We start from the raw sequence: 72,089 nt of genomic DNA on the forward strand, positions 1-72,089 counted from the left end.
GAAAAAGAAAGAAAAGGGCTGGAGATGTAGCTCAAAGGTAGAATGCCCTTGGGTTCCATCCCCAGTAACCAGTAACACACACACACACACACACACACACACACACACACACACACACACACACAGGCAGATTTAGGCTTAACATAAAATGTGCTTTCTAACAGAGATGTCCCACAATATAAGGACCCAATAGTAGGTATCAGTACAGAGGGTGGGCCAGCAAGAGGGCTCAGCTACCAAGGATGCTCCCAAAGAACTACTTGCACTAAATGGGAAATTAAAATGATGACTTTCAGGTCTGAGGGTCCTGGAACAGATGTCAGGACCTACAGAGGGCATCTCCATGGCTAGCTCAGGACACAGTAGTGCTATCCTATCCCTCTCACCAGTATGAGTCCTTCTCTCCATGCTATTCTCCAAGGAGGGTTACCTTTGGCCTCCGACTACAACTGTACTCTTTGTGTAACCCGAGATAGCCACCTGTGGGGCATCTTGTGACAGAGACCTGCACAGGGACATCATGTAGCGCATAAGCCCTAAAACAATCATAACATGAGCTTCCTCTTACCATGGGAAAGTGCTCTACTTGCTCTTAAAGAATGCTGTGTGTGTGTGTGTGTGTGTGTGTGTGTGTGTGTGTGTGTGTTACTGGGGGTAGAACCCAGAGGCTTTCTACCTCCAGGCTATACTCCCATACCTATTTTATATTTTATAAGGAAACAGGGTCTCGCTATGTTGCTGAGAGCCTCACTAAGTAGCTGAGGCTGGCTTCGAACCTGTGCGATTCTCCTGTCTCAGCCTCCTAAGCACGGGGATTACAAACGTGTGCCACCACACCTAGCTTGGCAGAAAGCTGTTGTTTTTTTTAAGTCATTCTTTGAGAATGACTTTTAAAAATTAGTGGTCTTCACAGGTTCAAGGACAGTCTCAGCAAGTAGTGAGACTCTCATCAACCTTGTGAGACCATTTCAAAATAAAACATTTTTAAATAGGCTAGGAGTGTAGCTGAGGTAGAATATCCCTGGGTTCAATTTTCAGTGATTATTATTATTATTATTATTATTATTATTAATAACTTTGTACTTGAGTGCTTCTTACCCAATAGCCAAGCTCATATACTTTTAAAATTTATGAGATGAGCATATGGGGGCAGAGACAACAATGGGACCCTTCCTGTTCCCTTCTTCCCGCCAACACTGGACTTGGCAGGTTAAAATCTCCAGCACATCACTAGGATGCAAGCATCTGGCAATGGTCAATGGGGCAACAGCGCCATCTAGTGGTTAGATATAAGTCAGTCAGACCTCTGCTCGATTTGAGTTAGAAAACAAAAAAACTCCAAGCCTTCTCCCCCTCCCCTTGTATCTCTAATCCAATCTTACCTGATGGGAAGGTGGCTGAAAAATCAAAAAGCCTCTTAAACAGAAAATCATGAAAACGATACACGCAGACTTCACAAAACACTTTAACCTAGAATGTATATCTAACTGCGTTCATTGATCATTTGATGCACAACCAGGATTTCTTTTCTGAATGCAGAAATACTAACATGACACATAAGAAAAGTCATTATATATTTTTCCCATGTCTAGTTTTTGTTTACTAAATGGGTTTAAAAAAAACTTAAATCTACTCATTAAAATTATCTCCACTGACTGCTGTGATTATTTTCTCTCATCTCGCTCTCTCACCTTTTAGTCAATAGAATTTTAAGTCAATAAGCTTTATTAAGTCTTTCCACAACTTTCATCTTAGATTTTATAGAAGCTGAAACTTTCTCTTCATATTCATATTTCATGCTTGTGAAATATCTGATCAAATATAAATTCTCTTAACATAAACTGAAACAAAAAAAATGGAAAGAGCGTGACCCATGTGAAGCTTACCTGCCTATGTTCAATTTCTTCCTAATTGGAGGAGATTGGGTGGGAATTTAAGAGACATTTTAAATTTCTACCTCTCAGCCAGGCATAGTGGTTCACACCTGGAATCTCAGTACTTGGGAAACTGAGACAAGAGAATCACAGATTTGAGGTCGGCCTCAGCAAGACTCTTACCAAGACCCTATTTCAAGTTTAAAATGTCTTAAAGGCTGGGAGTATAGCTCAGAGGTAGAAGCCTCTGTGTTCAATCTTGAGCACACACACACACACACACACACACACGTGCGTGCGCGCGCTTACACATACACACACACACACACACACACACACGCCTCTCACTTTCCTCCAGTACCACTCCTTCTTCACCTACTACAGAGAGGCGAGTCTCCTGCTTCACGCTCTCCCTTGCCCACCTGCAGCACCTCCTCACTGTCTTCTCAGCATTTCTGTTTCTTCATCCTTCCCCGTATATCAGAGAAAGGGCATTCCCAACCATGCATTTCCCAGATTGGGTGTGCCCACTGTCCGTCAATCTATCCTTCCCCACTCGGCTGTCAGCTCACTGCAGAAAGGAGCCTGACTTCACTGATCGGTGAATCTGCAGAGTGCTTGCTTGGCCTGGGAGTGTTGCTCTTGGAGTTGACAAACGGCCCTGGCTCATTGCAGGACCGAGGTGATGAAAAGAAGAGTGACCAGTCTCACATGGGAGACCTTGTTGACCACACATCATCTACCCATTGTGAGAAGCCAGTCACATCCTCTCCAACACCAACTCAAAGTGCGTGAACTCGGTTGTAATTAAGACTTCCCAGTTCCCAAATATCTCCTCAGTTCTTGTCAAGGAGCTGCCTTCTCAGTAGTTGGTTTTCATTTGTTACAGCTACTGAGATGTGCTGCATCCCACAATCGCCGTTTTCAGGTCTCTCGATGACATCTTCTCAGTTCTGCCCCCTCCCGCCAGTGGCCACCCCACACATTAACTATGGGAGCCAAAGGCGAAGGCTGCAGGTGCTTTCTTACTCTTTCTCTGATGGTCCAGGCACCAAATCACTGTCCCAGACTTTTGACCAGCAAGTATAGCCTAACACCTCTAAATAACCAAAGCTACAATGGCTAAAGAAAATGGGGTACACACACACAATGGAAATTTACTCGGCCATAAAGAAAAATAAAATGATCTCATTTGCATGGAAATGGATGGAACTGGAAAATATTATGCCAAGTGAGATCAGGCAGTCTCAGAAAGTCAAGATTTGTATGTTTTCTCTCATATGTGGAAGCCAGACAAAAACTAGGAAAGAAAAGGGACTTTAGATAAATGAGGAGAGAGACTGGTAACATAGCAGAAGGGGACTGGAGAAGGATTGTGGGGCAGGAGATAATGATGTGTGATTAGGAAACAGTTCAAATAAGCTATGTCCATATACGCAGGTATCACCGCCAATCTCACTGAAGTGTGCAGCGAGTGGAGTGAGGTGGGCTTTGGAGGGAGACACACCAAGTGCTGTATGCACATATATTTGTATCACACTGGACCTCACTATCATTTAAAATTACAATGCGCCAATAAAAGTATATCAAAAATAGATACTTTTAAAATAAAAAATAAGGAGACTTGAAGATGGTGGCGGCCGCGGTCACGGTGGTGACCGCGGCTGCAGCAACAATAGCTGGCAGCAGCCAAATAGGACAGGTGTTCCTCGGAGAAACCCCAAACATCAGATTTTGGTTTAATATATGATTGGGACAACATATACATTTATAGCCATGACTTCCTACCTAAAATATATAAAGAGACGGACAAAGATGGCAGAGATGGTGGCGGAAGCCAGTATTTGGGAGAGCTAGATAAATCCAATCCAACCCGCCTTGAACTGTTGGAGAAATCTCCCCCCCACCTCCCCCCAAAAAAAAGAAAAGACTGCTCCTGCCCCACATGCTCAGGACTTCTGGACAAACAGACTATGTAAGAAAAATGCTCGGGAGGAGGGCCAAGATGGCGGCGGCGGCAGCAGTGGCCAGTATCGGGGAGAGGCAGGTGGATTCATTCTAATCTACCCTGAACTTTTGAGGAAATCTCCCTGAAAGTAGACTACACCTACCCCACATGCTCAGGAACTCTGGACAACATACTATGTAAGAAAAATGTTCAGGGTGCATCACATGGAGCCCCGCTAGTCAGGTCGGCTGGTGCCACGTGTCCTGGGAGCCGACTCTTCTGTGTAGTGCTGGGGCTGGATGCACTGGGAGCAGCAGAACCCGCTCTCCATGGTGAAGCTGTGGGCCTCTGCTCTTGGTGGGGAGATAAAACAAATTGCTACTAAGTACTTGGGCCCAAAACTCCTGCAAAAGACACATACTGTTTTCTTTTATTTTAAAAAAAAGTATTGAAGAGGGAGGAAGATGGTGGTGGCTGCAGTTGCAGCTGCAGCGGCGACCACGGCCACAGTGGTGATGGTTAGCAGTGACCAAATAGGACATGCATCCCCCTGAGAAACCCTGGACAACAGAGTTTGATTTAATAGCTGATTGGGACAACACATAGAACATTTCCAGTCATGACTTCCTATCTGAAATATAGGAGAGTGGAAAATGGAGGTAATAGAGGCAAGACTGCAGCGCGGCGCCTGCCACTGCAAGAAAACTGAATTTTGGAGGGATATCTCAGAGATCAGAAAGCAGACTGCTCCTGCCACACATGCACAGGAATACTTAACAACAACATACTCTAGGAGAGACCAAGAAGGTGGCAGTGGTGGCAGCGGCCAGTATTCAGGAGAGACAGAGATCCAACCAAATCCACCTTGAAATTTCAAAGAGATCTCTCCAAAAGTAGACTGTTCCTGCCCCACATGTTCAGGAACTCTGAACAACATACTTGTAAGAAAAAGTTTTGCGGAGACAAACCAAAATGCTGGTAGTGGCGGCGGCCAGTATTCGGGAGAGGTAGACAGATCCAATCCAATCCACCTTGAATTTTTGAAAATATTTCCCCAAAAGTAGATTGCTCTTGCCCCACATGTGCAGGAATTCTAGACAATACACTATGTAAGAAAAATATCCAGGGCAAGTCGAAGGGAGCCCTGCCCATACTGCTGGGCCAATTCGCTGTGCCGGGTGTCCCAGGAGACCTCAGCTCTTGGCCGCTGCACTCCTCTGCACTGTGCTGAGGGTCAGGGTGTGCTTAGAGCAGCAGATTTCGCTCTCCATAGTGAGGCTGTGAGCCTCTGCTTTCAGTGGGGAGATAAAATCCATTGCTGCTAGGGAACTGGGCTCTAAGCTTCTGCAAATGGCACGTGCTATTTTCTCCTACTAAAATATATGTGTATATTTATATAAAAAATAAAAGATAAAAATGGAGGAAAACACAAGAAAAATCTATTTTAAAAGAACCAAGGAGCCGAGCATGGTGGCGCATGCTTGTAATCCCAGCATTTGAGAAGCTAAGACAGGAGGATCGTGATTTGTGGCCAGCCTCGGCTACTTAGTGAGGCCCTTTGAAACTCAGTGAGACCCTGTATCAAAAATAAAGAATAAAAACTAGTGCTGGGGGTGTAGCTCGGAGGTAGAATGTCCCTGGGTTCCATCCCAAGTACTGCAAATAAATAAATAAAAGAATCAAGGCTAGTAAATATTGAATACAGTTAGGAAGTGAGGTGCCCTTCCAAAGGACCGTGAAGGGTGTTGCAAAATGGATAAGGCAATAGAGGAGCCATCATCAGGCAACTGGGGCAACAGAAAACATGGAAAGACGTTATGCAGCTTGATGTAAATGTACAGCCATCTGAGGCTAATCTGCACTGGAGGAAAATTTGAAAGTTTTTCTGCTTACCTTGTCAAATCCAGAACTGTATGAATCTGCTTCTCTGGCATTCGTTTATTAGGTTTCATCAATATGCATTATTTTTACTCACGTTAGAAACACAATTACTTTCTATTTTGACAAAAACATGCCATTCTTCTTTTCAACTTTGTCAAAGAATGAGAAATAGTGCAAGTGGTCCCTGGCCCTTCCTACTCCATGCCCATTAGCTACACCTACGTTAGTAGTTCTTTGCCTTCATTTTCTATGAAATGATGGTTTCCAGCCGCCTCTCACTGAAACTTTCTAAAATACACCTAGTTCTTCAATTGAACATGTTTAAAACAAGAGCCAGCACTCCTCTGCCTAGTTTTCCCAAATGTCAGCTACCCTCCATAACAGCCAACCTTCTGATGAATGAAATACTGATAAAAGATATCCCATTACCTATCAGCAATCCAGCTGTATTTGTTTAAAAGTCCTCTCTAGTTTTAATAAAAGGACAGTTTACAGAGAAGCCAGAAGCTCTCTTGACCTCTGTGTACAGGTGATAGGGTCACAGCTACTTACACACAACCCTTAGGTGTCTCAAATGAACCCAGAACACACACACACACACACACACACACACACACACACACACACACACGGTTAATCTGGTAGAATTTAACATCTGTTGACAAAAAAAATAAAAAATTCAAAAAGCAAATAGTAAAAGCTAATTTCCTTAACCTGAACAAAAGATACTACCAGAAACCTCAGCAAACATCTTTCATAAGGATCCTCTTAAAAGTCAGGAATAAGAAATGAATGAACATTAGCACTGCTTTTATCAACATTTCAACACAGGAGGACCTAGAAAGAAAAAAAATTTTAAAGGAAAGAAGATGCTATCTCTTCCAGGATGTAGAGAAGTAGGCATTCTGTATGCTTTACCTTTGTGTGTGTATGGCACCGGGGACCAAACCCAGGGTCTGCCTCCTACCTTGGAGCTATATTTGCACTATTTTTCATTCCTGGATAAAGTTAGTAATGGCATATTTTTGTCAAGAAAGTAATAGTGTTTCTAAAATGAGTAAAAAATGATTTGCATGTTGATGACCCTTAATAACTGGGCGACAAAGAGGCAAATTCATACAAATCTGGATTTGACTAAATGGGAATAAATTTTTCAACTATTCCTTGCTCTCCAAGGCAGGGGTCAGATACTCTTTCCCCAACCCATTATCCTTACCTGGCACATGCCAGAGCAAGCTACCACTGAGCCCTTCTCTTTTTCATTATTTTTAAATTTTGAGAAAGGGTCTTAATAATCAGTTTCCCAGATTGACTTCAAACTTGCCCTCCTCCTGCCTCAGCTTCCCATAAGTTCGACCTTTATGGATGGCAATGTGGATACACACATCTTTAAAATGGACACATTTTTGCGGGGCATGGTAACACATGCTGTAATCCCAATACTTGGAAGGCTGAGATAGGAGAATCACAGGTTGGAAGCCAGTATGGTAGCTTAGGGAGATCCTGTTTCAAAATTAAAAATAAAATAGGGCTGATGGTATGGCTCAGAGGTAGAATGCTTCTGGCTGGGTTCAATCCTCAGTCACACACACACACACACACACACCTTTCCTTTTATTAACATATCTTGGGAAAACAATGTACAAATATATAATTATTGGGATGGGCTCCCCACTACTGTCTATAGTTAGGAACTCCATTTGACAATGAGATACTGATTCATGTGAATTTTGGCAAGAACATGTGTGAAATACTAGTGACTAAACTTGGTGCCATACAGGAGCATTTACTGGTAGGACAGTTGAAAAAGCGTGTTCAACATGTATACACATGCATGCACACACATACACACACAAAAACGTATTGGAAAGATCTATGCCAGTATTTCAATGATTTCTTGTACTTTGTGTTTTCTAAATTTCCTTAAACATGTGTTACTTCTCTAATTAGAAAAAATAATATACTTTAAATACTGCCTCAGATGATTGCATCAGACAGTGAAGAAAGTAGTTTGTCTGATACTGGGAATGGAATCCAGGGGCATTCTACCTCCAAGCGACATCCCTAGCTCTCTTCTTATTCTTTATTTTGAAACAAGGTCTCACTAAGTTGCAGAGAGCCTCACTAAGTAGCTGAGGCTGGTCATGAACCTGCAATCCTCTCCTGTCTCAGCCTCTCAAATACTGGGATTACAAGTGTGTGCCACCATGCCTGACTTGTAGAGAGAGATTTTAATGAGGAGAGGTGGCTCTTTACTTATAAAGAGCTGTAGACTCCTTAAGACCATGAAGCTATATTGTATTCTTATTATTCTGTTTTTATTAAAACAAAGGAAAATGGAAGGTCTAAAAGTTAATTCACACTTGTCATCAGATGCATTCACATACAATCTCTGCTGACTCACATTCGGGAACCTGTTATTCTGCCAAGTTCTGGGCAGGTCACGGGCCACCTGCAACTCAGGGATCAGAGTGGGGTAAATGACGCTTACTGGGCTGGTTCCCTGGTTCACAAGACCAGGTGAGGGTAGAGGAGGAGTACTGTCATGAAGAGGGAAGTGACTGTCACAAGTGTTTGATGCATGTGTTCAGACAGAAAACTGCACAGCCGCAACAATGAGAATCTTTATGCATATATCTTTGTAACCAATACAATTTTTCAGAATATCAGTGACAAGAAAAAGGAATACAGTGTTCTGAACAGTTACAGCCCATATAGGTCGACATTACAAACTAGGTTTAGATCATCTGGAGGCTTCTTAAAGAGGACTGAGGTGCAGAGTTGACTCCCAGGGAAAGCGCTGAGAGTGTCCAGACACATCTAGAAACTAAGAAACTGCTACTGGTTAAGTACTTCTGGTGTTTGCATACAGTGTCCAATACATAGGGAAGGCAACAAGTCCAGCCTGGCCTTTGTACATGCTGTGTGGTAGAGGCTACTGCACATTTCTTTATGTTCTAAAGGAGGCAAGGCTCATCAGTGGATGGATTCACGCTGTGGTTACTTGGTACAATGCATGCACATGTTATTGGTACAGAGAGCTTTAACAGGAATCTGCTGGATTTTTAAAATTCTGACAAGAATTTTACTTTTGCCTTAAAGGCCTACTATCCTTTCAAGTATTCATTCAGCCAATACTTATCCCAAACCATGTGCCATCTCCCCCAGTTCCTTTCTCAGAAAGGCCAAACACAGAAAATGGATGAAGAGAGACTGATGGGGTGCAGCGTGTGCTGCCAGCGCTGAGACAGTCGCAGACAGCTGCACCCTATTACCCACCTCCCCAGACCCTCGCCTTCAGGGAGCCAGTGGGCTGACTCCAGCAAGAACAATTTTCTATGCACGTCGAACATCCCTCAAAGGAACATGACTGTCTGACTCATTTGCGATGAGGGGCGGGAGTTATGAGGTGGGATCATTCTCATCTGCAAAATTTAGCAGATGGAGAAAAATCATGCCATTTGCTTAACTCTGGAAACTCAGTGGGTCTCATCTTCTGGGGGTGGTAGGCAAAGTAAGCTGACTCCCCACCCACAGCATCCCAGGAAACAGGCTGTGGGTGTGGCTGCTTGTTAAGAAGCTGCATGCTGGCTTCAGATAGCATAGAACTCCAGGCCAAAACCACAGGGACATATTAGTCACACTCTTCATCTTCAATTCCTTCGGGGTAAAAATACCACAAAGGGGATAAAATGGCTTTTCTCACCATGTATGTCATTCTTTTTTTTTTCTTTGTTCAAAAGAGTCCATCCAAACACACTATTTTATTACTGAAATTAGTACCCCTCATAGTAAAAGCCCACTCTAAAACCAGAGCTCTGGCTTCAGAAATAGCAAACCAATGAGCTCAAATGAACATTGACTGCATTGACAATTGTCCCTTAAGCACTGCCAAGTCTTTCAGAGGTGCAGATAAAGATGTGCATCTATTTTCGAATGACAGTGAGGAGAAGAGGTTTGAGGAATGACCGTTTGTTCAGCCAAAGGACAGGGGTATGAAGCATTTTTAAAATGAACTACCTTTCCAGGACAAGGTGGTCAGAGCTGGTTTTGTGAAACACCATCGCAGGACTCTTACCAACTAGAGAAAGGTCCTTTGGGTCAGGAGAAGGTGTGAATGGCCTGTCCAAGCTTTGTAGCCAATGCATCTGTGTACAAAGAGCGCTAAGCCACCTGATTGCACTGAAGAAACGTGGCTACGTCACATGGAATACCGGAAGTGTTTACCTTGAGTAACTGACGTGCTACTTCACCTCTGTGTGGCTCAGAGTTCCCAACTGCATAGTGGAGACAGGACCCACCGGGACCAGGGCAGGAGTGGAGTGGGTGAGAGAGAGCCAGAAAGCACTGAGGCCTTCTCAGGAGAAAGGCAGTGTTCAAGTAACGAAGTACTCCAACCAAAAACAAAATTCAAGTAACAAAGTCGCAGGTCTGTGTTCTGGCTTCTGAGCACAGGCCATGTGCATCTGCCATGGAGAGCTGGTAAGAAGAAGAGTTGCCTGGCTAAGGACGCAGGACAAGCTCATGCCGAGCCCATCAAGGCGTCTGTACCGCTGAAGACTGATGCTCCTCCTCGAGAGGAGGAAACGAACCTCGGGGAAAGCTTCATGGAATCAGCAAGCAGTTCAGGGCAACTGTTTAATGCATATTCATTTGTATCCTCTGTATATGCTTTTCCAACCTAAATTTCAACAGAGTAAAGGTTTTCTTCATTTTGCAGGTAGAAACAGAAAGTTTAAGAAAGACTATCTTGATTTTACTCCTCTTTAGAATAAGAATAAAAAATTAGAGACAAATACCGAGGAAAAACTCACACATACAAACAGTGCTCCATAGCAAAGTAGGAAGAGGAAAAGTCAGAAGTTTTTTTGCAACTAAAAAACTTTCCTTTTACAGTTTCTCTTCTAGCAAACTGGTGTGCGCATGCTTGAGGACTGGTAATACCCGAGAAGGTGTGAGGGTGTTGTCAAGGGGATCCTAAGAGGCCCCCAGAACAGGACAGAAGAGGGCTTAATGGTCTAGAAAGAGTCTTTTCTTAATAGCTCACAAGAGAAAATTGGGGAAACTTCACACTATAAAACCACAATATTTATTCTGTCATGAAAATCCTCTTTCTCAGTTCTCCCGTGGATGGAAAAACATCCCTATTCTGTATCCCTCATAACACTTCCAATTCTCACTTTTGTGGGCCATTGCTGTTCATCTCTGAACTCCCTACCCATTTTACTGGACAAATAAAACTGGACAGGTGCAGGTGGAACCCTTGTGCCTCTGTGGCGAGGTGAGTCCAGATTTGGTCGCTAGGAGGCGTCATCGTTTCTTAGTGCCACTGGTCCCACTGCTGGATTTGCTGAAGCTCCTGCTCATCTGAGGAAAGTGCATGGTTGGGGTTCTTTCTGTAGGACCATATAACCCCAAATTCCTGGCGGTGGCTGATTTCCGCAGTGGCTTGACACTGGGGAAAGGGCTAAAGATGGGGGTTTTCGAGTGGCTGCCTTGGGGAGGTTTGCTGGTGGCTTTGGTTTCTCCAGGGACCTCAGGTGGCTCTGGGATGTGCCGCTGGCAGGGTGGAAGCACCTTGGGCTCAGTTTCCGCAGCAGCATCCCTCTGGTTCAGTCCCAAGGCTTCCAACTTCACCTGAACGGCAGACACGTCAACCTCGGGATCCCCAAACACCGGCTCTGGAGACTGCCCTTCGATGGTCCTCCCGGTGCCGCCTGCACAGCTGCCCCCTTCTCTGGCAGCTGCTGCTGCACACCTGGAGGAAAACTCCTCCACCACCCCTGGGCTGCTGGTCTTGCAGCCTTCATTTTGCTCCTCTATCAGCCCGACGGTGTCCCCACAGCCCTGATGGCTTTTGGTCCTCGGCATGTTCTTCTTGTGCACTCGGATATGAGTTCGCCATGGAGAGTTGAGCTTCGTTTTAAGATCTTCGTAGGGGACAGGGGAGAGCTTGCCTCCTGTGTGACCTGGAATGTGGATGACTGCATTCTTGGAAGCTCTGTTCGTCATTTTCATCTTCTTCCCTAAAAGGAGGTGGTTTATAACTGGAGAATTGTTTACCTGAGATGGGAGAATGCTGGTCACTGGGCCTTTGTCTGAAACAAACGTAGAAAGGTTGTGTGAAACAAACCACAGAGAAACACATCCACCATGATCAGCAACCACATAGTGATCATCCCCGCATCTTTTCCCATCCACTTCCCAGGTACTATCAAGAGTCATGTGACTGAGGACAGCAGAAACGGAATTCAACCCTCGTACCTGGTGTACTAGCGTGTCAAATTCCTTCTCCTTCAAAGAGGAGGGGACTGGAAGCAGGGGATACAAAAGAAAACAAAACTACATGGGGACTCCGCTGAAGTCTCATTACTAATGACAGCTCAAGACTCCCTAAAGTTTTGTATACAAAAATTTTGTCTCTGAGTAGCAACTTTGGAGGTCTTAGATCTGGAAACTCTTTTGAAGTTTTAAAAAATAATATGGCAAATGCTATGACCATATGGATAATCAATTGTCAGCTTCTGCAAGGTAAGGAAAGAACACACTGCATATTATGAAGTGAGAGACAGCAGGGTGAGCAAAGTGCTAAGAAGGTGTTAAAATGCACTAGAATCGCAGCTAGCTGCCCAGAGCCTGGTCCAAAATATGAAAAGCTGTTCCTGAGTCCTCAATGGGCTTCAAGAGCCAAATGAAAACTGGAAAGCACCAAAAGCTTTGTTCTCCTGGATGGCAGTGTTGATAGGATTATTGTCCGTAACAATGGTCAATAATATTGTCCTCCTCCTGTGGCTATGCCCAGACCTCTATTTCCAAGGCAACATTAAATACATTGGGCCCCAAGGAGGACAGCAATAGCCAGCAGTAACAGGAGAAAGTCCCTCCATCTTTGTGTGAACCTGATGGAGGTTCTTCTGGCCTGCCCCTTCATCCTTCTCCACTCAGTCTTTACTTAAAACTGACAACTATCTACTCTTCATCCCATGTCCATCTACCTGCCCCCCCCAGGTTATTTTACTATCTCTGTGACTGGCCCAGCCACTACATAAATTTATGGTTCCTCAACCTTCCCAATTCCATCTTAAACCTTATCACCCAGATCTACCTTACATGAAAAAGATATTTATCCCAACATTCCTCTCTCTGACTCTTTTAGCTCTCAGACCCTCAATCAAACTGTATCTGATCCTGAACCATGGAGACTTTCAGTTCCCAGATCCCTAGATCCTCTCACACCCTTTCATATATCTTTGACTTGTTTATAAACCTACCCCACTAGAAGCATGACTGGCCACTCAGACTCCCGACACCTTCCGTTAATCCCTATCCCTTTGTCACACATTCCTGGCAAAACTCCAAACCTGGAGTCAAACTCTACATTCTCTTTTCTAAAACTGAGCCCTCCAAAGTCACTATTTTCTATTTTGCTGGCTCTCAATGTCATCAATCTTTTCCTTTCCTTCTTTCATTCTTTCTAATGACTTATCCCAATCTTCATTATTTTCCTTAAGCTCCCACTTACTCCTGAGAGCTTTATATAGAAGTTCTTGGGCCTGAGAGTCTTCAACTTCCTGTCCTTCCTAACCTAGGAAGCTGGTACCTCAATCGTCATCCTCATGATCTGCCAATAGCTCTCAAAAGCTGCAGGGTCTTTGGCCTCTGATTCAGGTTCAATCACTTCACTTATGTGGTTAATCTTATCCTATCTCTCCTCTAAAACCTTGCTCAAAAAGTTGTCCCCACCCAGTAGCACCAGCACCACCTAGGAGCTCTTTGTGAGAAGGCAGAATCGCAGCCCCACGCCAAACCTTCTGAGACAGATACTGCATTCTATCAGATCTCCATGGGAATTATATCACACTAAAGTTTCGGAACCAATGCTCTAGAACTTGGCCTTTGGGCCACAACTCTCTCTTAAGGAGAACTACAAGAACCATGACCTAGGAGTCAGGGAAAAAAATCCTACCTGTAAAGGAGCAGATTGTAAATATTTTAGCCAATGTACTACCAAAGCAACCTTAACAGGTAAACAAATGTGTGCACCATGTTCTAACAGAACTTTATTTGCAAAAACAGGCAGTGGACAGAATTTGGCATGTAGACCACAGAGTGTAGAATTTTTCTAAGGGAATTTTAGAAAGTGGCATTGAATTTTATCTGGAAGCTGTTGAATTTATGTCTAGGTAATGAACAAAGTGACACCAAAATCACTGAACCCACGCAGCTAATTTCAGACCCACAGAGAGAGGCTAATAAGAAAATGCAGGAGCAAATAAAAACCCCTGGATAGAGTAGAAGCCACTGGGCTAATTCAAAACCCAATGGCAGTTGTTCACCATCCCACCCAAAGATTTGTAGAGTGGTGCTGAAGAGGGACTACATAAGGACTCCGAACACGCAGGTTCTGGCCCAGGCCCAAACACTCGCCATAGCTATAAATCCTGGACAAATTGTTAAGGCTTCCTCATAGATATAAGGACAAAATAAGGAACTCTGTGTTCCAGCATTTCAAAAATTAAAGTGTTGTCATTGCTTCTTTGTGATTGCTTTCTTAATAACTCAGGATAAAGTGAATTTCAAGAGTTGCCTGCTCTTTCTGATGAGTGGAAAATGAATTCAGTTTTTGTGCACGATCAGTCACATGCTCATAAGCCACTTAGAAACATGTCAAATTTATACCTTGGTTAGTTCTAAACAGGTGTCAATTTCATTAGGATATTCATTTAGAACAAGAAAAACACTCCAAAATCAGTGTATATTAAACAATAAAGAAGATTTTTCGCTGAGATTCTGGAATTTAAAAAAGCTTGACAATCCTTGGAAAAGAGCGTTTCCAACTGCACTATAACTGTGTTCTCCTAGTATATTCCCAAGACACCACTAACCCATCAGCGAAGCACAGACTTTTTAATGGTTTTGTTTTGTTTATTTTCCCTGATCACAACATCTGTTCTATTACTACCTAAATCACGGGCATATAGTTTAATTATTAGTGCACAGATGACTAAATTCTATTTTATTTTCAAATGCACAAAATTTTTAAAAATTTCTCAAGTCCAAGGATTGCATGGCTTTGCAACATTCTGATCATTTGTAAACCCCTCTCCACCAGCATACATAGTACAGATGTGTTTAATACCATCAACTGCCCAGTCCTTGGGACCTAAAAAGAGCCCAGGGTCTTTTTCTTCTTTAGAGCCTGATAAAATAAAATAAAATAAATGAGAGGCTAAAATACACTAGTAACTCATGATGATTGAGTTTATGGATGCTAAACTACAGTTAGAAATTCTGAAGCCATCCTAAAGCCATTTGCTTTTCACTGTACTAGCTGAGATGGGGTTGAAAGAGATGCAAACAAGAATCCCATTACCTGCCCTGATGTACACCTGGTGGACCTGCTGCTGCTGCTTCTTCTTAATGCGTGAGTACTGCCGCTTTAGGGCATTGATATCCGTGGTCATGCGTTCCATCATCATGCTGTTGAACGCCGCATGGTATTCACTGCGACAGGAATTGATGGCTCCTGGACTCAGCTCTGCAATGTTATTAGATCTCAGACTCTGCTCCTCATTCTGCTCTACACTCAGGAAAAAGACACAAGGCTGATAAGTGGAGGGGAACAGGAGTGAATGGGAATTAATTACACTACAACCGAGTATGGTATCTCAACCCCTAGGAAACTGTAACCACAAAAACGTCTTGAAGTTGCCTTGGGCTTGCTTTGATTTGCTCCTGCATTTTCTTATCAGCTTCACTGCTGTCTGAAATGAGCTGCGTGGTTTCAACGACTTTGGTACCACTTTGTTCATTAAACAGACAAAAACAACAGCTTACAGATAATATTCAAGGCCACTTTCTAAAATTCACTCAAGAAAAAAAAAACAGATGTCTAAAATAATTATGCAGATGCCCATGCAAGTGCATTTAGATTTATAAAGGGTTGACAGTTTGTAGAGTTTAGACTGCATTTTTTAAGTTAAAAATAGTAACACATTTTATAAATCTGTCAAGATTTTGGAGCATGGTACGATGCATGTCTACTGTGCATCTTATGTCTAATGTGATTTCTGCTCCTGTGACAAATACAACTAGCAGAGTTCTCCAAGAATTAAGCAATTACTGTGGTGAGAGCGTACACACAGACTGCTCAGGACGGGGTGGGAGAGGGCAGGCTTCTCTAGCACAGTAGATAAAAGTTCCATCCCACCAGTTTCCCCAGTACCGGGGAAAAAAAAAAGTGACCTGAGAACCAGCAAAAAAAAAAAAAAAAAATAGAGATTTCAATGATCCTAACATCTGCTGAGAGTATCTGTCAGATAAAAGCTGAACATCTGCTAATTTTAATAAAATCAGTAAAAAGGATTATTGGTGAAACTTAGCAAAAAGTTGTGAGGTTATCTTGGAGCACACAGTTGTATAGGAAGCGAAACAGAAAAAAAAAAAGAAGAAGAAGAAAGAAAGAAAAAGAAAAATAGAACATGGGCCCAGAGAGTACAGAAATGCAGAGTCAAAAACTTCAGTGTTTATTTTTAGAGATGATTCCATGTCTAGAAACCAAAAGCTGAAAATCAGGAAACAAGAAAGGGGGTGGAGGGCATTACGTAAGTCAAGAGGTGCTTGTTGAGTACAGATTTTTAAAGGCTATTTTAAAAGAGAAGACCACATGCCTCGGACACACACACAAGGCAGTGAGAAGCCAGCCACTAAGCAGGTAATTCTCAGAAACAGCTGAGGCTCAGGGAAAGACTCAGAACTATCACAACTGAAAAAGCAACAGCAGCAGCCGCTACCACCTTCTAAACAAGAACCAAAAAGTAGGACTATGGCCCAAGACTCCAGAGGGTAGTGAGTGCAAAGTTGGCAGGTGGTGATGAGAATGCTCTTTCTTCTAGCATGTTTTTAAACTCTTTGAGCTGGAATTATGGCCTTCCTATTAGAAGAGGCAGAATAAATATTCTAAGGAATAGCTGTTTATGAGTTGAGAAAGGACTTATTGTAAGGAGAGCAAACCACTTTCTTTCTTTCTTTCTTTTTCTTTCTTTCTTTCTTTCTTTTTTTTTTTTTTTTTTTGTGGTACTGAGGATCAAACTGAGGGACATTCTACCTTGCAGCTACACCCTCCAGGCCTCGTTTTTATTTTTATTTTGAAACACGGTCTCACTAAGTTACAGAAGGCCTCACTAAGTAGTTGAGGCTGTCCACGAACCATGATCTTTCTGTCTCAACCTCCCAAGGACTGGGATTACAAGCGTGGGCCACCGTGCCCAGCTGTGAACCATTTTCAAAGAGCTCATTATACTGATAATGCCCAGAGCTCAAAGAATCTATTCAGTGCAGAAAATAAACAGAACATAGCATTTGATTCAGAGCCATATTTTAAAAGCAACAGTACCACATTATAGGATATTAGATGTGAATCAATAGAATATTAAAAGGTCTGAAATAATTATCTTATGAGAAATGGTGTAAAGAATTTTGGAACTTGAGCCTTAAGAGAAAGTTTTAGGTGATATGATGGTTGACCTCAAAGATTTGAAGAGATTTCAAGGTAGAAGAGGGAGTGGAGCTGTTCTGTTCTGTCTCAGAGGGAAGAACGGTTAGAACTGGTACTTAGAGGTTGTGTCTTTGCACTAGAAATCCTGTGCTAAGGGAAGCAATCTGGACAAATATCTTGTCAAATAATGAGTTTCTTGTCATTCACGAAATAATGTTTCAGATTTAAAGAGGTAGTGCTACAGTGGGAGAGAAGCCAGTCTAGGATGAATTCAATTAAACTCAGAGAGAATGTGTTAAGCATCTACTATATGTATACGTGAGGCTCTGTTCTAAAGACATAAGCATACAAAGTTGAATCAAGTTATTGAGAACACCATATGCCTGAAAATCTAAACTTGGAATAACCCAAACCAAGAAATAAACATTCTAGTAAAAGAACTAGAATTTAAAGAAAAATGATTTTATAACCTAAACTAAAAGAGTACGTGAATTAAGAGAGATGTGAGGAAGGAAACAGAACAAATAATGTTATATGTGCTTATAGGAATGTATCACCATGAATCTTATAAGACATCATGTACAATGACAGTGCACAAATAAAACATTTTTAAGAGATAACAAAAATATTGAGAAGTAAAAGTCACCATAAAGGAAAGGAAAGGTTCTTTGTGTAATAAATAATAGAGAGAAAGCCTAACCAAATAAATAAGTTAACAAATTGTTTTGTTTTTCTGTTTTTGTTTTTGTGATACAGGGGAGGGGACCCAGGGGCAGTCTTTATTTTGAAAGGGTCTCACTAAGTTGCTGAGAGCCTCACTAAGTAGCTGAGGCTGGCTTTGAACCTGTGTGATTCTCCTGTCTCAACCTCCCAAGTACTGGGATTACAAGTGTGCACCATCATGCCAGGCTGCAAAAAAAAATTTTTTTTCTTTTTGGTGGTGGTACTGGGGTTCCTGGAAACCCTTCTACCTCTGGGCTACACTCCCAGGCCTATTTTATCCTTTTTTTTTTTTTTTTTTTTTGAAACAGGGCCTCTTAAGCCAGCATAGCTGGCTTCGAACCTGCGGGATCCTCCGTCTCTGCCTCCCAAGTGCAGGGATTACAAGCGTGCGCCACCACACCTGGCTTGCAAAATGTTTTTTAATAAAGATTTTTAATAGTAGTAACCAATTTAGGGAATTTTTTTTTGTACTGAGGGTGGCACTGAGGGTGGAACCCAGGGGCTTTTCTACCTCCATGCTATATTCCCAGACATATTTTATACTTTATTTGGAAGCAGGGTCTCACTAAATTGCTGAGCGCCTCACTACGTAGCTGAGGCTGGCTTCGAACCTGTGTGATCCTCCTGTCTCAGCCTCTCAAACACGGGGATTCCAAGCATGTGCCACCACGCCCAGCTAGTTTAGGGAATTACGGAGGCATGGATGGGACACAATAACAATACCATAGTTATAGTGAATCAATCATTGTGATCATCTAAATGCCAGCCAACTTTTACCTTTAATCTGCTTTTGGTACTTCTGAAGTTCAGGTACCAGGAGCCCACTGAAAGGTCCCAGGCACCCCACTGCATTAGCAATAGCATCCTCATCGTCTGCATCATTCTCGTCATCACTGTCTCTGACCTTGCCATGTCGTCTTGGAAGACACAGAAGAAATAGGCAAAGAAAATAACAGTATTTAAAAAAAATAAGAGTCACAAGGTTTAAATGCCGTATTTACATAATTATATTAATTTTTACAAAGCATCTCTCCCATCCCTACCAACTTCTGCCCAGTTCTTGCCCTGCTTAATTCCCACAGGTGACCTTTGTTACCAGTTTCTTATATAGTCTTCAGTTTATCTATGTATGGATAAGCAAAGATAACAATATAGTCTTGTTTTTAATCCTCTTTTTGTAAAAATTTTAGCATACTATATACACACTTCTGCATCTTGCTTTTAAACATATAAGCATATATAAGAAATCCTTCCATATTCACATAGAATGTATTTTATGTACATAACCCATGATATGGATCCCAGCTGTTAATGGTACTACTTGTTTCTAATATTATCCTATTATAAACAACGTTGCAATAAATAACTTTATACATACAGAGTTTTGCATATGTAAAATTAAATCTGTGGGAAAATTCATAAAGATAGAAACTCTGAGTCAAAGGACACATGCATTAATAATTTCAACAAATTCTGCCAGACGGTCTGCCATAAACCCTGTAGTAATTAACCTCTCACAAGGACTTCTGTTTCCCATGGCCTTATCAACAGCAAACATTATCAAGCTTTTGATTTAAGTTGCATTTCTCTTAGTAATGATGATGCCTTTTGCACAAACTGCCTATTCCCATTTCATCTTTTTTAAATTGAGTAGCCATTTTAATTGATTTCTAGGAATTGTGTATATTAGAGATATCAGTCCTAATTTTTTTAGATGTTAAAAGTGGGGTTTTTTTTGAAAATATATTTGAGTTGGTTTATAGAGATTTGGTTTTGATCATGCAGAAAATCATTTTTAAAGTACTTTAATTTTTTCCTTATTTGTTTGTTTGGTGGTACTGGGGTTCCTGGAAACCCTTCTACATCCAGGCTACACTCCCAGAACTATTTATTTTTATTTGGAAACAGGGTCTCTTAAGCCAGAAAGGCTGGCTTTGAACCTGCTCGATCCTTCTGTCTCCGCCTCCCAAGCACAGTGATTACAAGAGTGCACCACCACGCCCCGGCTCACTCAAATTTTTTTAAAAGGAAAAAATTAGCCTGGCATGGTGGCGCACGCTTGTAATCCCTGCGCTTGAGAGGCAGAGACAGGAGGATTGCACAGGTTCAAAGCCAGACTCAGCAACTTACTGAGACTCTGTTTCCAAATAAAATATAAAATAGGTCTGGGAGTATAGCCCGAAGGTAGAAAGCCCCTGGATTCCACCCCCACAAAAAAAAAAAAAAAAAAAAATTGAGTGAGTTAGTAAGGCCTTCTCAATTCCAAAGAACTAGAGGAGTACTTCCAAGTTTTGTTTTGCTAGTAATTTCATTTTTTCCACTTAACATTTTTATCCCCATGGAATTCATCTTGATACATGGTTATGACTAACTTTCTTTCCAGATGAAGTCTCCTTGGCTCATATGCCAATTTTCATATACTAGATTCTGTATATATATATATATATATATATATATATATATATATATATATATATATATATATTTGTGAATTTCTAGTTTTTACAGTAGTCTAAATTAGCTCATCTGTCTATGTGTACACTAGTTCCACACTATTTTAGTTATGAGGTTTTAAATATTTTATATCTTCAGATATATTGTGAGCTTGTTAAATATAATTTCAGTTTATGTTTCAAATTTCTTCAGAAAATACACTTTTAAAAATAGCTTTTAGGGCCAGGCGTGGTGGGGCACGCTTGTAATCCTGGCGCTTGGGAGGCTGAGATGGGAGGATCGCACAGATTCGAAGCCAGCCTCAGCTACTTAGTGAGGCTCTCAGCAACCTAGTGAGACCCTGTTTCCAAATAAAATATAAAATAGGTCAGGGAGTATAGTCCGGAGGTAAAAAGCCTCTGGGTTCCACCCCTAGTACCACCAAAAAAAAAAAAACCTCTTAAATTTAAATAAAAACCTTTAGGAAAGAGTCATTCAGACTGTAAGTACCAAACTACTGTGCACATATTTCCAAGGCTAAATAAATACTAATTTTTAATTTTTTTTTTTCGTGGAACCCAGGGGATTTCTACCTCCAATCTATACCTCCAGCCCCATTTTTTATTCTTTATTTTGAAACAAGGTCTTAGCAAGTTGCAGAGAACCCTGCTAAGTAGCTGAGGTTATCCACAAACCCACGATCCTCTTGTCTCAGCCTCCCAAGTACTGGGATTACAAGCATGTGCCACCATGCCCGGCTTTAATATACTTTTTTTTTTGGGGGGGGGGGTTGGGTTTTTTTTGTTTTTTGGTTTTTTTGCAGTACTGGGGATGAAACCCAGGGGCATTCTACCTCTGAGCTACACCTCCAGCCCTTTTTTTTTTTTTTTTTTTTTTTTTTTGGTGGTACTGGGGTTCCTGGAAGCCCTTCTACCTCCGGGCTACACTCCCAGACCTATTTTATATTTTTGAAACAGGGTCTCTTACGCCAGCGTGGCTGGTTTCGAACCTGCGCGATCCTCTTGTCTCCGCCTCCCAAGCGCGGGGATTACAAGCGTGTGCCATCACGCCCCGGCAGCTCTATTTTTTATTCTTTATTTTGAAACAAAGTCTCACTAAGTTACAGAGGGCCTCACTAAGTAAGTAGCTGAGGCTGTCCACGAATTGCGATCCTCTTGTCTCAACCTCCCAAATGCTAGGATTACAAGCATGTGCCACGATGCCCGGCTTTGATATACTTTTATTGATGAGTTGCAATCATAATGAAGTTCAGACTGGAAGGAACATACATGCACACAGCACGTGGTAAGCTTCCCCCAGACTCCACCCCACTCCCATCCCTTCCCCATACATGATACTGAGATTGGCATTAGTAATTCTGTGTAAGTACATAACATCCCTTGAAATGCTTCTTCATCAAGCCTCTCTACCTGCCACCTTCCTTTGCTAGACCCCTCCATCACTCCCTGGAGTTTCTCCTCTTTTATTTGGAGTCCCTCTTGTACCTCAACTTCTACATGACAGAAACATATGAGTCTTAACTTTCTGTAGTTGGCTAATCTCACTTAGCATCATAGTCTCTAGTTTTATCCATTTTCCTGAAAATGGCATAATTTCATCCTCTTTATGGCTGAGTAAAATAAATATTAATTTACAATGACAAATCAAAGTATTGAGTCGACCATCATGAAAACAAGGAAATAAAAAAAAACAAGCTTACCCAGAAACTGAGGTGGGTTTAACCGTGGCTGGGAATGGTGTGATGTTGTAGGTATACTTTTCCCTCAGCTCTGCCAATTGTGGGAAAGGAAATGGAGCCATAGAATAAACAGTCTGAAAAACAGAAGCAAAACTGCCAAGTCTGAAACAGTGGCTTTAAACGACTCTTACCAACCCTAGAAAGACACTAAAGTTTCATGAAATTAAGGATAAGCGGCAGATACCACTCCTCACATAACAAGTGAGAGCTTCTACTCAAATGTCCACTTTAGATAAAGATAAGAGAATAACACAGACCAAGCATCACTAAATTCAAAAAATGTTCCAAGCCTGGCATGGTGGCGCACGCTTGTAATCCCAGCGCTTGGGAGGCTGAGACAGGAGGATCGCACAGGTTCGATGCCAGCCTCAGCTACTTAGTGAGGCTCTCAGCAACTTAGTGAGACCCTGTTTCCAAATAAAATAGAAAATGGGTCTGGGAGTATAGCCTGGAGGTAGAAAGCCTCTGGGTTCCACCTCCAATACCACACACACACACACACACACACACACACACACACACACACACAAATGTTCCAAAATCTGAAAAAATAGAAGTACCATCATGACACCACAAGTAGAGAATTCAACACCTAACCTCAGTATACTAGGTCACAGCCAAACAGCAGGTGCACTAAAGTATGTTATTAAAAAAATTGGCCAGGCGTGGCGGTGCACGCTTGTAATCCCCACGCTTGGGAGGCAGAGACAAGAGGATCACACAGGTTCAAAGCCAGCCTCCCTGGCTTAAGAGACCCTGTTTCCAAATAAAAATATATTTTAAAAAATAGGTCTGGGAGTGTATGTAGCCTGGAGGTAGAAGGGTTTCCAGGAACCCCAGTACCACCAAAAGAAAAACAAATAACAAAAAAAAAATGCCTTCAGGCTGTGAAGTGCATCAGAAACACAAAGGAATTCTATGTGAAGACTTTGGCTCCATTCCCAAGATTTCTTCTATATAAATATCCCCACATCCAAATCATTTCTTATCCCACATTCTTCGGATGTGGGCGTCTCAACCTATACAGATAAATACAACAGCAGGTCCTCAAATCAACCCGGCGGCTGGCCAGCCAACTGGAGATCAGGGTGGGCACATGGAGGCAGACTGGCTTCCTCCTGTCCTCTGACCGATGGGTTAACTCAAATCCACAGCTCCTGTCACTGCTATAGCACAGAACCTGTCCTTCATATATAGGGCTTGCTTTTTAAAATTAAGTTGTGTGGATGACCTGGAATCAACTATAAATTTTCCCCAACAGTATCTATCACCTTTTCCAATGTCGTTAGATGAGTTCTAGGTGAAAATTGTTGGCTGTTATTTTTAAATGAAGGGATCAGAGACAAGAAAAAAAGCAACAAGGTGCAAAACACAGTCTGTCAAGAAAATCTATAAATGAAAATGGGAAAAGCATCTAAGTTTATACCAGAATTTCAAAATTACACATCCTAATATCAGCAGGAGAAATCTTGTTTGCTCTTTTATTTTTATTAAAATTTAATTGCTCCAAACATATTTCCTCAGTCCCTTGGGTTCTTATTCACCAGCAAATGCATATTAATCATACTTTCATTTCTCCCAGGAAGCTAATCAAGTATCCTGATGATGTTTGTCTAGGCAGATATTTAAATGTGGCATTTTTTCATTTGGGCTTGACCATTTCTCTGAAGGCTGGGATGTCTAATAGGGCTGTGGGTAGAAAGAGGGCTCAGAAGGGAGCTTAGGCTCACTATGGTTCCACTCTGTAACTCAGTGACACCACTGTGACAACCTGCTGCCGTAGTGATTCTAACAGCCTCCACATCTAACTCCCCCAAGCTTCACGATGTTGTTCACTTACACTTTATGATACCACCAACCAAGTCTTCAAACGAGTAAGTGTTGGCTAAAATCCCTTCCCTCAAGTTGTCATGCAAAACTTGCAAGGGCCACAAAAGCCATCTCTACGCTGTGTTACCACAAATGCTACATACTTAATTGATTATATCCAAACGGCTGAGAAGTAGCCCCAATTTACTAACAGCAAAACATGTCCTTCACCCCCACTGAAAGAAACAGAAGGCTTCTTGGGACTCCCCTTAGCCTAAAATGTGAGATTTTATCAGTTTCCAACCTTCTGGGGCTTCCTTTTCCTCATTTGAAAAATGAAAGGTGCAAAACTAAGGATCCTGGCTACCTCTGAGAAGAGTGTATTCTTAACACACTCTACGTGCCTGAAGTATCTCCAAGGATGTGATTCATAATGTGGTCAGAGTAAACTCTCGTGTCCTCTGACCTCACAAATGTACCCCACAACTGTGTCGGCGCTGCAGAATTCCTCTCTTCTTGCTGTTATGATGAAGCCTTAGCTCCATACTCACTTTTGAGGGGAAAGAACAGATATGAAATCCTCTCCTTTGCACCCTAACTTTTGACCAGAGTAGATACCTCCTCTTGAACCTCAGTAGGAACAGCATGGACCTAGATGTATTGTCTATCACACCTCAAGTGTGATTCCCACCATTGAGCCCAGATTCAGCTCCTTACCCCACCCCTGGGATGTGTTGTTTGGTTTTTTTTCCCCTTAACAATTAAGAAACTTGGCTCAGACATTTAAGAAACCCATTTGGATACCATTTGGATTCAACTTTAAAAGATATGATTATATATAGGGGGATGTGATTACTGAGGTTAGAATTTTTTTTTTTTTTTTTTTTTTTTTTGGTGGTACTGAGGTTCCTGGAAACCCTTCTACCTCCGGGTTACACTCCTAGACACCTATTTTTTTTTTTTAAACAGGGTCTCAAGCCAGGGAGGCCAGCTTTGAACCTGCATGGTCCTCCTGTCTCCGCCTCCCAAGCGCGGGGATTACAAGCGTGTGCCACCAAGCCTGGCCAGAGGTTAAAAATTTTTAAATCCCTTACAAGTGAATAAGACGTCTCATTGAAGACCAAAAAAATAGAGTATCTAGCTGAAAATTTGCCTGTATTTAATTTTTCCAGTTTTGTGACAAGGTATTAGGAAATCCCTATTCTGCCTTGGGAAGGAGGTTTTTGAGGGAGGAATGGGATTGTCCTCTTCCTGCCCCCGAGTGGATGGTGTGAGTTTGCTCCAGTCAGTCAGCTCCTGCAGGGGCAGCTCAAAGAAAGGCACCTGACCAAAAAGAAAACCAGCTCCTCTGGGCTCTCAGTCTTTGTTACTTCAGGCTTTGTCTTCTCTATTGTTTATTTGTAGTTAGTCCTTCAAAAAAGTAATCAGTGGTCTTGAAACAGCATGTTTATAGTTTTTCTGTGCGTGTATTCACTGGCTTCTTTGAAGACTTAACATGTCTGAAGCACATTTGCCCCATGAGCGTAAGCACCCCGGGCACGACACCCAGCCCTCGGAACATGGAAACCTCCAGGCTTCCAACTCATAGACTGGAGATTTACAACAGATTCCAGGATGGAGATTTTGCTAATCTCTCAGAGCCAAACAATGGTACAGTAATAGAACGTTAGCGTTCAAAAGGAATTTAAGCATAATGTAGTGCGACCTCCCTCCCACGCAGGAGCCCCTTTTAGCACATTTCCGACAGATGGCCTCAAAGGCGGAGCCTAAACACTTCCAGTTATGGGCACACACTACTCCTCAGGGCAGACGGTTTCAATTTTTGACAGAACTAATTAATCAAACATTGTCCTTCTATTGAATAAGCATCTACATCTGTGTCATTTCTACCCATCACCGAGGGAGAAAAAGTGAAGAGCGTGGGTCCAAGGGCAAATCCTGCTTGGTGGCTTGGGGAAGCTGCCTCCGGATGACAGTATGTATTCACAAGCACTGTAGGTGAGGTTACTCAAGCACCTGCAGCCCCTTCTAATAACACCATCAAACTAACTTTTCTCTTCCTTGCCCTCAATGAACTTACCAGAGATGCTTTCAAAAGTTCTGCTGAAATCCAGATACACCATTTCATCAACATCCCCCCAATTTCCCTAGTTAACACTACAGATCTAAAGGGGTGGGGCTGAGGATCTAGTTCAGTAGTACAACACCTGCCTCGCAATGCAAGAGACATTGGGTCCAACCCCCACCACTGCCTCCCCTACACACACACACACACACACACACACACACACACACACACACGCACGCACACACACGCCACTGCTAATTAAAAGAGTAACATGATCTACAGGGGGTAATCCAGTATATAAATTTATGTACAGCATGCAGAACAGAAAGAAATGGGAAAGGACAAAAGAGGAGAACCCCAGCCAGACATGGTGGTGCACACTTGTAATCCCAGTACTTGGGAGGCTGAGGGGAAGATTGCACGTTTACAGCCAGCCTCAGCAGTTTACTGAGGCCATCCGCAACTGAGTGAGACCTTGCTTCAAATAAAAGAATAAAATAGGGTTGGGGGTGTAGCTTGGAGGTAGAATGCCCCTGGGTTCCATCTCTAGTACCACACAAAAAGAAGAGAATTCTTTCATCCTTCAACTCAAAAATAAAGACTTTATATTCAACCCACATTTTTCATCTGGAGCCATTTCAAGTTTGCTGACAGATTCATGGTCCACTGTAGCCAGATCACAGTCATCAAATCATTATTGTTTTTTAAGTGAATTCAGAAAAGAGTGGCTTGAAATGGCATTAGCCATTTCTTTCTCTAATATTCTATGATGCCAAGGAAAACCGACAAGTCTATTTACTATCTGAGCTACCGACATATATTCAAATAGACGCTTATATTTAGGCACTGTTGAAAAGGAATTATGTATCCTTTTTCGTTATTGACATGTTTTACAAGAAACAAGAAAACATATCTTGTACAAAATTAGGCCTAGTTCCTCTGTTCCTCTTCACCCAGATGTTTTCCTTGACAGGAGAAATGCTACCAATATGGAATTTAACTAATCATCCCACAGGCTACAAATGTCCCTCTGGGGTGTGTGTGTGTGTGTGTGTGTGTGTGTGTGTGTGTGTGTGTGTGTGTCTGTGTGTGTGTCTGTGTGTGTGTCTGTGTGTGTATATGTGTGTGTCTGTGTGTGTGTCTGTGTGTGTGTGTGTGTGTGTGTGTGTGTGACTGGGAAGTGAACCAATAGGCATCCTACCTGCCTTTGGCTTTCGCTGCCTCCTCATAGGCCTTCCTCCTATTGGTCAAATACTCTCAAACCCACACTTTACCTGCTTCATATATCCACACAGGTGACACAAATCATAACTCAAAACACATTTTTCACCTCTCCTGCAAATCTTTAATATCCACAGCTCCTCTTTTTCCCTTCCCATGGGGTCTGCAGAAGTCCTAGAACCCCAGCAGGCATGACTTCACACCACTGCCCTCAAGACCAAGCCTGAGCTACTTTACTTGCAATGGATGTGGTCTCCTACGACACCATCCCTGAGTACCAAACTCCTGATGTCCTGCATCATCATACAAATCCTCACCATGCCTTTGCTCAGGCCTCAACCATGTGCCTGTCTGCTCCGTACCAGTGCCTCCAGTACACACACACACACTCACATGTGTGGCACCTGTCCACACACATACACACACAGCCTAGCCAATTCCTCTTCATCATTTTGTTTTTGTCTTTTGGTATTAGGGATAAAATCCAGGGGAATTCTACCTCTAAGTTACACCCCAAACCCTTTTTATTTTGAAACAGGGTACCTCTAAGTTGCTGAGACTAGCCTCAAACCCACAATCTTCCTGTCTCAGCCTCCCAAGTACAAGATTATGGGTGTGTGCCACCATACCCTGCTTCCGATTCATCTGTAAAGGTTAAAAACACGTATCAACTTCCTCAAAGAAGCATTTACTGACTTCCTCTTCCTTCCAACCATACTCCCACTGCCTCCCAGGCAGTAGGCCCTCTTCTTCCTCAGCCCCCATGCACACCTCGCTCATGCACATGCCATACTGTGTTCTAGGTATCCATCAGCTGCCTGAAGACCAAGCCCATGTCTTCTTCCCGTCTATATCCCCAGAACCTGACATTTAAAGAATGTTCAATCAACACTTGAAGAAGCTAATATAGAGCCTAGAAAGTAAGAATAGAGCATTTTATTTACAATAGTTAGTAATGAGCAAGCACAAAAGGTTTTGGTGAGGAGAACAATGAAAAGACCAAAGCAATAAATACAGAGGATTACTCTGGCAGCAAAATGCTGATTGCATTAGAGCAGAGGAATGAAGAAGAACTGTCACCTATGAGCTGCGTTCAACCCAGAAAAAATAAACTAAAAAAAGGAATAAAACACAGACTCTCAGGAAACGTTTGCTTAATGAATTAAAATTATTGAGCAACCCCTGTAAAAGGTGAAGTGCTAAGTATAGTCCCTGTCCATACTGCAACTTGCAATATGACTGAGAAAATAAGATCCTGTCTTGAATCGAAGTAGAACGTGATGAAAGCTCTGAGCGAGACACAAAATCCTCGGTGAAATGAGAGGGGATTCTGGTTGAGACTGTGAAAGTGTTTCACGAAGGGGATGGCATATGAACTGAAACTTTCTAAAGGAAGCCATGTGAAGGCAGAGAGCACGACTGCACAGAGAGAGCGAGGATGGAGGAGGTGTGTTTCCTGGCCTTTCCTTGAGCATGGAAGACAGTTTGACTTGATGAGAATCAGCCAACGGTCTCAAAGAGAGGAACAATAGTGGAAAAGGGAGGTTGGCATCAACTCCTCCAGAGCATTGTATGGAGAGCTGAGGGCCCATGCTCTTTCATAGGCAGGGAGGAGCCGTGGAAGCTTCACATGTAAGGGAGAAGGGATGAGCTCTCAGAGATCATGGCCCATGACTCTGGCAGTTCTGTGGGATGCAAAGGGTCTTGTGTATGGAAAATGCCAGGGTTGGGCCTGAGACACAGAACGATGCCCAATAAAAGGCATTTCCCTTTGAGAGAGAATGAGTGAGGAAGCAAGGACCCGGAGTGCGTGAGGAGAGTTGGAATCAGAACACTAGTGCAGGACCCGGCGGAAGACTTCTTCCTTTATGACAGACAAGAAGAAAGGCAGAAGAGATGAGAAGGCAAAGGGACACCGAGGCAAAAGTATGCATGCTCTGGAAGTTAAATCAGATGGTCAATATTATTGATAAATCCGATCACTGTCTGCTAAGAGCAAGAGATTCTAAGAAGGAGCTAGGGGTCCAGAGAGTAAGCTCAGGGGCAGCTCCTCACTTCTCAGACCTCAGTCGGAGTCGGAGTCATAGTTTGGTAGCTGTTGAGTATTCCTTGGCACCCAAAAATGACCCCAGACACAAGATCCAGCATGAAGTTGAAAGTTGAAACCAAGAAAAAGAAAGGGAAATCACAGAGAAAGAAGGAAGGAAGGTCCGAGGGCAACCTTGGCTGCAACTTGCAGTTGATCGGTGGCAAAGGGGAGAGACAGGGTCAAAGTCACTGGAGCAGACTGAGGCTAAAATTGCCAGAGCACCCAATGGAAGAGAGAGTGCTAATAAATCGGCCATCTATTCTATATTTCCGGTCAGTTTTAACAATTGATGCATACGATCTTGAAATATATTAAAACATGCAAAAATAGCCATGCCCTTCAAATCTTTCATACTGGAATTTGGGACTAATAGATAACAACCTGAGTAGAATATGAACAAAAATTCTGATTCGAAAAATCTTCTCTTATCGTCAATAATTCCTTCCCCTAAATAATTTCTTCAGCCCACAAGTATCCCTTTAAGAAGACTAAGAATCAGATTCAGAATAAGCAGTTGGTGATTTGGGGTTTTTCTCTCAGGTTTTTTTTTATCTTGTACCTAATGAATTTTAAGCAACAGTTTGAATGAAAGCCATAAAAACTAGCCATCAGTCATTCCTTCCTTCCTCTTATAACATAGATTTCTATCAAATTATATATAGACTCTTGGTCGACTGAAAAGCTAAGGCGGGGGCTGGCCAAACACATTTCCCAAGACCTCTGCTCCAGCGCCAGCTGTTCCCACGGTCCCGAGGGTACCCTGCCCAGGCTGGACACGCTGCCACTCACCTGCATGAGCTCATGGCTTTGCAGAAGGTCATTCTCCAGCATCTCCTGGGTAAGGCGCCCCATGGTGCTGTAGAATTCATCTGCAGTTTCACAACATTCTATCTGCCTAGATGAAGAAAGGACAGAAAAAGGGACTTGTTTAGGGTGCTCGTAAGAGCTACATGCTGCAGGTCCAAGAAGATGTGCTGCCTCTTACATCAATCCAACTAAGCTGTCAATCAACAAAAAATCAAAATCCTGGAACATACTCACTGTACAGCCTGCACTATGTGGAGAAAAGATACTACTAAAAGCAAGCTGAGCCTAGTGGCACATGCCCATCTTGCCAGCTACTTAGGAAGCTGGATTGCTTGAGCCCAGAAGTTTAAGACCAGCCTGGGCAATATAGCAAGACCTTGGTCTCAGTCTCAGAAAAACAGAACAAAAGCAGTTCAGAGGTCCTTGTTACAGAATAAGCTCCCATCTTTCCTACATAGCCACCCCTGATGAGAAATTATGACCATAGAATTAGGAATAGAAGAATAACTATCTCTTGCAGGGAATCTGTTGGTTTAAATGTCTACTGATACCATTAATGGATAGAAACCAAATCACAATAGACATAAATGATGAAAAATACAATAATTTTCTCTGTAAATTCCATCAGTTCTCAGAATATTTCCATAGGCTGAACTTTCTGAGTTCTTCGAGGGAAGAGTGTCACTGGCTAACCTGTGAGACAGGTTACTTTTCTTCTAAAAGGGGGAAAAAAGAATAATCCAAAGCAAAGAACATTGTATAGTTCCATTTTATCTGTTACAATGTTCTTTGTATAGTCGGATAATTCTATTTCCCACTAACTGTAAGACGTATGTTTTACATATATATGACTAACATTGGGCAGCTCAAGGTGTGTGTGTGTGTTTTACTGAGGATTGAACCCAGGGGCATTCTACTTCTGAGCTACAAGCCTAGCCCTTTTTATTTTTTATTTTGAAACAGCATCTCACAAGGTTGCTAAGGGTCTCACTAAATTGCTGAGGCTAGCTTCAAACCTGTGGTCCTCCTGTCCCAGCATCTCAAGTACTATGATTACAGGCTCTAGAATGTTGTTCTAATCCCATTGCCACAATCATATAAATAAACAAATGAAATAAACTGTTGAAATATTGTTATAAAAATACAGAGGACCATGTGGGCATAACTGAAAAGTGGTTAAGTTTATTCTGGGGATGAAGAAGAAGAAGAAGAAAAGGTTTGAAAAATGTCTCTAGGCTAACAAAGAAGAAAAAGCATTCCCAAGACATGGATGCAGGAAACAGCAGGGCTGTCCCCCAGGAGACCAGAGTGGGGGAATCAACGCACAGCCAGAGGGAGCCAGGGAGAGCCCAGGCCGGGGAGCTGCAGACAGGACTGCAGAAGCCTCGCCTGCCTGCCTCTTATGGACTCTCGGGGCTGACAGGCTTTCACAGGGAGTGAGGGAGCAGCTGTGCCCTTGGCAAGGTCAGCCTGGTGTGGCAAATGCCGGGTACAATTGAGAGACCAGGGAGGCTACCCCACAACAATCCAGGCACGAGGCCAGCCTGGTGGAGAGAGGACATGTGCGGGGATGCTACCGCAGCCTACAATTTACAGATTCCAAAAGCACCCTGCAGGTGAGTGAAAGGAGGGAATCCCAAGATGCAGAAGCCAGTGAAAGGGGAGGCACCACAATAATGATATGCAAGGTGCCTACCTTACCAGGTGTGGATGTGCATAAACTAGAGATTACTGTATGGTGCTTACAGTTTTTCCAATGGAACATTTATGGGAAAATTATCCAGCACTAGAGTCAGAAAGACCCAGGTGTAAGTCTCAGCTGTGCTACTCATTAGATGTGTGACTGTGAACAAGCTAATTAACCTTCTTGGGATAGTTTTCTCACTTGAAAAAATGAGGGGGAATAATTCTCTCTGCTTCACCACATCCTCGGGATAACTGAATGAGATAATGCACTTAACCTGCCTCACCTGACGCCAGGCACTGTCAGCTCTTGACGATGCCTGTGAGTTGCTTTCTCTTGACCCTCACAAGCTGCCTGCTCAAAGATTTACAATTCAAATGAGCAAAAACTCTGAAACATTTAAAATTCTATACATGTATACATAACCCCTGAACTTCATAAATAGTAGCTATTTATTATCAGTAGATCTGCATATGTAAAGGCACAGATTCTAGAGCCTCGATGTGTGGGGTCAAAATCAATCCCTTTCACTTCCTAACTGGGTGACTTCAGGCAATTCAGTGAACTTCACTTTGTGTCTCAGTTCCCAGAGCTGTGAAAAGAAGATGACACAGCACAGACCCTAGGAGATGGTGAGTTAATAGACGTAGAGTACTTGGAACAGCGCCTGCCTATTGCAAGCACACAGGGAGCAGTGGCTCTTGCTTGCAGCTGTTACTATTTCTGAAGCATGACATCCCTGGGATTAACATAAGAATAAATTCTGCTCCTACAGATGATGAATAGATGGGAGTAAAACCAGAACCACCTCATTTCTTCCTGCCCCACCAACAACTAACACCAAGGTGCCGATCAATATTGCGTCATACATTAGAGTAGCTTCTCTATTTTAATCTTGCAAACCAGTTGCCCAGTAACTACACTATCATACCCAGAGAAACTATCAAAGCTCAGAAAGCTTACAATGTGTTGAGTAGGTTACAAATACATGAACACAGAAAGAGGCAGATACTGGGAGAAAACAAAAAGATAGGTAAATAGCATGCTAAATCCTATACAGATTGAACCTATTGGATTACCTGAAAAGCAATGTACAATAAAAAAGGAAGGTTGAGAGCCAGGCGTGGTGGTGCACGCTTGTAATTCAAGCCTTTGGGAGGCGGAGACCAGAGGATCGGTTCACAGACAGCCTCAGCTACTTAGTGAGGCCCTCCGCAAATTAGTGAGACCCTGTTTCAAAATAAATAATAAAAAATAAGGCAGGGGGTATAGTTCAGAGGTCAAAGGCTCCTGGGTTCCATCCCAAGACACACACACACACACACACACACACACACACACACACACACAAAAGAAGGTATAGGAAACTGCTATGTGATGTTTAAAAAAAGCCTTACACACAATAATATATATATATATATATATATATATATATATATATATATATATATTACTCCCTGCATTGATAGTTGGTGGATCTTTCTTTTCTTTTTCTTTTTTTTTTTTAGTTTCCACAATTCTTTATTTCATGTTTTCTTGAGTTTTCATAGAAACAGTTGGACTTGACAAAAATATTTTTTAAATTTATTTTTATTGGTGCATTGTAATCATACATCACACTGGAATACAAGACTTAGGATATACAAGCACACATCATCCAATTGGCCCTCATCCAGTCCCCATCCCATTCCCTCCCCCTCCCTCGATCCCATGCTTGTTTGGTGATTAACTTTGATACATATGTTTATGTACCTCCTGCTTTTTAAAGAGGCTCCATCCTCCCCTATTCCATACCCTCTGATTGGTCACCTTAATTGCTTCACTATAGGGCCCTTTCTATAGCTCGACCACTTCCTGTTGCCCCTTTCCTCCTAGTTATTGCTGATTAGGGGAAGTATCTGGTTTTAATTTTCTGCGATATTTCTCTGTGCATGCCGCGTTGCAAATACTGATCCCACTCTTGATGGCCCCAGTAGTGGCCTGGCTACCCGGTCTGCTGATCCAGACTTCGCTGGCTCAAGCAGCGGCCTTGCCTCATGGGAGGCCCCAATTCTGGTCTTGCTGGCCCCGACACCAGCCTAACCCCTCAGCTGGCTCCGATCCCGGCCTCGGAGGCCCCAGCACCGGCCTTCCTCACGGAAGGCTCCGATGCTAGCTGATGGCCCCAGCATCGGCCTAACCCCACAGCAGGCTCCGATCCAGGCCTCAGAGGCCTCAGTAGCGGCCTTGCTTCACGGAAGGCTCTGATGCTGGCTGCTGGCCCCGGCACTGGCCTAACCCTCAGCAGGCTCCAATCCCGGCCTCCGAGACCCCAGCACCAGCCTTGCCTCGCGGCAGGCTCCGATAAAGGCCGCTGGCCCCGGCACTGGCCTAACCCGTCGTCAGGCTCCGATCCCGGCCTCCGAGACCCCAGCACCAGCCTTGCCTCGTGGCAGGCTCCGATCCCAGCCACGCTGGCCCTGGCACCGGCCTGACCCCTCGGCAGACTCTGATCCCGGCCTCAGAGGCCCCAGCAGATAGTTGGTGGATCTTTCTTAGAAAAAAAAAAAATAAGTAAAGCAATTTGCCTCGCACACACAAAAAATTTTAAGTGCTGGAAATCTCCTAAGAAAGAAGTTATCATAAGTAGAAAGGCTAGTTCAAAAGTTTTTGAAACAAGACACTGCCAGCGGTTTTTAGCTTTCTGATGTCGGCACACACTGTTGTCATTCAGAACTCTAAAAAACAAATATGGTCAACTTTTCTGCTTCTAAAGCTAACTATAAAGGTCACATCCTACTGTTTCTTTCATTACTCAAAAGTTATAACATGCTGGGCGTGGTGGCACACACTTGTAATCCCAGTACTTGGGAGGTAAGGACAAAAGGATCGCAGGTTCGCAGCCAGTCTCAGCTACTTAGGGAGGCCCTCTCCAGCTTAGTGAGGGCCTGTTTTAAAATACAAAATAAAATAAAATAACATAAAACAGGGCTGGGGGTGTAGCACGGAGGTAGAATGCCCCTGGGTTCAAAATCCCCAGTACCAAAAAAATAAAGTTACAACATTAACCTATTGCTCATAATATATTAGAGATAGATGGGAAAACCCTATCAGTCTTAGCCCTGCTAACTAGTAGGGAATGTAAGAAGATTTACTTGGTCATATGTTTTGGCAAAACCAGATCTCAAAATAAAAGTAATTCTTGATGAAAGAAGCTACCTGCACTCTTGCTCTTGACTGAGCACCGATCACCATGCCCAACGTCTTATACAGGTTATCTCATTTAATCTTACAATAGTCTTGAAAGGTAGAACAACATAAATAATAAAGATTCACAAACAATTCAGATTGTGATATGAGCCAACCAATCCACCTCCTTCTGTCTAACGTCGTCCATCTGAGCTCACCTCCCTCTTTCAAGAGTATCCAGAGAGACTCTGACAGGGACAGAGGGGCCCGGACACAGGCATTTAGGAGAATCGGCGGGTCTGCAGGAGCCTCCCCTACCCCAAAATAGATTCCCTCTGACCCAGAACAATCAAGGAAAGGCCAGCTGAGATTTCAGGAAGCCGAAGCCAAAGCCATTCAACGCAGTCCACAACCTTCTCTTTTCCTCACACTTAAATATCAAGTCTCAAGCCAGGCATAGTGGCGCACGCTTGTAATCCCAGCATTTGGGAGGCTGACACCGGAGGATCGCGGTTCACGGACAGCCTCAGCTACTACTTAAGTGAGGCCCTCTGCAACTTAGTAAGACCATGTTTCAAAATAAAGAATAAAAAATCGGGCTGGGAGCCGGGCATGGTGGTGCACGCTTGTAATCCCCACTCTTGGGAGGCTGAGAAAGGAGGATCGCACAGGTTCAAAGCCAACCTCAGCTACTTAGTGAGGCTCTCAGCAACTTAGTGAGACCCTGTTTCCAAATAAAATATAAAAAATAAGTCTGGGAGTGCAGCCAGGAGGTAGAAAGCCCCTGGGTTCCATCCTCAGTACCACAAAAAAAATAAAAGATTTAAAAATTTTTTAAAAATTAAAAAATTAAAAAAATCCAGGTGGGGGTAAAACTCAGAGGTAGAATGCCCCTGGGTTCAATCTCCAGTACCTCAAAAATAAATAAACAAATAAATAAATAAATATCAAGTCTCTACACTCAGTACAAAAAAAAGAAAGAAAGGAAGGAAGGAAGGAAGGGAGGAAGGAAGGAAGGAAGAAAAAAGCTGTAGGCCCTTAATCCTACAGAGTAGAACAGAAGGAGGAAATTACTTACTCTCCCAATTTTGCCCAGATAGCCAGCGACACCCGCAGGATGATTTCCGAACCTTCAAAGAAGACTGAATCCCAGATCTTTAACACTGTGTGATTAGGGAGACACGTGGCAAAGAGAGTCAGAAACCACTGCATGGTGAAGACATTCGTAAGTGGCGGCTCGTATCCACCTGAAACAAAACAAATACCTTAATTCCCCCAGAATTGATGATTTTTAAGTACAAATTCCCTCTTTCAGTTTTTCATGTCCTGCAATATGGTTTCTTCATTCTAAATCCTAGTTCTTTCCTGTTTTCATTCCTTCCATGTTTCTGGAAAAACCTAAGTGTTTTTAATTAAAAGAAAAAAAAAAACACACAAGAAACCAACCGGGTGTGGTGGCACACACCTGTAATCCCAGTACTTGGGAGGTTGAGCTCAGAGGATTGTAGGTTCAAGGACAGCCTCAACAACTTAGTGAGACCCTGTTTCAATATTTTAAAAGGCGGGGATGGGGGTGGGGGGAGCTGGAGGTATAGCCTGGAGGTAGAATGCCCCAGGGTTCACTCCTCCAGATCAAAAAGAGAAAAAATCCAAGAACATGAACTTTACAAATTCTTTATGATGCTTTAGAAATCTCAACCTAAAACTCACTTAGGCTCTACTAATTATAGTGTGCTAAAAATAAAGGAGAAAATTTTCCTTACCAAAAAAAAAAAAGGATAAAAAGGAAGAATGTTGACACCTCTCAAAAGCAAAAGCCATCGGCCTGCTTTTATTCACATGTGGATAAGAAGAATAAAATTGTTTATTATAATTTATCTACTTTTTTTCTTTTCTTCATTTTCTTTTTCTTTTGTTCTTTTTTTTTCTTTTTTTTCTTTTTTTTTTTTCTTTTTGTGTGTGTGTGTGTTTGTATGTGTGTGTTACTGGAGATTGAACCCAGGGGCATTCTATCTCCAGGCAACGCCCCCAGGCCAATTGTTATTTTTTATTTGGAAACATGGTCTCGCTAAGTTGATATGAGTCTCACTGAATTGCTGAGACTAGCTTCAAACCTGCGATCCTCCTGTCTCAGCCTCCCAAGTACTGGGATTATAGGCATGTGCCACCACACCTGTCTATATCTACTTCTTAAATTATATACATAGTTCTCAAACCAAAATGGAGTCAGACTAGTATCACTAATAGAAAGTTAGCTGGAAAACTCCAACATTAAATTTAAAAATATTTCAAATTAAGTTTTACACGGTTTGGGAGAAAGATCTGGGATCCAGCCCATTTTGAAATTTCTGAATTCACTAAAAACACAGCAATTCTTCATACTTCCTATAATACCATAAATGCATATTTTAATGAAAAACTAAAATTTAGATCTTTAGACTGATCCTCTCTCCCAATTATAGTCAGCATGTAAAATACCCAAGTTGTAAGCAAGAAAACGGTCTGTTTTCATACACTCATTTTCTTCCTTCCTGAACAAACATTTATTTGCTCAGAGACTAGAACCCGAGGTAACCCTCACAAAGTGCAAGTGACTTGGGAAGAATGCCGGCCAGGCAAGACTGTGTGACTGAAGACAGGCAAAACCAGTCTGGACGCATTCTGAAATCCCTGCAGGTGCGGTTACGTGGCACACCAAGTTAAATGAGAAGACTGTTTAAATGGCTTAAAGAAAAACCTGAGCGACGCACGAAAATTTCCAGCATATTTTAATCAAAGATTAAGTTCTTGGCGTCCTCTTATATGTTCCCATGTTTAAAGGCATGGGTCAGACTAGACTGTCAATGCACCATCCGCAACAGGTACTGCCAACCACGTGCAAAACGCAGCACGTGTCTGGCTATTCTTTCTGGTGTCCAATGCACAACCGCAGAAGTGAGAGCAAAGTAATTACAGTAACTTAGCCCAAGTACTTCCCAGCGCTGGGCTATGCTCACTGGATAGCAGCAGCTCTCACGCCATCCTCCTCGAACTGTGATGGTTCTGGCAAAGTCACAGTTTGTGCTCAATAGTAACTGTAGCTCAGTTTTAAAGACTTCCTATAAGTCTGATGCCAGCTGACAGCGGCTTAAATACATAATAAGACACATACACCATCCTATATTAGAGTACAATATATCCTGTTAGTTTTTGGTTTGGGGTTTTTGTTTTGTTTTGGGTTTTTTTTTTGTTTTGTCTTTTGGGTTTTTTTTGCGGTTCTGGGGATGGAACCCAGGGGCAGTCTATCTCTGAGGTACACCCCCAGCCCTATTTTTTTAATTCTTTAGTTTGAAACCGGGTCTCACTGAGTTGCAGAGGGCCTCACTGCGTAGCTGAGGCTGTCCACGCACTGTGATCCTCCGGTCTCAGCCTCCCAAACGCTGGGATTGCGAGCGTGCGCCACCGCGCCCCGCTATCCTGTTGGTTTTGATCTGGTACCAATGGAATGTCAGGCTCTTGACCATATTCCTACCCATGGACCTATTAGAGGTCTAACGTATGGTACTCTATTTTTCAGAGTTTTTTTGTTTTATTTTGTAATTTGGCTTTTGCCGTTATTGTTGTTGTTGTTGTTGTGCATTGTAATTATAGAAACATAAATGCACACAACTCTTGGAGCACTTCCCTCCAAGTCCCACCAGAAATCTATTTTACGGCACCAAACCTTAACAGTAGAAGTACCTGGGGATTTGTATATCTATTCGGGGTTTAAGTTCATGCATAGAGTAGAATCAGAGAAGCCAAATATTTTCAAAAGTATTAGAGCAATGACTCATCACTACCTCCGCTTTCTTTGTTTGCAGTTCTCTGCAGAGTATCCAGGTGCTGAGATAATTCAGGCAGCTTCAGCCTCAAGAGGTCTCTGAAGACAGCCATATCCACAGACAATGCCCGGAGATTATTGACAAAATAGCTTTCCGGAAGTACCTTATCAATCAGGTAAATCATAATCTGAAGGAAAAGAGAAAACATAAAGAACAAGACGGCTTCATAGCAACCAGGATCACAGCAAGCCCTAAATAAAAAAGAGCACATTCAAATAGAGGAAACGCAGTTAGCCAAAGCACGGTATCCTTTAAGTGTGTCAGTACTAAATGTTCTGGATTTTCAAGGCTCACCTACACCCTGTGCAAGGGGCGGGTGGCATAATTACCTAAATAACTCACACCCAAAGTCTGCTGCCGTCTGAAATTTCTAGATGGACCACCAAACCCAAGCTCACCCTATAAGTAGCTGTGATCACACAGCACTCAGCCTGGCTAGAAATGAGAAGGCACAAACTCCAGCAGCAGCCAGCAGGAGCCTCAGGACTGGCCCCTGGACATCAGCAGCTTTACAGCCTCAATATGAAACCCAGGTGATGACTGTCATAAAACACGCACACGCCGGGCGTGGTGGTGCACTCTTGTAATCCCCGCGCTTGGGAGGCTGAGACAGGAGGATCGCACAGGTTCGAAGCCAGCCTCAGCTACTTAGTGAGGCTCTCAGCAACTTAGTGAGACCCTGTTTCCAAATAAAAATATAAAATAGGTCTGGGAGTATAGCCCAGAGGTAAAAGGCCTCTGGGTTCCACCCCCAGTACCACCAAAAAAAAAAAAAAAAAAAAACCACCCACAATGAGTGGGGTGTGGGGGCGCACACTTGTAATCTCAGCATTCAGGAGGCTGAGACCGGAGGATCGCAGTTCGCGGACAGCCTCAGATACTTAGTGAGGCCCTGTTTCAAACTAAAGAATAAAAAATAGGGCAGAGGGTATAGTTTGGAGGTCAAGTGCCCCTGGGTTCCATCCCCAGACCCAGGAGGGGGGAAAAAAACCCACATTGAGCCGGCCTGGAGATTCACATCCCATCAGCCTGGGCTGTCAGAGCAACTGATGTTGACATTTATATACTTTCTTCTCCCAGGAGAATGCAACCGGGTCTTCTTTGAACAAATAGTGGGGGGGAGGGGGGTGTTAGATTTCTTTTTTTTTTTTTTGTACTGAGGATTGAACCAAGAGGCATTCTACCCCTGAGCTACACTCCGAGCCCTTTTTATTTCTCATTTTGAAACAGGGTCTTGGGAAATTGCTGAGCAGCTTGCTAAGTTGCTGAGGCTGGCCTCGAATCTGTGATCCTCCTGTCTCAGCCTACCAAGTACTAGGATTACAGCATGCACCACCGCACCCAGCTCAGTACTATTTTAAATACGCATGGCTTTCATAAGATTGTCACATGGGTTCTTCAAATTATGATTTTTGTTCTGATTTTTTTATGTATATTACCTTGTCAGAAACCACCAGAATGACCCAGCAACACACACACACACACACACACACACACACACACACACACACACACACATGTCCTGTCCACCCAAACCCTAGTCGGCATGCATGTTCCTTAAAAGACTAGTTCATTCCCAGGCCCTGGAAAATGAAAATTAAGAATGAAATCATGGCTGGCTCTAAATGTTGGTAGAGAAATAGCTGTCTCATTTTTTTCCCCAGGATACCACAAAACTGTATTTTAAAAAAAAAAAAATCTTCTAGCCTTGTCAAGGGTCCATTTTCCCCTTATTCCTGGCTTATAATTTCTGCTTTTAGGATAACAGCCTGGGATATGAGGGAAGACCCTTGAAAAAGCTCCTCCGAGGCCTGTGGTCCGGAGACAGGCAGGCCAGGGAGCCTTCTGCTGGCAGGGGTTACCAGGTGAATGTATCAGCACCTGGGAGACAGGAGCTCACCATCACAAACAGGAGTGCGTTCAGTCTGCATGGAGGGAAGAAGTCCCGGTGGGAAAGAGCAGATTCCCAGCAGAGCAGAGCGCCCTGGTGGAGAACTAGCGCTCCGTGCATGAGATAGGAAAAAGGAACGTGCAGAAATATGTGAGCAAATTTAAAGGCAATAGTTTGTGGGTCGCTGCACTTTTCACCTAGGGAAAAGTTATAAAGTACCAAGAAAAATACTCAAGGCTTTATTTAAAAATTGTGATCCCCTCATAATAACATGGAAATAAGAAAAATAAATATTTCTTCAATTATCTTAGTAATTCTTTTTCTTCAAATTTTAGACTTTAGTTAAAAGCAACAATTTTTTTGTGTGTGTGTGACACTGGGGATGGAACCCAGGAGCATTCTACCTCTGAGCTACACCCCCAACCCTAATTATTATTCTTTAGTTTGAAACAGGGTCTCACTGAGTTGTAGAAGACCTCACTAAATAGCTGAGGCTGACCATGAACCTGCGATCCTCCTATCTCCGCCTCCCAAGTACTAGGACTACAGTGTGTACCACCACGCTCGGCTAAAGCAACACATCTTAAAAGTCAAATTCTTTAGGAATAGAAAACTCAAAACGTAGAATTAGCATTTACTTTTGTGTTTGTCTACCATAAAAAGCCTTATTGAACTCCCAAATATATTAAGCTAATGTACCCCATCAGAAGTATTTATTCTTGTGTGTTATTTTTTTATTTTTTGTATTGGTGTATTATTTTTTTTTTTTTTATAATATATATATACTTTTATTATTCACCCGTTAACTCCATAATATGCCAATCACGAGCTAGTTTTCAGCAGTTACATTCCCTTGATCACAGCTGCATGAGGATCTGATTAATTGGAAAACAGGGAAACCAGAGACACGGCCAGAGGTGACGTCACGCAGCCTACGCCATTGCAATACAATCGTCAAGTTCGCTGGCGGTTTGGTAAAGCCGGTTCAGTTCTGTTCCCTTTGCCAGGGATTCTCACGTTAGTGAAAATTGGACCAACAAGTGGTGGGGTTCCATTTCCTGGTTTGAATTCTCAGTGGCTTTATCCAGAATTTCACTGGCGACTGATTACTGTAACACCAGCCCGACCTTCTCAGCCCCCATGCTGGGGCACTTCCAATTGTACAGGTAATACTGCAGGTTGCCGTCCCCTATGCCAAACTTGAGCTTCTCCAGGAAAGTCTTGTTCTCCATGAGATCCAGTGCATTGAACACATCGAACCCCTTCATTTTGGCGAGAACAAGGGCGTCGCTCATGAGGTCTAGAAGAGGGGTCTGGGTGTGAACGTTGTAGAAAGAATAAGCAGCTTTTAGACTCTTGTGGGTTGGATGGTTCATGATGGTGGAGGGAAGTGTATAAAAGCTCAAGAAGTCTGTCACCTCACCATTTGCGTTCTCCACCACGAAAGTGTCAATGATATTCTCCTGGGGGTAGAACCAATGCTCCACCTCCTCCTGGCTCATGACTGGCGTGAGGTGAAACTGCTTCAAGTACCTGGTGAGGAGCTGGTGCACTACTGGAATGTCCTTCTTTTCCATTGGTCGCAGCCCAGCTGTCTTGGGAGTCTCTGGCAGTCGGTAGAGCTTCATGGTGCGCTGCATGGTCATGTTTCTGCTCAGGTGGGAGAACTTCACTTCAATCAGCTTCCGTGGGTTTAGGGACCGATGCCAGTACCTGCAAGTGCCAACAGGCTTTGGCAACACTACCCCGGCAGTATAAACAGCTTGGAAAATACCCTCTAGGTGAACCCGCCGGGTTATCTCTCGGATCAGGACTGGAGCCACTCTCTTGGAGCGCAGCTTCTTGTGGACACACAGGAAGTTGATCTCTACCATCTTCTTCTCTGTGTCATAGATGTGGATGTTTGCTGGGATGGCACTAATGAACCCAACCAGTTTCCGACTTGAGACCACTCGAACCCCACAGTGCCACTGAGGGAGCCAGCCCGGTGGCCGGAGAGCCCATAAAAGAAACTCTGGGGAATAATCAAATCGGAACATGTTGTCATCATCTTCCACATAGTTCTCATTCAGGAGGGTATATAGTTCTTTTAGCACACCGCGGTCCCCCAGGTCCAAGGCATCCCACGTGAAGCCCTGGGGCAAGGTATAGGGCTCCTGGCGAATGTTGTCTTTGTCAGGTTCCACGGGCCCATGGGTGTTCACCACTTCACCGAGTTTGGGCACAGGCTGTGTGTCCCAGAACTGGTAGCTCCGCTTGCTGGCCTCCTCCATGGTTTTGGCAGGTCCCTGGCCCACTGAGAACAGCTCGATGGCCTTCTGTATTTCCTGGATCCTCTCTGCTGGCAAAGAGTTCATCTTCACAGGCTGATCCTGGGTCGAGTCTGTCTCACTGCCTTTTTCTTTCTTCTTCTTTTGTTTCTTTTTCTTCTTTTTGGCTCCAGTATCATTGGCTGGACTCAAGCCACCTCGGTTGTAGCTGTTGTCCTCCTCGTTCTCGCAGTCGCTGCAGTGCTCGTGGCCATTGCCGTTCCCTTCCATCATCTGCGGCTGCTTAGGTGCCGGCGGCTTCACTGCTGTCTCACTCTCGTCCGCCATCTTGGGTTTGTATTGGTGTATTATAATTGTAGATAATAACAATATTCATGGTGATACATTCATATATGCACTTAGCATAAATTGGTCTATTTCCTTTTCTGTATCTCCCCTGGCCCTCCTTTTCTTCCTCTTCTATCTTAGTAATTCTTATAGCACAATAGAATTCTCTGTCTAATCTCATCTCAAAATCTGGCATTAAGACATAAGAGCCAGCTCATGCACTCTACTTACTACTGAACCTCAAAGGCCAAATCTTATATCTTAAAAAAATAAATTAAGAATAAGTAATGAGAGAGCTTCAATTTTAACAAATGGAAGCAAAATAATTTTTAAAAAGACAGTATGTGCTAAAAAAAAAAAGTAGAAAAAAATCTTCACCTATTTTTTTGTGGGAGAAGATACTGGAGGTGGAACCTGGGGACATTCTATTTCTGAGCTAAACTACTAGCCCTATTTATTTATTTTTATTTTAAAATAGTCTTGCTAAGTTGCCAAGGATCTCACTAAGTTGCTGATACTGGCCTTGAACCTGTGATCCTCCTGTCTCAGCCTCCCAAGTACTAGGATTACAGGCATGTGCCTCCACACCCATGCTGCTTCACATATTTTTAATAAATTATAAATTTCTCTAGGAATTTCAACTTGCAGAGGCCAAAATGGCTGCTGGAAAAACACAGACACTAATATTTTCCTCGGCATCAGAAGAGTTTCTTCGTGAACCCAGCTTTCCCCTGCATATTAAGTGTCTAACCACAAGATCTGAACATTGCTGAATGATGATGTTTGTGATCTCATTGCATGAGGTTCATTTTCTTGGGAGTAGAAACAAAAATATTCAAGCTTCCCAGCTCCAACTAATCCATTTTTTATGAGAATTTTTAGTTTCTTAGTATCACTGAGCCCTTCCATGACTTGACTGGCATACACACCCCCTTCTCCAAACTTCTCTATTCAACTCTAGGCCTGAATCACTTATTCAAACTTTTCAACAGAACAGTCTCAATGTTATAGTCATACTAGTGACATCCGAAGAAAAAAACATGACTAAAGCTGATAGAATGATCAAACAAAATTGCTTCTTAATAAAGAAAAAAAAAGTCTCGAAGTCATGTATTTGATTTGTCATTCCTCCCCTCCTCCCACCTATTTAGTGAACAAGTAGCTTCAAAGCTGTTTCCTTAAATACATGAATGGAAAAAGTGAGAGGGCAAATACAGATTTAGATCGTGTCGGGCTGGATTTATGATTAAGTCTACCACGATGCATATAAACTCAGGAGGAACATGTGTTGATTGTTCTCTATTGCCACAGAGTTGTCAGGGAGGACCTGAATACATCTAATGCATCACATTGCAATCTACAGCCATTTAAAGGTTAAAACATGAGCCGGGCGTGGTGGCGCACGCTTGGAATCCCAGCGTTCAGGATCAAGGTTTGCAGACAGCCTCAGCTACGTAGTGAGGCCCTCCGCAACTTAGTGACACCCTGTTTCAAAATAAAGAATAACATAATAGGGCAGGGAGTATAGCTCAGAGGTTGAATGCCCCTCGGTTCCATCCCCAGACCCGCAAAAAAATAAAATAAAAAAATAAAGGTTAAAACATGAACTGGCAGCCCCCATTTCCCTAAGCAAATAAGGCAGTGGCCACCCTCCACATTTGGAAGACTTCATTTGTCACAAAGACTATGTATGGTGACTCACCAACTCATTCAGACTTACGACCCTGTATCGCTAGTGTTCTATCTCAGCGTTCCCAGCATTATTTTTAACTAGTGAAGATCCTAGGCATTTAGGATTAGAAGATATTGATATAATTCATTTCTATGATCTTTCTCCATGCAAACACCTTCCAAAGGCACCCTCAGTCCACCTCCTCCTCACTTTGCCCCAAATGAGAAAGAGTAAAACAACCAAACAGAACAAGCCAATCGGAGTTCAACTGACGTGGTGTGGTAGGCAGGTTCTAACATGACCCTCAGTGATCCCACCTCCCAGCAGTCACACTCCCGTTGAGTGTGAGCTGGACCTGGTCACCACCTCAAATGAATGGAATGTGGGAAAACAACTGATGTCACTTCTGATATTTGGCAACAAATTTGTGACTTACACTTTTCTACTTTGCTCACTCTCCTTTACTCTCTTGCTCACTTGGGGATATTTGCCACCAGGTCGTGTGGTGGAGGGGCTCACATGGCAAAGATCTAAACAACAACCAGTAAAAACCAAGCCCTTCAGCTTCACAGCCCACGAGGAATTAACTGGCCTAGAACCACCTGCTAACAGTGTCAGAGCCACAGTGATTGTGACCTTGAACCAGCCAAGCCATGCCTAGAGATCTGACTTAAAGAAACCATGAAATACTTAAAGTAACACATGCCAGCTATTTTTAGGAGCTAATTTGTTATCTATACCTAGATAATGAATATAGTTAATATTCAAGATGCTTTAAAAATATATCTTATAAGGGAGACTATACACATAATCATTGCTGGGCGAGACGGCACACACTTATAATCCCAAGTACTTGGGAGGTTGAGACAGAAGGATCACAGATTCACAGCCAGCCTCAGCCACCTCGTGAGCCTCTCCTCAACTTAATGAGATGCTATTTCAAAATAAAACATAAAAATAGGGCTGGGGATGTAGCTCAGAGGTAGAATGCCCCTGGATTCAATTCCCAGTATCAAAACAAAAACAAAAACATAATCAAGCCGGGCATGGTGGCCCATGCTTGTAATCCTAGTACTTGGAAGACTGAGACAGGAGGATCCCAGGTTCGAAGTCCACCTTAGCTACTTAGTGAGACCCTCTGCAACTTAATGAGACCTGTTTCAAAATAAAGAATTAAAAAATGGGGTTGGGGGTGTAGCTAAGAGGTAGAATGCCCCTGAGTTCAATCCCCAGTACTGCAAAAAAACAAAAAAACAAACAAACAAAAAAACACCCATAATCACTCTTCTCAGGGTTGGCAGCTTATGAGTCTGTCACGGCTTTAACCTGGAGGAAATGCTATCATAGGTAATTACAAAGGTATGTTAAACACCTTGGAAGAGGAAGAGGCATCAGGGAAGAGAAAGACACTCTGGAAGGGTTTCAGTTGCCTTCATCAGTGAGACTCACCTTCAGTGCATCCCCTTCGTTGCCTTCCATCACTTCCAGAATGAGCGCGGCCAGGATGTTAAAGCCTTGGCAGTACCCAACATTTTTGTTCCACCTGGCATAAGCAAGCAGCACCCGCTTCAAGACCACCCTGTCCTGCTCAGCCTCTTGGCCACAGTAAGAACTACAGCCTGTACGATGAAGATCCTAAAAATTAAGAGAAACAATATTATTTTAAAAAACTCCTAATACTTACTCCAAATAAAAATGCCTCTAGTTACTTCTTTACCTCACCATTAAACATTAATATCCAATTATCAACATGGATTTTAGTTTTTAAAAATGTATGTGCAACTTAGACACATATGGACCAAAACTTTTTTAATTTTCTTTTTCCTAATGTGTTCTATTATGCTAAGAGAAATTTATAAGAGGATTTCAGTAAAGCAATTTTCTATGTAGAGTGTTTCCAGAACTCACATAAAAAGTGAATTAACTTAAATTACATTATGAATTCAGATAAATTGTCAATTAAAAAAATCATTAGTTTCATACATATGTATATATATATATGTGTATATATATATCAAACGATTTCAACAATGTATGACAGATGCTAACATTATTCCTTTCCATAAAATATTCAACTATCAAAATATTAAGGAATAAAATCAAAATAGCAAAGAATATAATCTGTAGAAAGAAATCCAAATTATTTTATAAATTTTTATAAGAAGGACAGAAACAATTGTTGTGCTTTGATAAAAAAAAAATCTATAATTTAATTACCAAAGGCTCTGATTTCAGGAGCTGAAGTCATTTTATTGACAAAGCATACACTTCATTGAAAAAGTAAAAGTCTAGCTTCCGGGAAGATGGCGACCGAGAAAAGCGGGGCTTAAGAGCTCCGCTAACAACAAATCTCCATTACCACAAAATCAGCACCTTTCATAGCCAGAAAACACCATCACCAGTGAAACAAAAAATCACCAGGCTCCAGAGAGAAAGCGGACTGAGAACAGAGCCACAGAGGAGATACACCGGCCTCGCGCCCGAGGACGCAGCAGATGCGGCAGCAGCGCCATACTGCCGGCGGCAGCGGCGAATTCACCAGACTGCCACAGCAAGCCGAGGTGAGCCACTGTGGAACAGCTAGGCGAGATTTCTCCGCGCAGAGAGCATCTACAGCTCCCAGTGGCCGAGCTCAGCACACGCTGCAGGGATTCAGAGTAGAAATCAAAATCAAGAAGAAAAACGGCAGCCCCACAGCCGAGGGCATAGCAGCGGCGCCATATTGCTACCGGCGGCAGCAGCAGCGAATTCAGCGAGGCCAGTACAGCTATATCTGCGTACTCAAGAACAGTGAGTCAAATTGCGGGCCACAGAGGAGAAATCCCTGGGACTTGACCCAGTGGGGGAGGGGCGGTGGCCGAGATATCACACCATAGGAGAATGTGCAACCTGGCACCCCCCACAGTCTAAAGCAGCCTCTATCGACTCTCTGGGTCGGAGACTCTGTGATAAAACCCAGTAAAGGAGTAGTGGGGTCTGAGATACTACTGACTCGAGATCCAGAACACCTTAAGGGAAGTCATAGTGACCCAAGGGAAGAACCCAGAGAAGGCACAAACATCCAAAATCATGGGAAAGAGGAATAATACTGGAGCAATTAATGCCCACAACCCCACAACATCAGAACCCGATAAAACAGAAAATCAGAGATTTCTAGAAGATCAAATCAGGAAAATAACTGTAGAAATAATAGAGGTGCTTCGAAAAGAACTCAGAGAGAGCCAAAAAGAGATAAAGGATGCAATTAATGAAGTAAAGGCCTCAATTCAAAGCACAAACAACCGATTAGAACACATGGAGAACAGAATCTCGCTCTTAGAAGATGAGCAATCCAAAAATGAACTCATAGTTTCTAATCTAGAAAAAAAATATCCGACAGCAGGAATCTGATATTGAAGAAATATGGGCCCATTTTAAGAGAGCTAACCTAAGAATTATTGGAATAGAGGAGGGAAAAGAAAGTGAAACCAAAGGAATCAACAATCTCTTCAAGGAAGTAATAGCAGAAAATTTTCCAGACATAGAGCAAGAGGTCGATACACAGGTCCAGGAAACTTATAGAACTCCCTTTAGACAGGATCGGAGAAGAGGATCCCCACGCCACATAATTGTCAAAATGACCAATGTGGAAGCCAAGCAGAGAATCTTAAAGGCAACAAAAGCAAAGGGCCAAGTGACATTCAGAGGCAAACCAATTAGAATCACTCCAGACTTCCCAAACCAAGTTATGAGAGCCAGAAGGGCTTGGAGTAACATATTCCCAATTCTGAAAGAAAACAACTTCCAGCCAAAAATTTCCTACCCAGCAAAACTTTCTATCAAATTAGATGGGGAAATAAGAAGCTTCCATGACAAACAGAAACTGAAGGAATTTATGTCTTCAAAACCAGCACTAGAGAAAATACTCAAAGAGATTAACTACAAAGAAGAAATAGGTAACACACTCCAGAACTAGAGAAACAAGATTTTCCATCCAACAGACAACTAAGATTGGTTATCTGTGGAGATTCATTATTTATGTTAGTCTTTTACCTATCTCAAAAAGGTATTGTTTGCCTTTATTGTTGTTAATTTTTAGGATTTCTAGTTGGAATATTAATATACCTTCAGATATAGCATTTGGAAATATTTTATCCCATTCTATTAGTAACTGTTAACTCTGTTTACATTGTCTTTGGATATACAATTTTTTTTTATTTTTTAGGGAGTTTGTATACTCCTCTGTTGCCTGTGCCATTGAAATCATAACCAAGAAATCACTGCCAATTTCAATGTTGTGAGGTTCAATGACCCAGATTTTCTCCTAAAAGTTTATAGTCTTAAGATTTATATTTAGGTCTATTATCTATTTTGAGTTAATATTTGTATATGGGATTAGGTAAGGGTCCAATTTTATTCTTTTCCATGTAATTATTATTTTTTTAAATATTTAGTTAAAAGATTTTTATTTCCACCACCAAATGTTCGTGGAAACCTTGTCAAAAATAACTTGACAATATAGGGAAGAATTTAGCTCTAGGCTTTTATTTAACTCCAATGGTTTATATATCTGCCTTTAGAATAGTACTACACTGTTTCAATTATTGTAGCTTTATATGGTTTGAAATCAGAAAATATATATCTTCTAGCTTTGTTCTTTTTCAAGATCGTTTTGGGTACCTAGAGTCCATATTCCATATTAGGATAGATTTTTTCTGAAAAATAAATATATAAATATATGATAGTTTCACCTAAAAAAAATAGAAAAAAAATATTCTCTGGTAAGAAAGAAAGCAAAAAGAAATATTGAAATGTTATCTTTAAGTCATCAAAAGCTTGGTATCAGACAAATGAAACTGTTATGTGAGATTATCATTTTTAATTTTAGATAAATTGCCATAATACTAGATGTCAACTACTAAGCCAAGCATGGGAGGGAGGGATAGGGAGAGAATGGGGTGGGGATTGGGTGGGGGCTGACTGGGAAAAGTGTGCATGTATGTCTACAAAAGTATGTATCCTACTATGATGTATGAATACAGTGCACCAATAAAAAAAATTAAAAAAAAAGAAAAAGTAAAAGTCTCTTAAAAATATCATTATTATAAAACATGCATCTTCTTTTTTCTTTTTTTCTTTTTTTTTTTGGTGGGGGAGTACTGGGGATGAAACCCAGGGGCATTCTACCTCGGAGCTAAACCCCCAGCCCTATTTTTTATTCTTTATTTTGAAACCGGGTCTCACTGAGTTGCAAAGGGCCTCACTAAGTAGTAGCTGAGGCTGTCCACGAACTGCGATCTTCCTGTCTCAGCCTCCCAAATGCTGGGATTGCAAGCATGCACCACCACGCCCAGCTTGACATGCATCTTCTTAATTCGCAAGTTAAACAGATAGAAACTATTTCAAGTACAAAATACTTATCTCTGTGCAACATATTCTGAAATTCCAAATACACAACGGAAATGTAGATAACGCAAAGGTTTTTAATATGCAATGTGAAATGCCATAATATTTTTAGCATTTATCTAAAACAGACCAAGTTAGATCAGTAAGTAGCTCATTTTGGTTAGTACTTCCTCCTTTATAAAGCATATTCAAATATGCCAAATCATTAGCCATCTTGTGGTGGCCAAAAAATTAGATGAAACAAACCTTCCTTTTAAAATCCCAACTTAGCATCTCTCTGTAATGCACTCATATAAAATAAAAAAAAAAACATGTGCTAAAGCTTTATGTAAGAGGATTATTCTGGAATCAAAGAGAATCAGCATACTTGGCTTTTAGCACCAGACTCTAATCAACTGTAATAATCCAGGTAGTCAAACCACAGCTGGCTGAAACCCGCAACCATCTGGTTTAAGGTGGACCTATTTGTCAACCTAAGTATCTCTAAAAATTAACAGTTAAAAAACTATCAAAGACCCCACCCAGTAAGAGACAAATGGTTCTAATATGAAATATATCTAATTTTGAATTTTCTCAAACCAGTGACTTTTATGTTTAAAAAAATGCAGTTAACAGCATTGATCTATACTAAAGGGGGAAAAAAGGAATTCAATTTCCTGTCATGTGAGAAAGATAAACAAATTGAATGGGTATGGAAGTTTATTCATAAACATTTTATTATGGGGCAACATTTAAATTTATGAAGACAAGGACTAGTTGGACATTCCCCATTAAAAAAAAAATAGCTGTTAACTAATAAAATGAGGTGGCAGAGCCCGGCATGGTGGCGCACGCTTGTAATCCCCGTGCTTGGGAGGCGGAGACAGGAGGATCACGCAGGTTCGAAGCCAGCCGTGCTAGCTTAAGAGACTGTGTTTCCAAATAAAAAAGTATAAGATAGGTCTGGGAGTGTGGCTCGGAGGTAGAAGGGCTTCCAGGAACCCCAGTACTACAAACAAAAATGAAAACACATGGGTATTCAGATCCTAAGGTAGAGATCATTTAATCATCTGTCTAGGAAACATTTGTCTCTTCGAGTCTTTTTTCTTTGTTAGAACAAAGGCTAGGGTCAGGGGCATTACCTTGACTATCTGAATGCCCATGGAGTCATCATCAGGATTACTCCTTTCATTGAAAGTGAAGCGCATGGTTTTATCCCAGTCAATGGCTATACTGTGCAAATAATGATCAGCCAAGGTCAACCAAACCTAAGACATTGCACAAATAAAAAAGACAGTGAAGTAGAATGTACAGATTCACTTTTATTACAAAATAGTAATTACAATACAACAAGAAAATGGGAACTGTTCCTAGGCCAGATACAGCTTGTTCACAGAGATGTATCAGAGCCTCATCAAAATTTTTGCTGGACTGAACTACACCCACTTTTATTTTTTCTTTCAATAAATATTTGTTGAGTTCCTACTATATAGAACTAACAATGCAAGCATTAGGGATACTGTTAAAAAAAATAAACCAGAACATTTTCCTATTTTTATTTCTGTTCATTGAATTAGCTGCATCATCATCAGCTTGTTTTACTTGGCTCGAAATTGTTCTTTAAGCTTTGGCAAGAGCCACCTGGTCACTCGTGGTGAATGAGCCTTTTTTTACCATTAAGGCCTCTGCCTTTATATCCTACCTCCCCACATATATACAAAACCAACAGATGGGCTCCCATAATGAATAACTTTCTTAAAAAGAGTCACTGGGTATTTTTATTTCTTTATCTTGCTCAAAAAGTCTGTTTCTGAAAAAATGTATTTCATAATGTCACTTTTAATATTTATTTTGAGGAGCCCTCAACATTCAAATTCTAGGTGTATTAAGACCAGGTTTATATATTACTATGCTAAGAATGCATTTCAAGTTTTGGCATTTTAGTAAGTTGGCAGGAAGGACATAGATTAATATCTCCAACTGGACTTCTAAGCATCAGAAGCATATGTCCAAATGCCCATTTGATACCTTTACATTCAGTATCAATAGGCATCTCAACCTTAACAGATCCAAAAACACACATCTAATCCCCCACCAACCCACGGATGTATTCACACAGGCAAACACACTCCTGTTCCTCCCATCTACATAAACACTAACTCTATCTTTCTAGTCATTCAGGCAAAATCTTGAAGTGATCCTTGATATCTCTCTTATACCTAGTATTCAATCCATTAGGAATTCATGTCAGTCTTCAAAAGATATCTAGACTCTGACCCTCCTCTCCTTTTCCACTACCACAACCCCAATTTATCTCTTGCCTGAATAATTTTAAGTTTTCTACTTGTCTCCCTGCATCTGATCTTGTCTCCCATATCCTCCAGTCAGCAGCCGGAGTAGTCTTCTTGAAATATAAATCAAATCATGTCACCCCCTTGCACAAAAATTTTCAGTGCTTCCCACATCAAGCAAAAAGCCCAAATGCTACAAGGGCCTATATGACCTACCTACTCCTCACATTATTTCTAGGAGCCTCTCTCCTACTGCTTCTCCCTTTGCTCTCTGTGCTGTGGCCCCTTTCTTCCCTCTTGCTTTTGCTTGAATAGTCCCAATGCTCCCACCTGAGGGCATTTGCAGTGGCTGTTCCTCTGCCTGGAGCATCTTCCCCCAGGTAGCTGCAAGCTAACTTTCACCTCCTCCAGGGCCCCACGCATATGTTGCTCTGATGTTTAAAATTCCACCTCCCTACCCACTTTCTCCCACACTCTCTTTATTTCTTTTTCTGCTTTATTTTTATCCATGGCACTTGTCACCATCTGACATACTTTATATTTTTATTCACTGTAAGCTCCATGAGGACAAAAACTTTGGTCTATTGTTGTTTCCACTGCTGTATTCCCCCGTATCCAGAACAGTGCCTACCACAGCATAAATAATCAATAAATCCTTACTGCATGCATGAATGATGAAGAGGCAAGTATCAAATTACTATATCTAGAATCTACTTTTTGAGGTTCTGGACATTCTGAAGGACAGAGTGACAACCCTTTGTATGTTAGCACTACAAATCCATCTTACCTTTCTCCTCCATTCCTTTGGAATCCCGGTTGATAGTCTGGCAACTGCCTTGAGAGCATCATACCACTAGGCACCAAGAAGAAACATCAGGGAAATCATAATATTGACCTGGATAAACACTCTTCAACCTTTTCTCCATCTTGACATCCATAGAGTATGGTAAAAATTAGTATAGAATGCTCTGGTTCAAAAATCAAAACACATGCTGGGTGTGGTGGCGCACGCTTGTAATCCCTGCGCTTGGGAGGCGGAGACAGGAGGATCGCGCTGGTTCAGAGCCAGCCTCACTGGCTTAAGAGACCCTGTTTCCAAATAAAAAAAAATATAAAATAGTTCTGGGAGTGTAGCCCGGAGGTAGAAGGGCTTCCAGGAACCCCAGTACCACCAAAAAATAAATAAATAAAAATACATGATGTGCTCAGAATAATGGATATTTGGCTATTTGAATTTTTCACACTTAGACCATGTATATAAAGTGCAAAATATTTCATTCCAAGTATAAACCTAAGTCACTTGTAGTTGCAAAGGTTATTTTACCTGAAACTAAAGAAGAAAAAAATCTAGACCATGTTATGCATATCAAAGTATATGCTAATATTCTCATTTTGAGAAAATATACCCTGCTGGTACCCCCAAATAAGAGTGCATTCAAAGCTAAAATTAAAGTTACCTGCTGAAACCCATTTTGACCTATAGAAGGCTCAAGAGTGAACTTCAATTTTGTATCAACTCCTAAAAGAAAAACACATAAACAGTTGTTACTCATGGAAACTGTAACAAGTTACTCAGAAGTAAAAGTAAAAATTGGATTCTGGCCAAGTGTGGTGGCACACACTTGCAATCCCAGCATTTGGGAGGCTTAGACAGGAGGATCACGGTTGGCAGAGAGCTTCAGCTGCTTAGTGAGGCCCTTTGCAACTCAGTAAGACCCTATTTCAAAATTAAGAATAAAATTAGGGCTGGGGGTATAGCTTGGAGGTAGAATGCCCCTGGGTCCCATACTTAGTACTGACCAAAAAAAAAAAAAAAAAAGTTGGATTTGACAGACATGTCATACATTTTTTAAAAATGTATTTTTATTAAATTTCAGTCAATTTGTTAAAATAAAAAGTGAACATGTTGATTATTAGTATAGGAAAATACCCTATGTCAATAGAATGAAGCTCCTTACTTAGGAGGGAAGTTTCCACCGCTACCCAGAGTTGTAGAAAACAAAAACAAAACTGGTACCACAGCCTTGCAGTCCCACAGACCACTATTCAACCTCTGTTCCTAGGCTTAAACAAACCACTTACTCTCTCTCAGCCTCAATCCCTTCATCTTTAAAATTAAGATAGCAATGTCCATCTCAGGACTATTGTGATGATTAACTATAAATCTCCTAACATAGTATAATTAGTATTTATGAAACATAGGAAGGGAACTGTCTACTTACAAAATTTGTTTTTCTAGGACACTTGCGTGGACCAAATCTATTAAGGAAACATCAGTGGAGTATCCAAAGCTATAAAATAACACCAAGGAGCTGTATGTGCAGTGAGTGGTAGCATGCTTGCCACTGTGCAAAGGCCCTGAGTTTCATCCCCAGCGCCACAAGGGGGGAAACATCATACATGTTATTGCCTTTTCTCTTAGGAAATGATCCAATATAACAATTCCATTTGGAGATTTTCATATATTTCAAAATTCTGTCTTGATAGACTTATTAAACGATAGAGCAGTGTGTGCATTAAAGTACAGAGTGTAACTAAAAATAGAACTGAAGTCTAACTCCAAGTGATTTATAACTTTACATAAAGTTCTTTGATATGAATTGCAAAATCGATGGAAGACAAGTAAATGAATGGGAAAGTATATAAACTATATGTTTAATACTTAACCAGGCCTTTATTCAGAATTCTGTATTAGAATCATATGCTGTTATTAAAGTAAAATTGCATGACAACTCTTATCCTTACTTAAATTTTATAAAAATATAATAAGATATGAACGTGCTATACTCCTTTATCTACAATTTCAAAATCAATGAGATGGCATTTTAAGTTTACATATTTTAAAATGATCATTGTTTAAAACTCCAGGGGCCAATAACATATGGTTTTACACATGGCAAAAGTCAAGTGATGATATGTTTTTATTCTAAGATATTGATTGCAGGTTAGGCATACTGAAAACCTCCCCACAACTTTTGCTGTTCAGGCATTAGTAGGAACTGAAACGATCTTCAGAATTTATAAAATAATAATAATAATAATAATAAACTGGTCTTTTTAAAAACATATCTTTGGGCCGGGCATGGTGACACACACTTGTAATCCCCGCTTGGGAGGCGGAGACAGGAGGATCGCGCACTGGCTTAAGAGACCCTGTTTCCAAATAAAATATAAAATAGGTCTGGGAGTATAGCCCGGAGGTAGAAGGGTTCCATCCCCAGTACAATTAAAAAAAACAACAACAACAACATATATTTGGGGTTGAGAAACGTGAAAGAGATGTGTCTGATTTGCCCAAGCCCATCAGCCTGAGCAGACAGCCTAGAAGAGTGCTGTAAATACTTGTATTGGGACTTAGCTCTCTGGAGTCAAGCTGTGGTAGAGAAGCCAGGTATCCAATCAATGCCTTCACTTTTTTTTTCAAAGCTTCAAAGTCAAAACCATACTATGCCTGGGTATCTTGATCTTCTCCGGAAGAACCTTAGGTACCCCACTGATTCCCATTTAAACAGGACGGTTTAAATGAGGTCCTGCCTCAGTGGTGATACAATGGGCGCAAGGGTGCCTCTACCTCCAGAGCATGATTTTAAGGCACAATCCAGCTGACTTTGTGAGAGTGCTGTCCAGGAGCAGGGTGCTGAATGGGGGAGCGTATAATCATGACGTTTGCTTTATTGCAACAAAGACCAGGAAATTCGGTCCGGCAGTGACTTATTCCTGCCACCCTAAAACTGCCAGATTCCGTGTACGTCTGACCAAATATGCTCCTTTGACTTCGGGGGAGCACCTGCTGGGCATCATACTGATTGCCTGCCCATGCTGAAACACAGTGAGGGTTAGTTAGCCAAAACCACAACTATTTCCCTTGGCTAAATATGAGTCAGAGGACTTGGGTGAAATTGATCATTCACCGCTTACGTGTAAAAAGCTTAAATCAGGTCATTTTCACCCCCTTTCCTTCTAAGGGAGAAGAGGTTTATATTTCATCTGACAATCACAGCTGTTCCGGATTCAGAAATACAAAACACTTTTAACGTGGGAAGGAGACTTAAGGGAGGTGGGGGGGCGAGGTAAAAGAAGCCAGTGAATAAATACTACAGTTTCTGCAACTAGACACTTCCGTGGGGAGGAAAACAAAGAAACCACGAGGTTCGGGGAAGCAGCGCCGCTTTCCACCCACTGGGACTGGGGCCTCCACTGAATCCTTTACAGCTGGGTGATAACAGGTCCCAGCAGCCGCTGGGGGGCGGGAAGTGGAGGCGCCAGAGCCTCCCGGAGCCCAGCAGGGGCCACTCCAGGGAAAGGTGTGCGCCGAGCATCCGCGCGAGTGCAGCCGGCTCCCTCTGCCGCCGCGGCTGGTAAAGAGCCTCTGAGCCGGGCGTGCGCGCCTGGGCCGGGCTCTCAAAACCCCGGGGAGGGATGCCGGGCGCCGGGGCTGACGCGGAGTTATGCAGCCTGGAGAGGCAGGGATGTGTAAACACGGGCTGATGGCAGAAGGGGCCTATCAAGGCACGGCCAGGCGCGTTCCCAGACCGTGCCTCCAGAGCGAGGCTCCCCTACCTGCTCCCCACCCCGACACCCAAAGTACGGGCTGCAGGCGAGCTGACCCGGGGACTCCCACCGAAAAATGTCTATATTTGGTTTTTCCTTCCTTCGCAGTCGCTGCTTTTCGCTCAACCCTGAGCCTCTCTCCGCCCCCCACACCTCTGTCCAGGTTTGGGCTTCCCGCGAGGCCGGGGCACAATAGATGGCGCGGCCTCGTATGGCGGGGGCGCTTCCCCGCGCCCCCCAAGGCCGCGCCCGGGCAGAGGCCGCCTCCCGCACCTGCCCGCACCTGCCCGCACCCGCGCGGCGCCCTCCCGCAGCGCCTGCCCGCCCGGGCTCGGAGCGAGCGCGCCAGGCTGCAGCGCCCCCTGCGCGGGCGGGCGGCCCGGGGTCCTCACCCGGCTCCAGGGTGCAGAGCAGCCGGGGCGCGGTCCGCGAGATGCAGCTGCGCTTCTTGAGCACATTGCTTAGAATGGTGCCCACGCCGCCGCCGCCGCCGCCGCCGCCCTGGCGCTTCGGGCATCGCCCCCCGCGCCTCAGGGAGCCGGTCAGCTTGTCCTGCCGCATCCGAGCGCGCCCCGGGCTCCGGCTCCGCGCCGAGGCTCCGAGCAGGCGGGGGTCCCCGCGGGGTGGCGGGGGCGCGGCGGGGTCCAGGGCACCTGCCGGGCGCCGCGGGAGCCGGCGGGCACGGCCGGGCGGCGGGCATCTGCAGTGCGGAGCCTGCTCGGCGGAGGCCGCGGAGGGGCGGGGAGGGAGGCGGGCGCGAGCGCGGCGAGGCGGAGGCGGCGCCCCCGCCCCCAAGCCCGCAGCGCGACGCGCAGGCGGGAGCGGGCGGGGAGCGGGCAGAGGCCGAGCGGGCTGCGCTCCCTCCGGGAGAGGCCAGAGGAGCCACAAAGGGGGCGAGCCCCGGGTGCAGGGCCCCGGCGCCCCGCCAGTGCCACCCCCGCTGAGCCTCGGAAGGACGGTCACCCAGCGCAGGACGAGTCTGACCGCGCGGCACTGAAGCCACCAGATGGCCAAGCCCAAGCTCCAGCCCCAAAGGCATCAAACTCTTTCCTGGCAGCTAACAGAGGCGTGATAAGCATGTTATTAGTATTTTTTTTAATGGTTGTTTCTCTTGGGAAAAGGGGCTTCCAGAAAAGTGTTCCCATTTAAAAAGCAGTTTTTTAGAAGAAGTGTTTCCTCGTCTCTCCAGATGGAGTTCTAAACTAGTACTAATGATCACTACTGATAAAAAAAAGAAAAACACCACTCTTAAGCTACCATCAACTGAATGAGGAAGGAAAGGATGTAAAAGGGGGTTATGACTAATAAGATTTTTTTAAACTCTAAAAATTGAAAATAAATGAAAGCAAATGAACCTAATTAAATCTCCCCACTGATAGCAAAAGAACACAGAAAAATAAGTTGACTTGGAACACAATATTGTGATAGAACACGGATGGTGATAAATATACCAAGGACAAATAAAACTACAAAGAAATTTTTTTTTGTGTGTGTGTGGTACTGGGGGTGGAACCCAGGGGCTTTTCTACCTCCAGGCCATACTCCCAGAATTTCGGCCAGGCATGGTGGTGTGCACCTGTAATTCCGGCACTGAAATTACAGTGAGAGGCTGAGACAGGAGGATCGCAGTTCACAGACAGCCTCAGCTACTTAGTGAGGCCCTGTGCAACTCAGTGAAATCCTGTTTCAAAATAAAGAATAAAAAAAATAGGGCTGAGGCCGTGAGTGGCAGTGCACGCTTGTAATCATCACACTTGGGAGGCTGAGATAGGAGGTTCGAAGCCAGCCTCCACTGGCTTAAGAGACCCTGTTTCCAAATAAAAAATATAAAATAGGTCTGGGAGTGTAGCTCAGAGGTAGAATGCCCCTGGGTTCCTCCAACACCCGTACTGCAAAAAAAAAAAAAAAAAAAAAAAAAAAGAAGAAGAAGAAAAAAAAATGCAGGATGTATAGCTCTAAATTGGAATGCCTCTGGCTTCGATTCCAAGTACAAAGAACAAATAAGAAAAGAAAGGGAGAAGGAGCAAAGAAAAAAAGAGGAAAGAAAAATCTTAATTTCATTCAGTAGTACATTATTAATAATAATAGTATTTTCAATTTATATACTCTACAAAACAAATACATGCATTAATGTCAAATTGTGCCAAGATTTTTTCAGTGTAACAAAATATATAAGCATACAATCAAATAAATTGGCTTTCCTTAAAACACCAAAATAATATATTAAAGTGAGAAATATTAGTATGAACTTTATATATATATATATATTCACCACTGAATTGGTTTAGAAGGATAGACAACTTGGCAGCAAGGAGCACTGGCCAGCAACCAGCCTCAATAAACCATTCCCCATTCAGAGTAACAAAGGCTCTATTGAGGAGTGAGTGGTTCCAGGCCTGGGCCAGAAAAAGTCTAAGATGAGCCTGAAACATCTTGATAAGCTCAGAAAGAGAGGTAGTACTTCCAAGATTAATGAGGTCAAGTTGAAGGGACACAAAAGCCACATAAATAGGCTCTTATTGAAGCAATATAAATAGCAAAAGATAAAACAATTTGAATATTAAAAATGGCTACAGTTGACTTAAAAAATACTGAATATGTTAAAAAGGCTCTTCTGAACAAACCGGAAAAAGAAGCCATTCCTATGACTCTAGCACACTTATTTTGTAATCAGCACATTCTGGTCTTTGTGAAATGCCCCTAAAGTTTGAGGACAATGTCAGAGAGTGTACAATGCTAAGAATGAAATGTAGGGAAAAAATCTGTTAAAATGAGGTTGGTCACCTGCAAAAGCAAACCAGGCTGATGAGACAGGTGTGAGTTACTCAGTCACAGCTGCCTGACTGAGATAAAGGTGCTCTGAAAAAAAGCAGTTATCTGAAAACATAACCCTTTAGAAAATGAAATCACTGTATAACCCAGTCATCATGAACAAACAGTGTGCCTTAGACTCCCCAACCTTTTCTACCTAGCTCAGGTACAGAAATCTGTCATTTATCAGCCTGATGCTTTTATACTTGGGGTGCCTGTTCATTATTCTTTAGCTTTCTCTTAATTTTACTAAGATGTTTATTGTCCGCTGCAGCCTGTGTTGGCTATGCTGAGGACAACAGGCAGAGGCCTGATGTTTACCTCTGTCTGGTCAGTGTTTTAGAGAGTCCACTATGCCCCTGGGGCTAACGATGGTGCAGAAAAGAATCAAAAGAGAGCTGGCAAGCTAAGGAAACCCCAGGAGAACAAGCAAGTCACTGCAGGTTAGTACTGTCTTCCTGAGCTCTCTTCTGCCCAAAACTTGGAGGGACTTGTGTTCTGTTTTAACAAGAGGCTACTCACACTCAGTGTCTGCCCTGGGCTGGCAGGAGAGGCCGGCTTACCATCCAGGAGCAGCGGCCAGCTCTATAATACTGTCTGGAGTGGGGAGGACACCCAGCTCCAGAAGTTGCATGGCACACACCACCCAGACCATCCACTCCCTTTGGCTCCGAGGCCATGCAACAGGCAAACTTCTAATTACCATTTGGCTTCTCAGAGAGGGAGCGGCAAACAGGAGTCGCCATCCCAGAGCTTGCTCAGTGCTCCGTGAGCTGAAGACATCAGGCCTCTGGACCGCTGGAGCTGAAGTCTGGACCTAAACTGTAATGGCTGTTGATTTTCTCTTTGCAATTCATCAATTATAACATTTTTCTTCCTAGTAGTGACAAAAGCTTATTTACTTACCAAAATGAACATTCTATTTCATCTCCTTTAGATTACAAGAAAAAAAAACTTGATTCTGGCTTTGTGTGTGTGTGTGTGTGTGTGTGTGTGTGTGTGTGTGTGTGTGTTACCAGGGATTGAACCCAGGGTCATTCTACCTCTAAGCTACAGCCCCAGCCCTATTTCTTATTCTTTATTTTGAAACAGGGTCTCACTAAGTTGCAGAGGGCCTCACTAAGTGGCTGAGACTGGCCCCTGAGGTTCTCCTGTCTCAACCTCCCAAGTACTGGGATTACAAGTGTTACCACCATGCTCATGATTCTGTTCATTAAAAGAAAAAAGAAAAAGCTCTCAAGCTTTTCATTCTAAAACTGTACAGAAGTTGAAACCAGACAAAAAAATGTTTCTACTATTATGGCAATGACTAGCAAAGGAATTAAACAATATTATTTTGTTTACATTGGAGAGGAAAACCAGGGCTGCCAATTTTTGTAGCAAACAGATAATTAAACAAGTGCTAAAATACAATACTCTAAAAGCAGCCATGGCACAAACCTAGTATTATATTTACAATGTGACTCATAGTTTCTTATTTCATGTCTGGGATATTGTTTTCCAAAAGCAAGAGATGTCATCCGAAGTCAACTTACAGAGATGAGCCGGCATGGACTTCGCCTGTGGCTGTCAACAGCCAAGCCAACTCACCATCACTTTTCCCCCCATCCCTTCATACTGGGGATTGAACCTAGGGGCATTCTGCCTCCAATTTATGCCCCCAGCCCTTTTTTTATTTTGAAACAAGGTCTCATTATGTTTGAGGGTCTAAGTTGCTGAAGATGCCCTCAAACCTGCATTCCCCCTTACTCAGCCTCCCAGTACTGGGATCACAGGAGTGCTGCATCACCACACTGGCTTTGTCATCACTCTATTCACCAGACAATCTTTGCTAATCAAATACTGTCAGCGAATTTGCATTTGGGCGAATCATACCTGGGCACAGGTCAGGACAGTTATGATTTAAGCTGAATTTGAGGGGGAAAAAAGGCTCAACGTAATTGTACACTGGATGAAAAACTGTTGCTTGTCTGAAGAGAATAAAGATCTCAAGGAAATGCCCTGAATGTCTCAGAATCTGATACCAGTGGGATGCCCTAGAGAGGCAAACTCTCAGGCTGAAACAGGAGACTGTGAACCACTCAGGGCTCCCTGCATCTTTGAGTCTCTGTGCTGGGAATGCAGCTTCCTTGAGAGCAAACTTTTTCCTTTAATGGTAGGCAGGGGTAAAAGTTTGAAGAAAAAGAAAGCCCAATGTAAGAAATACCAGCTGTGTCCCAAAGGGTTTCCAGAAGGGAATCAAGTCTGAGACATTTTTTATTTCCTATTGCTGCTATTTTCGTTTCACACTAACATCTTAAAATAAAAAAGGCCTACGTGCTTATCATCAGGGACTGAACGGTGGTGGCAATTACTAAGAGAAAGAGCCCTGGAAGCCTGCTGTAAGGAGGGAAAACCACAGGGAGCTGCCTGCTCTGGGAAGCGGGCCTGGAGCTCATCTGCACAGCTGCAGAGGTCCCCAGCCACAGTTCATGAGCACGCAGGTCAGAGGGTCAAAGGGCTCTTACCAGATCATCAGATCTAATGCTATCTCCCACTAGGCAGGAGATGGCTGCGTTTTGCGCTCCTGCTAACAATAAGAGAGGAGGTCTGATGGCATAAAAGCAACTATTCCCTTCTCCCCACATTTTTTTTTTTTTTTTGGTACTGGGGTTCCTGGAAGCCTTTCTACCTCCGGGCTACACTCCCAGACCTATTTTATATTTTTGAAACAGGGTCTCTTACGCCAGCGCGGCTGGCTTCGAACCTGCGCGATCCTCCTGTCTCTGCCTCCCAAGCGCGGGGATTACAAGCGTGCGCCACCACGCCAGGCTCATCTCCCCACAATTTTTAAAGATCTGTGAAAAAAATCCCAAGTAGTAAAAGTAACATCTTCTATACATCTCCTCATTATTTGCTATAGTTTAAATCTTGAGTGTTCCCCAAACACCCATTTGCTAAAGGTTTGATCCCCAGTTTGGCACTACTGAGAAGCAGTGCATCCTAGTGGGAGAAAGGTCTTGAGATCTCTCGGGGCTCTAGGTTACCCTGGTCCTTTCCTCTGTACTCACTGTCTCACCGTGAGGCGAGTACTTTTGCTCCACCACAGGCTCCTGCTGTGATGTGCTGCCCCACTACGGAAACAAAACAACAGGGCCAACTAGATAGTGGACTGGAACTTCCAAAACTGTAAGTCAAAACAAACCCTTTCTCTTTATGTTAATTACCTCAAGTATTCTGTTATAGTGTCAGAAAGCTAACACAGTATCTGTGGTCAGTCCTTAGGAAGTTAACATTCTTTTCAGACTTACATGAATGTAAGGCCTTAATGTCCAGGATGGAGCCCACACAATGTGAGCCTATGGTGATGAACATCAGGACTATTCATTCCTCATGAGAGAGACACAGAGGAAGGGCAGCGAAAAGGAAGAAATTGAGGGAGCGGAAAAAAACTTTACAATTACCTGACACATCACATTGCGTACGTACATTTCATTTTCTTTTTATATGATCTCCTCTTAGTCATAAAAACAATTTCACTATTGAAATGTAGGCATCCTTTAAGACAGTCAGATGCAGCTTTTGTATTTTGTAAAACTCGGTAAAAGGTCTTTAAAACATAGAAAAGAGATGCTCTGAAATCCCAACACCACATCACACACAGCTCTGTTCTTCTATGTTCCAGTATTCCTGTTTATACTTTCTTGAGACCATTTGGGGAGGGAGGGGGCATTCTACCTTTAAGCTACACCGCAGACCTATTTTTTATTCTTTATTTTGAAACAGGTTCTCATTAAGTTGTGAAGTGCCTCACTAAGTAGCAGAGGCTGTCCACGAACTGGTGATTCTCCTGTCTCAGCCTCCCAAGTACTACCAAGTACTAGAATTACAAGTATGTACCACCACACCTAGCAGGACCATTTCTTTTTTTTTTCTCCCCCTCCCCCAGTACTGGGGATGGAATCCAGGGGCATTCTACCTCCAAGCTATACCCCAGCCCTATTTTTTATTCTTTATTTTGAAACAGGGTCTCAATGAGTTGCAAAGGGCCTCACTAAGTAGCTGAGGCTTGCGGTGAACCACAATCCTCCTCTCTCAGCCTCCCAAATGCTGGGATTACAAGCATGCTCTGCCATGCCCGGCAGGACCATTTCTTTTACTTTCAAAAACAAAACCACCTCTAAAATCCTCCCCCAAGCATACTCAAATGTTTTGGATGAAGCCAAGAAAAACATCAGTTATATTTACAGACCAAAAATTTAAAAATTAAAAATTTATCTAATATAATAATTTAATTCATGGCTAGGGTAGAAATTCCATCTGATGTTGTAATATTGGGAATGTACTTAACATCTCTATAGCCAGGTTCATGTAACTAGACACATAAGTAACCAAAGACTTAAATCATTTTATCTTCTTAGCTTGGTATTTTCTTTGAAGTATTATTCTCTTGCCTCAAAATGATGAAAACTAATCCATACTACAGGTTGAATATCCTTTATCCAAAACCCTTAGAATCAGAAATGTTTTCGACTTAGGATTTTTCAGATTTGGAATATCTGCATATATAAAAATGAGATATCTTGGGAATAGGACCCAAGTCTAAATACAAAATTCACTTGTGTTTTATATACACCTTCTACACATAGCTGAAGGTCATTTTCTATGATCCTTAGGTAACCCGAATGTTGGCCCATCACATGAGAAGATGTAGACTTGTCCACTTGTGACAGTATCATGTGATTGCTCAAAAAAGTTTCAGATTTTGGAGCATTTCAGACTTTAGATTTTCAAATTAAGATGTGTAACTTGTACTTGAGCTAGACTGTGTTGATGACCCAGCTGTTTCACTTCTTGGTGTCTTTCCTAAAGAACTAGAGTCAGAATACTAGAGAGATACATGCATACCCGTATTTAGAGCAGCACAAATCATGATAGCCAAATTAGGGAACCAACCTAGGGGGATGTCAAGAGATGAATGGATAATGAAAATGTTGGTATGTATACACAATGGAATTTTACTTAGCCATAAAGAAGAGCTACATTATGTCATTTGCAGAAAAAGGGATAAAACTATAGACTCGCATGCTAAGTGAGATCAGACAGTCTTAGAAGGTCTTAGAAGGTCTCTCATTTGTGGAAGCTAGAGAGAAAATAAGAAACAAATGGGACTTAGATAATTGAGGAGAGTGACCAGTAGAATAGTGGAAGGGAAAGGGGGAGGGAAGGGGGAGGGGAAAAGGAAGAACTACTAAAAGACACAGTTCAAATCATGCTATGTCCACGTAGGAAGGTGTCACTACGAACCTATTACGTACAGAGGAGGGTGGGCAGCAGGGTGGGGCCTGAAGAAGAACACACCAAGACCTGTGTGTATGTTTGTCTGACTTTGAACTTCACTGTGATGCATAATTACAGTGCACCGATACAAGCATTTTAAAATGACATATTTATATTTTTATTTATTCATTATTACTCATGAAATAAATACTAGTCAGCCACTATGGCAAAGGAACTATGGAGGGACCTTCCCCTGAAAAAAATTGAAGTATAAATAAACATCATCTACCCTCGAGGAACTTACAGTTTAGTGAGTTATTTGTAGTAAGGATGGTGTGAAGGTTTTGCTTAAGTTACTATGTGAATTCCTAGATGGATATACTGTCTTTACCCTTCAAGTATTATACATTCCATTATTTTTTGTTTCTGTTTTTGTTTTTTGTAGTACTAGGGATTGAACTCAGTGCAGGCATTCTACCTCTGAGCTACATCCCTAGCCCTATTTTTTTAATTCTTTATTTTGAAACAGGATCTCACTAAGTTGCAGAGGGACCTCACTAAGTAGCTGAGGTTGGCCATGAACCTGTGATCCTCTTGTCTCTGCCTCCCAAGTACTGGGATTACGAGTGTGCATCACCATGCCCAGGCCTTCTCAGAGCTTTGTTCTGAGTTACTAAACTTCACCTGAAAACACACTAAGGACAAAGCTCATTTTTTCTTCTTATAATTCTAGTCAGATCTTTCCTTCCTCATCAGAAGTGGAACTGAAAGACTCAGAGTCATCGCTTTGGAAGATTTAACAATAATTTAATCTGGTCATGACTAACCCTTTGGTTTAGATTCCCCAACCCTTTTACACTAAGCCATTCTATGATTCCTTTGACAGAGGGGAAAGACATAGCAGGAGAGGTTTCTCTCACTGATTGGTGCTGATTCATTTGGCTTAAAAAAATATACATCGCTAGAGAGAAGAAGGGGCAAAGCCTTTGAAAGTAATCTGCTTCATTTGGAGGATAAAAAGAGAGAAGTGCCAGGAAGGGGAGAGAGATCAGAATCAACAATAACAGGGGCCTGCCAGGCCTACAAGCCTTAGCTCTGCAAACCAAGTCCACCGAGGAGAGGCAGATGCGTGGACTGGTGAGGGATGTGTAAAGCCCACAGGTCATTACACCCACCAAGGCCCTCCGGAAAGCAGTGCAGAGCATTCAAAAGTCCTGGCCACGGCAGATCATGCTTAGAATTCCAACACAGCTTTTAACTGGCCCTATGTCTTTGGGCAAGTTACCTAATTTCTAGGTTTCCATTTCCTCATCTTTAGAATGAATGATATTTAGTCCAGCCCAGTGCATAGAACAGAGCGAGCACTGAATAAATTCACAACTGGGTATCTACCTTTTATTAGCCTGTTTGGTAACTGGAAAAGACAATTGCTAACAGCACTGTGAGCAATCCACCCAGGGATCCGCCCAGCTCAGGACCAGGCCAGAACACCCCACTGACTTCACCAGTAACCCCCCTTTTGCTTTTTTGCTTTCTTAGGAAGGCCCACTCTTACTTGGTAGGAATACTGAGATTAGCTCAGTGTTTGCTCTAAAGTGCTGAATTAGACCTGCCAAGCGGGTGTTTTAGAGAGTCAGAGGGCAGCAAATGTAAGAATGTTCTAACTGTAAAGAAAACACGGGGCCTGGGGTGGGGTGGGGGATCTCAATGTCCTTCCCTGTGGAGTTCCCAGGCAGAGGCTCAGGCCCAGCAGGCAAAGGTCTGGGAATGGACATTTAAAATGAGGGGAGGTTGACCATCCTGACAGCAAAGGAGCTTCCAACCCTATGATTCTCTGCTATCAATTTAATTGATTGGGAGAAAGTCTATTACTCTATTAGAATTCCATAATCCAATATAAATGTTGGCCAAGTGTAACACAGAATATACTCTGGGATTGTTACAGTTTCAGTAAACTAAAATTTCTTTTGATGTCAGTTCTTGTTATAAAATATCTATATAAAGCATTTATAAAATGTTTTATACCTGATTTATTATTGTTATTATTATTATTAGCAAATCAAATTTGTATATATTAAGAATTTTGGCCAGGAGTGGTGGCTATCATCCTAGTACTTGAGAGGCTAAGACAAGAGGAGCACAGGTTTGAGGCCAGCCTCAGAAATTTAGCAAAACCCTATGTAAAAAAATAAAAAAATAGCCAGGCATGGTGGCGCACGCTTGAAATCCCCACGCTTGGGAGGCAGAGACAGGAGGATCGCACAGGTTCAAATCCAGCCGCTCTGGCTTAAGAGACCTCAAATAAAAAAGTATAAAAATAGGTCTGGGAGTGTAGCCCAGAGGTAGAGGGGTTTCCAGGAACCCCAGTACCACCAAAATATAATAAATAAATAAATAAATAAATGACTGGGGATGTAGCTTGGAGGTAGAATGTCCCTGGGCTCCATGCCCAGGAACAAGAAAATAGAAGAGATGAAAAAAAAAGATTTTTACATTATATTTAGATCATTATTCTCATTCTAGAAGAGACCAGGGCAAGAATTAGAAGTTCAAGCAATTAAACTGAGCCCAAGTCATCTTTTAAAATATGACTGTGTGTGTGTGTGTGTGTGTGTGTGTGTGTGTGTATGCACAGTCATGTAATTTTATATGTTAATATAAAATTAAAAGCTTTATTTATTTATTTGTTTGTTTGTTTTTGGTACTGAGGAACCCAGGCACATTCTACCTCTGAGCTACACCACTTGCCCTATTTTATTCTTTATTTTGAAATAGGGTCTCACTAAGTTGCAGAGGGCCTTACTAAGTTTCTGAGGCTGGTCTCAAACCTGAGACCCTCCTGTCTCAGCCTCCCAGGTACTGGGATTACAAACGTGTGCCACGCTGGGTGTGGTGGTACACGCTTGTAATCCCCGTGCTTGCAAGGCTGAGACAGGAGGATCGCACAGGTTCAAAGCCAGCCTCAGCTACTTAGTGAGGCTCTCAGCAACTTAGTGACACCCTGTTTCCAAATAAAATATAAAATAGGTCTGGGAGTGTAGCCCGGAGGTTAAAAAAAAAAAAAAGCCCCTGAGTTCCACCCCCAGAACCACAAAAACAAACAAAACAAACGTGTGCCACCACTCCCAGCTAAAAGTTTAATTGTTTCAAATAGGGCTAGGGCTATAGCTCAGAGATAGAATGCTCCCAAATTCAATCTCCAATACCCCCCCCACACACACACACACTGAACCTAAAATTTTAGTAATAGAAAAAGCTCCTAAGGAAGCAGACAGCTTTTGGTAAACACACTTTCTATGCTCTCTTCCTCCTCTAGAAGCATCACCAGCATGGCCTATTATGCTCGCGGACTTAATGTAGCAGCACTGGCACCTTTAATTACCACTGTCTTCAGCCCCTGCTTACAACACAGCATCACTTGGCAGAATGTCAGTCTGGCTTCACGCCAGCATCCGTCACAGATGCCAGCTCCTAGGGAGGGAAGGGAGTATGTCTGAAAAAATGACTCTGGTTACTCTAAATGTTAAACCTCCCTGATACTTGAAAACTAAGTATACAGGTTGAATATACCTGAACAAAAATGGTTGGGACCAGAGTGTTATTCAGTTTGGGATGTTTTCTTTTTTTTCTTCTTCTTCTTCTTTTTTTTTTTTTTTTTTTTTTTTTTTTTTTTTTTGCAGGTCTGGGGGTGGAACCCGGGGGCATTCCACCTCTGAGCTCCACCCCCTGCCCTATTTTTTATTCTTTTTAATTTGAAACAGGGTCTCACTAAGTTATGTACGGAGGGCCTCACTGAGTAGCTGAGGCTGTTCTCAAACTGCGATCCTCTGGTCTCAGCCTCCCAAATGCTGGAATTACAAGCATACGCCACCATGCCCGGCTCAGTTTGGGATATTTTCTTTCCTTCAGTTTTTAAAATATTTGCATATACGTTGGTCATAAGACCTGAGTCTCCAAATGTGTGTGTGTGTGTGTGTGTGTGTGTGTGTGTTATACACATAGCCTGAAAGTAATTTTATACAATATCTGTAATAATTTTGTGCCTGAAACCAATTTTTATGGTATGGAATTTTCCATTTGTGGCCTCATCGTGTCAGTACTCAAAAAGTTTTGGATTTTGGAGAATTTGGGATTTCTGGATTAGGGTTACTCAATCATAGTATATTTTAGAAAATTTCAAAATAACCTTCTAACATAGGAACAGATACAGAGTAAATATTCAGTAAATATCTTTTTTATTGTGTCTCTGGCACATAATATCAGACTGGGAACCTGCTTATTCTACACTTAAAAATAGTACCTGCAAGGGGCATGGTGGTGCACGCTTGTAACCTTAGCATTCAGGAGGCTGAGACAGAAGGATCCTGGTTCGCGGACAGCCTCAGGTACTTAGTGAGGTCCTTTGTAACTCAGTGAGACCCTGTTTCAAAATAAAGAATTTTTTGACTTCCGGGAAGATGGCGACCGAGAAAAGCGGGGCTTAAGAGCCCCGCTAACAACAAACCTCCATTACCACAAAATCAGCGCCTTTCATAGCCAGAAAACACCATCACCAGTGAAACAAAAAATCACCAGGCTCCAGAGAGAAAGCGGACTGAGAACAGAGCCACAGAGGAGATAACCGGCCTATCGCCCGAGGACGCGGCAGACGCGGCGGCAGCAGCACCATACTGCTGGCGAATTCAGGGGGCGGCTACAGCAAGCCGAGGTGAGCCACTGCAGGAACAGCCAGGCGGGATTTCTCCGCGCAGAGAGCATCTAAAGTTCCCAGTGGCCGAGCTCAGCACACGCTGCAGGGATTCAGAGTGGAAACCAAAACCAAGAAGAAAAACACCAGCCCCACAGCCGAGGGTGTAGCAGCGGCGCCATATTGCCACCGGCGGCAGCAGCACCGAATCCAGCGAGGCCAGTACAGCTACATCTGCGTACTCAAGAACAGTGAGTCAAATAGCGGGCCACAGAGGAGAAATCCCAGTACTGTACTCCCTGGGACTTGACCCAGTGGGGGAGGGGCGGTGGCAGAGATATCACACCATAGGAGAACGTGCAACCTGGCACCCCCCACAGTCTAAAGCAGCCTCTATCGACTCTCTGGGTCGGAGACTCTGTGATACAACCCAGTAAAGGAGTAGTGGGGTCTGAGATACTACTGACTCGAGATCCAGAGCACCTTAAGTGAAGTCATAGTGACCCAAGGGAAGAACCCAGAGAAGGCACAAACATCCGAAATCATGGGAAAGAGGAATAATACTGGAGCAATAAATGCCCACAACCCCACAACATCAGAACCCGATAAAACTGAAAATCAGAGATTTCTAGAAGATCAAATCAGGAAAATAACTGTAGAAATAATAGAGGTGCTTCGAAAAGAACTCAGAGAGAGCCAAAAAGAGATAAAGGATGCAATTAATGAAGTAAAGGCCTCAATTCAAAGCACAAACAACCGATTAGAACACATGGAGAACAGAATCTCGCTCTTAGAAGATGAGCAATCCAAAAATGAACTCATAGTTTCTAATCTAGGAAAAAAATATCCGACAGCAGGAATCTGATATTGAAGAAATATGGGCCCATTTTAAGAGAGCTAACCTAAGAATTATTGGAATAGAGGAGGGAAAAGAAAGTGAAACCAAAGGGATCAACAATCTCTTCAAGGAAGTAATAGCAGAAAATTTTCCAGACATAGAGCAAGAGATTGATACACAGGTCCAGGAAACTTATAGAACTCCCTTTAGACAGGATCGGAGAAGAGGATCCCCACGCCACATAATTGTCAAAATGACCAATGTGGAAGCCAAGCAGAGAATCTTAAAGGCAACAAAAGCAAAGGGCCAAGTGACATTCAGAGGCAAACCAATTAGAATCACTCCAGAATTCCCAAACCAAGTCATGAGAGCCAGAAGGGCTTGGAGTAACATATTCCAAACTCTGAAAGAAAACAACTTCCAGCCAAAAATTTCCTACCCAGCAAAACTTTCTATCAAATTAGATGGCGAAATAAGAAGCTTCCATGACAAACAGAAACTGAAGGAATTTATGTCTTCAAAACCAGCACTAGAGAAAATACTCCAAGAGATTAACTACAAAGAAGAAATAGGTAACACACTCCAGAACTAGAGAAACAAGATTTTCCATCCAACAAACAACTAAGATTGGTTATCTGTGGAGATTCATTATTTATGTTAGTCTTTTACCTATCTGTAAAGGGTATTGTTTGCCTTTATTGTTGTTAATTTCTAGGATTCCTAGTCGGAATATTAATACACCTTCAGATATAGCATTTGGAAATATTTTATCCCATTCTATTAGTAACTGTTAACTCTGTTTACATTGTCTTTGGATATACAATTTTTTTTTAGGGAGTTTGTATACTCCTCTGTTGCCTGTGCCTTTGAAATCATAACCAAGAAATCACTGCCAATTTCAATGTTGTGAGGTTTAATGACCCAGATTTTCTCCTAAAAGTTTATGGTCTTAAGATTTATATTTAGGTCTATTATCTATTTTGAGTTAATATTTGTATATGGGATTAGGTAAGGGTCCAATTTTATTCTTTTCCATGTAATTATTATTTTTTTTAAATATTTAGTTAAAAGATTTTTATTTCCACCACCAAATGTTCGTGGAAACCTTGTCAAAAATAACTTGACAATATAGGGAAGAATTTATCTCTAGGCTTTTATTTAACTCCAATGGTTTATATATCTGCCTTTAGAATAGTACTACACTGTTTCAATTATTGTAGCTTTATATGGTTTGAAATCAGAAAATATATATCTTCTAGCTTTGTTCTTTTTCAAGATCGTTTTGGGTACCTAGAGTCCATATT

At 42.5% G+C, this 72,089-nt stretch overlaps 1 protein-coding gene across 2 annotated transcripts; it reads right to left on the reverse strand.

The window, feature by feature from the left end:
* Positions 1-11,013: 11,013 nt before the first annotated feature.
* TBC1D30 (TBC1 domain family member 30) lies at positions 11,014-57,751 on the reverse strand (the record flags this gene model as incomplete). 2 transcript variants are annotated; one of them, XM_080705526.1, is made up of 12 exons in its annotated part: positions 11,014-11,729; positions 15,077-15,283; positions 18,701-18,840; positions 22,077-22,189; positions 30,092-30,197; positions 36,040-36,208; positions 38,783-38,951; positions 46,434-46,619; positions 51,491-51,616; positions 53,427-53,492; positions 54,097-54,158; positions 57,583-57,751. In XM_080705526.1, the coding sequence occupies 12 exons, from the start codon at positions 57,749-57,751 to the stop codon at positions 11,014-11,016; spliced, it is 2,229 nt and encodes a 742-aa protein (XP_080561652.1). The 2 variants fall into 2 exon arrangements, with proteins under 2 accessions (XP_080561652.1, XP_080561651.1); XM_080705525.1 differs by having other exon boundaries at positions 11,014-11,801.
* Positions 57,752-72,089: the final 14,338 nt, after the last annotated feature.

This window comes from Muscardinus avellanarius, assembly GCF_963383645.1.
Source record: "Muscardinus avellanarius genome assembly, chromosome: 11".
In the NCBI taxonomy this organism is placed as follows: domain Eukaryota; kingdom Metazoa; phylum Chordata; class Mammalia; order Rodentia; family Gliridae; genus Muscardinus; species Muscardinus avellanarius.